Source organism: Cetorhinus maximus, chromosome 2 (assembly GCF_964194155.1).
Source record: "Cetorhinus maximus chromosome 2, sCetMax3.hap1.1, whole genome shotgun sequence".
In the NCBI taxonomy this organism is placed as follows: Eukaryota; Metazoa; Chordata; class Chondrichthyes; order Lamniformes; family Cetorhinidae; genus Cetorhinus; species Cetorhinus maximus.
The window spans coordinates 168,316,365-168,388,453 of record NC_135880.1 but is presented as its reverse complement, the minus strand read 5'-3'; the positions used below and the strand labels follow the sequence as shown (position 1 = coordinate 168,388,453).

General features: G+C 40.9%; 1 protein-coding gene across 4 annotated transcripts; it reads right to left on the bottom strand.

Annotated features, from left to right (window-relative positions):
* Positions 1-22,074: 22,074 nt before the first annotated feature.
* LOC144699634 (SWI/SNF-related matrix-associated actin-dependent regulator of chromatin subfamily E member 1-related-like) lies at positions 22,075-69,756 on the bottom strand. 4 transcript variants are annotated; one of them, XM_078570726.1, is made up of 10 exons: positions 69,206-69,756; positions 66,176-66,257; positions 63,316-63,439; positions 60,082-60,291; positions 46,885-47,005; positions 46,591-46,628; positions 45,782-45,863; positions 41,026-41,241; positions 29,015-29,150; positions 22,075-27,651 (listed from the first exon to the last, which is right to left on the bottom strand). In XM_078570726.1, the coding sequence occupies exons 2-10, from the start codon at positions 66,196-66,198 to the stop codon at positions 27,639-27,641; spliced, it is 963 nt and encodes a 320-aa protein (XP_078426852.1). In that variant the 5' UTR covers positions 66,199-66,257; positions 69,206-69,756; the 3' UTR covers positions 22,075-27,638. The 4 variants fall into 4 exon arrangements, with proteins under 4 accessions (XP_078426852.1, XP_078426879.1, XP_078426870.1 ...); XM_078570753.1 differs by having other exon boundaries at positions 22,075-27,559; XM_078570744.1 differs by having other exon boundaries at positions 45,782-45,860.
* Positions 69,757-72,089: the final 2,333 nt, after the last annotated feature.

Here is a 72,089-nt window from a genome sequence, read left to right as displayed (position 1 = left end):
TGAAAAGGTGGAAAGAAAAAACTGAAAATGCTGGGAATTTGAAATAAAAGTAGAAAATACTGCTCACAACTCAAATGTGGTAAACATTTAAGTGAATTGGTAAAACAGCCAGATGAGGACTTTTTTAAAAATGCAGTGAATTTTTATTGTCTGGAATGCATTGCTTGATAGCATGGTGGAAACCGATTCAATAGTAACTCTCAAAAGGGAATTGGATAAATGTCTGAAGGAAAGAAAATTACAAGGCTGTGAGGAAGAGCAGAGGAGCATGATTATTTGGATAGCCCTTTAAAAGACCTGGCATAATCACAATGGGCTGAATGGCCTCCTTCTATGTTGTAAGATGCTATGATCCTACAATCAGTAGAAAATGTTATTGAAATTAGTTTTTAGCAAATTTGGTATATGAATTTCACCCTTTGCCCTCCCACCCATTTTGCTTTAACCAGTTCTAGCCTGTGCTCCTGTCTGCCTTCTCTAATTTCATATGAAGTGGCTCCACCCAAAGCAATGACCAATCTATGTGTGCACACTGTATTTCCGTGATAACCAAGACTACATTCATTGTTAATCTGATTCAGTTTTAAACCCTACTGGTTAAAAAACAAAACATCTGATCCACAAATCAAGGATTGTGGAACTCTGAGGAACATTGTCAGGCAATTCCCGACTGTTATTTCATATAACGTTTTCCAGGCAGCACTCAATGCGTCTAAGGTAAGCTTCAAATATAGTCAAATTCTCAGTCCTGTGGAATGGAAAGCCTATAGTCATTTAATTGTTCCATGTTCATTCACTCATGGGTTAAAGTTACTCAAACCTAAGTCTAAATTAATGCCTCCTTCACTCTTGAAGCCTTTATAGGACACTTCTCAAGGTTTCTTCACCAAGTCTCATAGAGTGTGTTATTATAACATGCATAGACTATCCCCTTGATTTTTGAAAGTCTAATTGAAAAAGGATTTGAGACTTCTTTTGTTGTTGTCCACCAAGGTGCTTAAGTTCTGGCTGTCCTATTTAACAAAATGACTAGATGCTAATTATACAGTCCATTTCTGGTTGCCTCCTGGGTCACGCATTAGCTGTTGTCGTTCCAGAAAATCCAGGAGATGGAAAAGGTGATTTGGATCTCCTTCCAGTGATGTCTAAAGTTCAAGATGTAGTATTAGGGTGTTTGGGACTCTAAGGGTTAATGTGGGACTGAGGAAACAGTACTACGCACATTATGATAGAGGGTCACATGGGAGTAGTACAGCGTAGTGCTGAATCTGGTAGAAGTTGGCATGAAGATAGCACCTAGTCAGCACTGTATCCTGTATATATACTTATATAGTTATGTGTTATTAATGAACTGTTATTGTTCAACCATACAGGCCATTAGACCTCTTCTTGAGACAACAGACAACCTTACAACATGGTGGCAGCAGGTAAAGGACCCCAAAATCCCTAAGAATGAAGAAGTAAAGAAACTGCAGTCTGACCTGAGTGCATCTAACTTGAAGACCTTGAATGCTTGGCTGGAGATCACCAACAAAGCTCAACTACAGGCATGGAGGCTGAAAGGTAGAAGGAAATATCCACTGTGCAACACTAAAGGATTCCACCAGAGCACGTGGAGGTCCATTGCAAGACCCGATCGAAAGCAGAGTCAAAGGACCTTGCCAGATCACAAAAGGGTGAGCAAGCTCCAAAAAAGGCTGAAATAGGATTTTAAAATTTGGCGCAATAATCAGGCAATGCTGGCAGACCAATTGTTAATGAGCGTGGCTTGAAGATGCTGCAGCCAGGATCCAGAGTTGGCACCAAAACACTTGCAACTGTGCACGATTGAAAACAAAAATTAAAGGGAAGTCAGAGCAAAAACATAATCAGCTTCAATTTGATTCTCGAAGCTCAGGAAAGCAACTAGCTTGCCAAAACAATTCAATTCAAAATATTTTGTGCAGAATTGCTGAAATTTAAAATGGCTCTGTAACCACATAGGAGCCTGCCAAATCCTGACAAGTACAGGAAGAAAATAACCGATTACCGCAGCACCATTAAAAAAATAAAGCCGTACTCCCCTATGCTGAAAAGAGCCATGGATGATAAATCAACACTGCCAGACCAATTGAGGCAGATGGAAGGGCCAGACCAGGCACAATATTGGGCATTATAGAGAAGAAGATTTTTAAGATATATGATAACATCAGGCTTGAATAAGAAAACAGAGGCTGAACAAGTGAATACACTATTATATTCAGTAGACCCAATCGCCGACGACATAATTGCCAGACAAGGAATAAATAAATCTTCCAGTAACTTTGAAGAGGTCATGAAGTCCTCTGATACCTACCTTAACCTAAGAAGCAATAAAATTTTGGAGCGAATAAATTTTAACAAGAGTACAAAAGCCCAGGGAACCCATAGACTCTTTCATAAATGAGTTACACAGATTGGCTGAAGGCTGTGACTACGATGACCTTAATTTGTAGCTAATAAGAGACTGAATAGTAGTGAAAGTAGTTGATGATACTCTTTCAGGTGTACTCCAATCTAAAGAAGATCTGACTTTGGAAAAAGCCATCCAAATCATCAGACAATCAGAAGTCCACCAGCAAAATCAATCTATTCTGTATGGTGAAATTAAACAGTGGTACAAAGCAACCCCAACAGTCCAGCTCATAAAGCAACAAAAGGGCAAGGAGACTCCAGGGCAAGGAAAGCAATACCCAAGCAAAACACAAGATGGTGGCAGACCATGTAAGAGCTGTAGCGCCAAAAGACCTCACAGGCAGGAGCAGTGTCCAGCAATGACTGTGCTGAGCTTTCACTGCAGCCATCTGAGACACTTGGGAAAGATGTGTAAGTCCAAAATCTCGAGGGGTGCAGAGGATCCCAAACAAGTCCATGAGATAGATGAGCCATACCAAGAAGAAGTCCAACAATGCTTCTGAGGAGAAATTAAGGATCCCAGATATTCATTTTGGAATGCTGGCAAATCTGTAAATGGTCAAATTTCAAATTAAATGCAGGTGTCAGTGTGATGATTTGTGTTGGATAAGGAACTGTGCTAGTGAAACAATGTCTGAAGCCACCTACAACACAGTTATATGGACCAGGAGACATCAAGATCCAGGTCAAAGGTACATTGCAAGCAACACTCAAATATAAAAACAACAAATACAGGAGATGATACATATGCTCCACAACCAAGAATTTTCTCCCCGAGCAGGAAAACCTACATTGGCCTCAACCTCACCCTAAAGACCGACGAAGCCAGCAAGGATTTGATTCCAATTTTAAAAAGGGTTTCCCCAAACTTTTCGCAGAGCTGGGGTGACTGAAGACTGCATAAGGCATAAAATTGACAGATGATGCCAAACCCGTGGGCTCGTTTACACCACTGAAAATATGTCACCCACTTATGAATCAAGTCCAATAGCAGCTTGATGGGATGACCAAGATGAGGGTCATCTCCCCATCACTCACTCGACAGAATGGTGTTCCGGGATGGTCTCAATTCTGAAGCCAAGCGGGTCCATTTGCATCTGTGTCGACCTAACACAGCTCAACAAGGCAGTGGCAAGGGAAATCCACTGGATATCCTCAGTGCATGACAGCTTGACCAAACTCTCCAAGAACACAGTGTTCTTGAAACTTGATGCCAACAGCCACTTCTGGCAGGTCCCGTTAGATGATAAATCCAAGTTGCTGACAACTCTTATCACCCCATTTGGCAGATTCTGCTTTAATTGTTTACCCTTTGGCATTACCTTGGCATCAGAGATTTTTCAGTGCATGATGTCAGCCATCTTACAAGGCCTGAAAGGAATCATCTGCCATTTGGATAATGCCCTTGTCCACGGTATGACTGTCGAGGAAGACAACAGTAGGCTCATGGCTGTCTTGAAATGCTTGCAGAAGCAGGATTGACAGCGAATGATAAGTGCAAGTTCTTTAAGAGCTCTATTCAGCTCTTAGTCATATTGTAAGCAGCAAATGCATCATATGGGACCCACGCAAAATGAAGACAATCAGTGAGTTTCCAATCCGATCATCCATTCCAGGCCTCCAAAGCTTCCTGGGCATGGTGAACCAGTTGATGAAATTTCTGCCCAAATTGGTGCAGGTCACAGAGCCACTGCGGCACCTTCTCAAAATGGCCCCAGCATGGTGCTGGGATGCGCACCAAGAGCAAGCATCCCACCAGATCAAAGACATGCTGCTCTCATCAGATATCCTGGTTCACTAAGAGCCATCCTGCCAATTACAGTCACTGTGGATGCCTCGCCAACAGGCTTAGCGGCAGTTTTGTTCCAAGAGCAGCTGGATGGATGCCACTGACCAGTATAATACGCATCTAGGGGGCTGTCAGACGCAGAGATGTGATATGCAGCTATTGAAAAAGAATCGCTTACAGTAACATGAGCTTGTGAGAAGTTCTCTGTATTGTTGGGCTGCAAGTGATCATCAAGAAAGATCAAAAACCATTGGTCTCACTATGGGATAAGAAAGAACTCACCAGGATGTCCCCCAGAATCCAGAGATTCTTCTTGCATCTCATGCGCTTTGCACACAAGACAGAGTATGTTGAGGGGAAGCATAAAACGACTGCAAGCACACTGTCCAGGGCCACAGTCTACCACCCTGTGACACACAATGTCAGTCTGGTCAACGAGCTCAATGATGTTCTCAGTTTGTTTCATCACAGCTGCCAGTGAGCTCCAAAAGGTTTCAACGGATATGTCAGGAGCAAACGTGAGATGAAGAGTACATCCGCATCCGTCAGTAGTGCCCACAAGGTTGGCCACTGCAGTGTCCAGGCAGCAATCTTATGAAAATTTATACTGAAAAGCAAGGACATGTCACTGTAATTGATGATCTGCTAGTGTGTGATGAGCAGTCGGTCATTCCCGTCTCATTCCGGCCAGGGATTCTGCAACAAATCCACCAAGGCCACTTGGGTATCACAAGGTGCAGAGCACAAGTTCAGTCTGCCATTTGGTGGCCAGAAATATCAAGAGCAATCAAAGAGATGATTTTGAACTGCCAGGTGTGTGCACACTGCACAAAGCAGTCCACAGGGAGCCCCTTATCCCCACACAGTTCCTTACCAGACCATGGGAGCATTTGGGAATGGATCTATTCATATACAATAGCAAATACTTCCTCCTCATTATTGACTACTTCTCTTGGTGAATCAAAGTGAAGCATTTAAACACGACTATCACAGAGTCAGTCATTAGGTTATTGAAAGAAATCTTTGCAATCCATGGCATCCCAGACCCAGATGGTGTCCAACAACAGCCTACAATTCGCTAATGAATATTTCAGGCATTTTGCCAGGAATTACAGATTTCAACACCTCACCAGTTCCCCAAGGTATCCTCAATGTAACGGTAAGGTGGAAAGGGGCATCTGCACTATTAAAATCCTCTTGAAGAAAAATTACGACTTTCCAACAGTGCTTTTCTCATATATATCCACTCCACCACAATGTGGATCAGCCCCATCAGAACTGCTGATAGGCAGAAAACTTCACACTCAACTTCCCATGCAACCGAATAAATTAATCCTGAGGCTGGCTGTCAGGGACTATCAGAAGATTCAGAACTGAGAACCGTCCTATGGACAGCAATAAATTTACATTTACAATAGGAGTTATTGTACTAGAAACTGGCCCAGGCTAAACAGAGGTGACAAAGTTTGGATGAGGGACCTTGACAGAGAATCTATAAAGTTAGAGATTTTGGGGAAGAAGAGGTAGCATGTAAATATTATTGTAAATCCATTTAGGTAAAGACTGGGGGGGAGGTGTGGTATTAGGGTGATCAGGACTGTAAGGGTTAATGTGGGACTGGAGAAACAGTGCCATTTACATTATGATGTAGCAAGTCATATGGGAATGGTAGAGTGTAGTAGTGAGTCCAGGAGAAGTCGGCATGAAGCTAGCACCTAATTAGGACTATACCCTGTACATATGTATATAGTTACGTGTTATTAATAAACACATTGTTCAACCATACAAGTCTCTAGACCTCCTCGTGAGGAGATTAAGACCTCACTTTATAAAATATATATAGATATCCTCATGGCTATTTCTAAAATTTTAAAACTGAACAAGACATTTTAAAATGGCCGAAATTATGTCTGTCTGTGGCTGTCAAACAAAAGGAGCTACCTGGCAGTATCAGGGAAACTCACACCTTATTATCTCTTAAGGGACACTAACCCTGTGGGTTGCACAGACCAAATTCAAAGTGTACTATACAAAGGCTATCTGCATTTCAGAACCCAGGCAGGGCAACTGGAGTCTACTCATTTGCTAGGACAAGGGGCCCTGCAACCTTCCTTTCAATTCTTAATGGCTGAGACATTTAACAATCTCAGGGACACAGACGAGGGATACACGCACTTTGTCAAAGGTGGTGTGGAGAGATGGGAGTCATGTGACATGGACATCTAGCTGGTGGAGCCAGTAATATTGCCTTGTTGTACTGTAAAATTTCAGTCTGCTATTTTACCTTTCTACAAGCAGCCTCACAGAAAAGAAGCTCTGTCCAGGTCGAATACCTGCCCCATCTACACTGTTTTTTGCTGGAAATTCTGTACCATCACCTACAAGACTGATTCATCTCTGCATGCCTGTCTCATTCTGTGAAGTCAACACCACCGGAAAAGTGAATTATACAGCATCGTTTTTCTACCTGTCGACCTCCATGAAGGGATACTTCATTGAACTTTAATTCTGGACTCTGGACCCACGTGAAACAATGGGCGGAATTTTACGTGCCTGCTGGTGTTGGGTGTGCTCGGTGGCGTGAGCAGACAATATGGCAAGGAGGCCAAAAATCATTTTCATGACATCGTGAAACCAGTGTGCAATCGTCCGCTCAGCTAGTCGATGGTGGGCTGCATTACCTGCCATTGGACGTCGGGAACCTCATTGTAATACATCGGCATATCATTATAAGGCCAACCCGTTGGAATCATCCTCCCCGCTGGATCGTCCGTGCACGTCGATGTGTTTCACAACTGCACATAAGTGACATGCACCTGACGAGCTACACTTCGCTCAGGACTTCAAGGTTTGTTTGTCTACGTTGCTTTGGGCAGCACTTGCAGTCATCAGCACCAAGTTTCACAGACAACACCACAGCACTTTTAGGGGGGCTGACGAGCAGGTCTCTACCTACCAGACCCGCCATAAGGTGGGGGTGGCTTTGTACGGCTGCAGGGCTAGGGTTTGCTTCGGGAAAGGGGAGAAGTAGCCTCAGGCAAGGGAAGAGGCTGCAGGTTGAGGGCTGTACTGAAGAATGGGGGGTTTTCCAGGGCACAAGTTGATCTGTGCAAGTGGCCTCAAGATGGTGAGGGCTGAGAAGGCAGTCCCCAGAGCGGATGAGGCCAGATGGAGATGTGAGGGTATGTGTGAAAGAATGAGCGGTGATGTCCCTTGACCTGGTAGTGAGTGAGATGTCAATGAATGTGTGATGGGATTGAGTGTGTGATGGGCTTGAGTGTGTGAGTTTAGAGTGATGAGATGGTTGCCTTACATTGGCAGCACAGATGAGATCATTCATCCTCAATCAGCATTGGATGGCCAACCTCTTCTGTGCAGCATTGGCACTGATCATCACTGCCATTGCTAACCAAGCCAGAATGGTAATGCTGCTGCCCCTCCTGCGGCCAGAGCAGGAGTAGAGGACATCATGGCAGGCCTCCAAAACATGCTCGAGGGGCACATCAGTAAACTGGGGGGCGGTTGCAGTCTTCCTGCCTTTCATGGCCATGTCTTATTTGCAACAACCCTGGGCTGGAAGCACTGAGAGGTATGCACATGTCTACACTTTAAATGTGATGCCCGGTGTGATGAAGTGGCGAGCTGATAATGTGGCGGGCGAATCGATACCCACCCACCATCGAAACGGCATGATTTCCAGGAATGCATAATTAATGCGGCCAGTTTGGGATGATATGGCGTGAGAAGCTGCCATAGCAGCTGGTGTGTAAAGCGCCGTTTTTCCCATCCGCTACCGCACTTAATGCAAATCTGGAATGATTCCACCAAATATTTCATTTCTCTGTGACCTCTGCACTGCAAATCTTTCTTTTCTCTATCCCTCTTTTACTGTATTAAAGCAAAGGAGGCAATGTTGCTACCTTCCTCCTGCGGTTTGAGTGTGTGCAAATAAACTAACCTTTTGAGTTCATCCTATCTTGAGTTTGCTGTGGGGTTAATAGTAGAAAATTGGTTCACGCCAAAACTGAGGAGGGGGAAATATGCCACTGCTTATAAAAGGGGGAAGCAAATCAAAACACCTTTCTGTTTACGGGTGGGTGGTGAGAGGAGAAATTAGTGCTTTTTAAATTAACACCACCTCCCCATCCCTTTGTGTCCGTAACATCTTCATGAGGCAACATACAACCTGACAACACAAAAGTTCAGTTTGGGACATCTAAATGGTTTCATTGGCAGACAGCAGCACCTTATTCCCAGTATGGTGTCTGATTCAGCGGTGTACTCTGGATAAAGAGCCTGAAGAGTGAAGGTGCAGCCTAAAGTTTGGAATGGTGTGGAAAAGAAAGCTTTTCTGCCTTGAGCGTTGTGTTGTGCTGTTGAAGATGAATGTTCCAGTTCAAATCATATCTAGGGCTTTTCAGATGTAGTCATGCGCATTTTGGAGTCTTGTCTCTGATAACTGAAATCTCTAATGTCTGATTAGCAAGAAATTCTGTCACACTAATCCACCAGCTTTAATTGGGTGGATTTCCTGATAGTCTCCAGATAATCCGTCCAAACTCAGGAAAGAACGAATGGCATCTATAAAGCACTTTCATGTCCATCAGGCATCTCAAAGCACTTTATAGCTAATGAAGTACTTTTGAAGTGTAGTCATCTTTTTAACATAGGAAACACAGAAGCCAATTTGCACACAAGCTCCCACAAACAGCAATGTCATAATGACCAGATAATCTGTTCTTGTGATGTTGATTGAGAGATAAATATTGACCAGGACACTGGAGGTAACGCTACCAGAGGTAGCTCTTCTTCAAAATAGTGCCATGGAGTATTTTACATCCGCCTGAGAGGGCGGACTACCAAGGAGCCAGCATAGGCACAATGCACCAAATGGCCTGCAGCTGTTCTGTACAATATCATAAAGACCAGTTTGTCTAGTCTCTCCACGCTACTGAAGTCCCACATCCGTGATGCGAGTCTAGTAAATCTTCTCTGTGTCCTCTCCCAGGCTATACTCTAACAACTTCAACTCTACCTCAGGGTTTCTTCAAATAAAGAACAAATCTGGATTTCAATCCTGGTGGGAAAGCAGATAATGAAATAAAACACTGAACAAGTGCTGTAAAGGCACAGTGGGATGATACAGTCAATTAGTGCACATTTTCACCTCTGGGATCCACGTTTGATTTCAGCCCAGATTGCTTGCTTAAATAGTCCAACCTAAAATGAGTCTCATGCAGTTGCAACCCAGCTCATACTGAATGCTGGCCAAACACACAGACTTGTTCACCATCAAGCATGAAGCATTCTGTCTGAGAAAAGACTCAAAGATGCCTCGTATGAAAAAATAGGGAAAAAAAAAAATCACACCAGAGGTTGAGGTTGAGTTTAGCTCCTGGGGCACACAGACCTAAGTTTACTTTAGTTCTGGTGTGTTTTTACCTGATCAGTTTCTGTTGGGTTAGTTGGATTCAGGTTTTGTTTCAGCTGTCTGGCAATTTGAGGTTCTCTGAGCCAGCCGTTTTTCATCTCACAGACTGAGCCAAAAATAAATACTGAAAACCGTAGTACAGCAACCCCAAATTATGATAAAATCGGTCTGAATCTTCCAGTAATCGAGGCGCAATGCTGCTGCCTGTGAAGATTTTCCTGGCCTGACACTACTGTGCATTTCTTCCAGGTACTTCCAATCCCGGCTGAAGAAGGAATTTACAGCGCAGCATAAAGGAGAATTCCATTGGAGCAGGATACAGCCGGGGAAAGAGAGGAAATGCCCCCTTTTATGGCACCAGCTGCCGTATTCAATTAAGTTTAAAGGTCCAGACTTTGCGTCTGGTTCGGTGAATGGATGAGCGAATGAGTGAATGAATGAATGGCTGAGTGGGGAGGTGGGTGAGGCTGGATGAGTGGATAAGCTAGGTAAACGTGTAGTCAGTGTTGCGATGTGCATGTACCTTTAAGGGTATGTATCTGTAACTGTCAATTACTACTACCACTGACACAGGATATGATGTATTACTCCCATGATTTTTAATTAGTCTGCAAGCAGCAGTAGTAGACATTAGAAGCATTATACATTGTCTCCCAGTGAACATGACCTGCCTATAGTCTTACTTTCAAATAAAAAACCCACATTATTGTTTCACCAATCCTTATGTATGATTGGTACGTTTACAATGAAGAGAAAAATGTAACAGTTGGGTAATGAGAGATAGTCTGTTAGTCAGGGTTAGTTGGATGGGGTCAGGTTCGGGGGGGGGGCAGTAGTTGGGTCTGGTTGGGTATGGGGGGGTGGGTGTTGATTGAGGGGGTTGGTGGTGGAATTGTCCAGGTATTAGACCAGGGTTTAAACTATCTAACATTTCCTGGTAACTATAAAGGTAAGTCACATGGGACCGTCCCAAGTCTCCAAATGGATCTCAGAGTCAGAGACATTTGTATAGTGTCCCAGGCAGCAAGGATTTGCCAATCGGAAGTTTAAACTTACCAGGCAATTCCCACATAGCTCCACTTGTCAGGACATCCGGAGGATCCTGGCGCCCGTCTTCCATGTACATCCGGTCTCCGAGGATCCAGAGACGGAAAGATTTGGGTCAATGTTTATTTACTTCTCGTCACCCACCCACCTCCAGCAGCACTCACCTGTGTGAATCCTGATAATAAGGTATCCTGGCACTGCAGCAACAGGTCAACTTCATGATACCTTGCTCCTTCAACAATCAACGCATGCCTTCAGTTGCTGCACCCATTGAGACAGCCAAACAAAAATGAAATGTCAACCCTAGACCCCCAGCACCAAAAGGCAACATGCACTATCTTCCACTCTCAATGTCTCCCAGAGCTCAGTGGAGCCACTAACTTCAAAATCATAGAGCCTGACTGTTTGAATATCTTCTAATGGTAGTGCTCCAGCTTATGGCTAGGAGGCCATGGTTGGCCAAGAAGTTATTTATTTTAGCAGTTTCATATTCAGTATATAAAAAAGAAAAAATGCTGGAAAAACTCAGCAGGTCTGACAGCATCTGTGGAGAGAAAAACAAAGTTAATGTTTCGAGTCTGTATGACTCTTCTTCAGAGCTACAGAGAAGTAGAAATGTGATGAAATTGATACTGTTTAAGGGGGGAGTGGAGCAGGTGAAGCTGGATAGAAGGTCAGCGATAGGTGGTGGGGGGGTGGGGGAGGAGAGATTGACAAAGATGTCATGAACAGAATGACAAGGGGGTGTTAATGGCAGTGGTGAGGGCTAAAATAGGTGCTGATAGTGGCATTAAGGTGAGAAAGCAGAATGTGATAATAGCAGAACAAGGGTAAGTACTCTGTGAAAGAACAACATGAACAAGTAACAGATGGCCCTTGTGGGGATGGGGTGGGGGGAGGGGGCAGTGCTGGGGGTAAAAAGGGGTCCAAAATGGGGTAAAAAAGGGGCATACAAAAAGAGGGACAAAATAATGAATAATTGAATGAAATTAAAATTTAATAAAAATAAAACAAGTGGGTAAAAAATAAAAATGAATTTTGAAAAATGGGATTAAAAAGGGGTGCAGATAGAGGAGAGAGTTCATGGTCTGAAGTTGCTGAACTCAATGTTAAGTCCGGAAGGCTGTAAAGCGCCTAATCGGAAGATGAGGTGCTGTTCCTCCAGTTTGCATCTAACTTCACTGGAACATTGCAGCAGGCCAAAGATGGACATGTGGGCCTGAGAGCAGGATGATGTGTTGAAATGGCAAGTGACTGAAAAATCTGGGTCGTGCCTGGGGACAGACCAAATGTGTTCCGCAAAGCGGTCACCCAGTCTGTGTTTGGTCTCTCCAATGTAGAAGAGACCGCATTGGGAGCAGCGAATGCAGTAGACCAAATTGAAGGAGTTGCAAGTGAAGCACTGCTTCATCTGAAAGGAGTGTTTGGGCCCTTGGACCGTGAGGAGGGAGGAGGTAAAGGGGCAGGTGTTGCACCTTCTGTGGTTGCATGGGAAGGTGCCGTGGGAAGGGGATGAGGTGTTGGGGGTGTTGGAGGACTGGATCAGGGTGTCCCCGAGGGAATGGTCTTTACGGAATGCTGATGGGAGGGAGGGGGTGGGGGGAAGATGTGTTTGGTGGTGGCATTATGCTGGAGTTAGGAGAAATGGCGGAGGATGATCCTTTGAATGCGAAGGCTGGTGGGGTGCAAAGTGAGGACAAGGGTTCTGGGAGGGAGACCAAAGTTTGAGGGTAGGGGCATGGGAGATGTTCATATTCAGTGTATTACTGTCATAGACAAAAGTACAGGGAGGACTATTTGGCTCCCACACCAGCTGAAGTCAATGGGTGCAGTGCATGGAAGGTTGGGCAGGATGTTTAATGCTTTGGTGATCTGCTAACACCTGACTTCCTCCACCGCCAATAACTAAAATTAGCCTTTATTGTGATGATGTTTGGCACTGAAAGCAAATCACCATGGCTCCAAATGGACTGCATGCTAAAAGATACCAGAATCAATGACTCGAATTTTGTTTAGGCAAAAGGTACAGTGCTCGCCATTCAGCATGCTGACAGGTGTCCAGAGTTTATGGTGATCCAACATCGCTTCATATATTGGTAGGGGAGGGGGCTGTAGAGGGGGCACAGGGATTGTTAGCAGGACAAGAAATGGCATAGCTCATCAACCAATAAGATTGAATAACTCATTCGGAACTATTATAAGTAATCCTGGTAAGTAGATTCTAACCTGACCATTTTTAAGACTAATTTCCTGTTATATTCATTGTAATAAGCTAACAAGGTCAAAATGCCATTTTGTGCTAACACTGAGATAAGAAGCCATTTTGTGTTCTGTATTTTATAATCACTCACATATATTAGTTAAATGTTATTACATAATTAGGAATCAGCCAGAAGCAGATGATGACCAAATAGTGTACCTCAATTAAGTTGCAACTGAAGAAATAGTAAATTAATCAAATATTATGTTAAGGCTGGATTTAAAAGCTTTTAAGTTTAAACAGCACTGTAAGATTCTGCTTTGGATAAGTATCAAATCAGGTATTTTGTGCTAAGCCCAGCAGAAACCATCATCAAACAAACAATAAACAATTGTGCAAAGTCAGGTAACAAAAGACACTGCAAAAGAAACATTGTCCTTTCAAGAGACAATGTAAATAGGTAGTCAAACTCCAATTAAAACAAACTAATAATTAAATTAACCAATTATGAAACTACACAGGCATGGTCTGAGCTGAGGTATTGATAATTTAGGGAAATAAAGTAAGAGCTTTGATTTACATCTTTGCTAGCTAGCCATGTACTGGATGTTCCTGAGGCAGAATTTGAAAGAATTACTGTCAATGAAGGAACCAGAGGACAACCTTACTCTTCAGTTACCTGACCACTCGTTTGAAGCTGTACAGTCTAGCTTGTGTTGTTAAGTACGCTTTTTCCTTTTGAAATAAATTTTCTCTTTTAATTTGCTACTCAGGAGTCCATCTTGGCTTATGGTTCCGTCTTGTTCAAAGCAAAACATCTTTTGGGCTTTATTGGTTTGATCTGAAGTCAGATAATTGCATAATTAAGAATTAAGTTAAATTAAAATACTCCATATATAAAGGCCTGGCCAAGGTGGCCATCAACAAGTCCAGGCAACAAGCAGTCGAGGCGGCTGTCTGGCCCAAATGTCTGCCCCTCTTCCGCGGCTATGTTCACAGCCGGTGGCCCTGGAGAGGGAGCACGTGGTGTCCACCTGTACGCTAGAGGACTTCTGCGATCACGGGGGCTGGGGTGCATCATCACCCCTGGAAATGATATTTTGAGTTGCTCTTGTAAGTTTCCTTTCACATTTTTGTTTTAGTTACAGTACCCCACCAGAGGCTGTCACCCCCTCTCATTTACTAATTTTTTGTTTAATTTATTGATTTTTGTTTGACAAGAAGAGTATAAAACCTGCAACATGCAGAATCTAAACTTATAAACTAGACTTAAATTATAATACAGGAAGCAAAATAAAAATTGGGATGAAATATGGGACTAAAAGACACAGATAAAAGTGACAGAAAGAAAAAGTATTTTTAAAAATCTCCAACAATAATTAAACCCTGAAAGAATTAAACTGCCCATTTCTAAAATTAACCTTTCAGGGCCAGAGAGGCTATTTGGCAGTAATAACCACTTATCATGCAGTTGAAAAATAATTTGCTCCTAAATGTAGCAGCTCTACTGCTTTCTGGCATTTTTAGTGGGTAAGTATAGCAACCTCACGCCATTACATTGATTTCAATAAAACAGTTACAGTGCATTGTTTGGAGAATGGGGGTATCTCAGACAGAAACTTCAGTACATGTGTGTTCAAATATGTGTATGCAGATGTTGGAAGGCGCTGTCAAATTGACTCTGCAATGACAGCACTCATTGTGATTATCATAGCAAAATCCAGGCCAATGCTTCTTGCCTTCACACCACAGAGTACACTGTGGGGAGCATTTAAAAATATATATTTCCTTTTTTTTCAGGTTGGCAGATTTCAATAAAAGGCCCTAGTCTCACAGGCTGCATACTGTCAGTTTTCACTGATGGAAAATAAATTCTGAATTCTGTTGCTTTATCAAGATCTCCAGTGGTTGTTCTGGTTGGATGGAATGCAACTGCAGACACTTGCAGCTTATATAAAACTGAACGGTATACAGGCAGTTGTTAGAAAATTGAACTGTATACAACTGTAATGAAATATTTTAAGGTGCGAAGATATGTTGGTCTTTCTTTTCATTACTTTGCTCTCAGATTGTAATCATACTGTATGTCTTCCATTCTTATTCTGTGATTCTCTTGTGTACATACAAGTAGGAATACCCAAGGGAAATATTTGTTTCACACACTCTGCAATATTCTGGTTTTAAAATCACCGTATCATGTTATACTGATCAAGAAAGGACAAACAGGCTGGGTTTCTTTTCTCTTGAAACGAGAAACCTGAGGGTAGACCTAATAGATGTCTTTAAAATCATGAAAGGTTTTGTCAGATATAGAGATTGTTTCCACTTGTGGGAAAGAAGAAAACTAGTGGCCATTGGTATGATCGCCACCGAGAAATCAAACAGGGAATTCAGAAGAAACGTCCTTACCCTGAGATTGGTGAGGATGTTGGACTCGCTACCACTGTGAGGCAAAGAGTTTAGATGCATTTCAGGAACTAAATATGCATATGAGGGAGAAAGGGATTATGCTAATACAGTTAGTTGAGGAAGGATGGGAAGGGGGCTCAAGTGGACCATAAGCACCAGCATGGGCTGATTGGCCTGTTTATGTGCTGTATATTCTATGCAGATAAAAACAGGGACTGCTCAAAATATTTAAAATATGGACCCTTTGACAAAGATACACAAGCAGTGAAAATTATGCCCCTCAAAACAGATTATCATTTAAAAAAAATTCATGGGATGTGAGCAACACTGACATTGTTATGACCAGGTGAGAAGGTTGACTGGCTCCCTTTATTCAACCTCCTCAGTTGGTCACAGCAAAGGTTTAAGTTTCTTTTTCACGAGGATATGCCTTTTCAGAATTCAAACTATTTAACTGTATAAGCTGTGAGAAATAAGGAGTCAAACAAGGTTATTAGCCACTAAAGCAGAGGGAAAATAATAATAAAAATGACATCACACACATAGCTATCAGAAACAAGGGGAGTTAGAAGCCAATAAAATAATATATGGTTATCTTTTTTTAAGTATCCTTTGATTGCCCTTGAAGCATAGACTTTTAAATGTTATGGCCGATTTGGATTAGCTGGTTTCGTGGATGCGGTCAGACACAAATGTTATAATTATTACGAGATCTCAGTTCACTGGTAGATTTCTGGTAAAGTTGGCTTCCGAACTGGATAATACAATTGTTCCGTGAGGGAGGTAGGGGTGATGGGTTTGGAAGGTGGTGTTGTAGACTTGGTGAGTTTCTGTAGTGTGTTTTGTAGATGGTACACACTGCAACTATTGTGTGCCTGCATGGATGGGGTGCCAGTCAAGTGCGCTGCTTTGTCCTGGATGGTCGCTTCTTGAATGTTGTTGGAAGTGGACTGACTCGTGTAGGCAACTGGAAGGTATTCTGGTACAGTCCAAATTTAGGCCTTGAAGATGCTTGAAAGGCTTTGAGGAATTGGGAAGTTACTCACCGCAAAAGTCCGAGACTCTGACTTGCTCCTGTAGCCACTATACTTATTTAGATGGTCAGTGATGACCCCTAGATGCTGATGGTAGGGCAATTTAGCAATGGTAGTGGCATTGAATATCAAGAGGTAGTTAGACTTTCTGTTGGCGATGGTTACCTAGCACTTGTGTGTCACGAATGCTACTTGCCAATTATCAGCCCAAGCTTGAACATTGCCGAAGTATTGCTACACATGGGCATGGACTGCTTCAGTACCTGAGGAGTTGTAAATGGTATTAAACATTGAGCATCAGTGAACAACCCAACTTCTGACCTTTTGATGAAGGGAAGGTCATGAAGCAGCTGAAGGTACTTGGACCTAAGACATGGTGTTGAGGAACTCCAGTGTCCTGAAGCTGAGATGTCTGGCCTCCAAAACCACAACCATCTTTTTTTGTGCTCGGTATAACTCCAACCAATTTGTCCAATTCCCAGTGATTTCATTTTATTGAGACTTCTCAATGTGCCTCACTACTGTGGATAATGCTGTTAATAGATTTGCACCATGCTGTAGTTTAATTTTGAGTTTCAATTTCTAAATAGGAATGACATGCAAAAATCAATGATTTACTTAAATGGCTAAGACCTGAAAATCCATTCTTCAAAACTTAGCGTTGCCATAGCAGTGATTCAGGCTGTACAAGTTTGCTGCTTCACTTTTGTTTCTATCATTTCTATTCTTCAGAATGGGATTAACATCCTTATTTTTACTTCAGTATTTAAGCAACAGGTTTAGCAACAGTACTTAGATACACAAAATGCTGTTGAATTCATTTATCCAGAACACTGAAGTCATTAGCGTGCTATTCCCTGATAGAAAATGGAAAACAATGATACAAATAAATACATGTAACAGGGGTGTTTTCCATTTTATTTTATATCCATAAAGAGTAATTTATGGCTGGATATTCATGCTTCTGGTCTGGTATTTTGCGACTGTATGTGTGCACTTACTTTGCAACTCTTCTGCTCCAGAGCTTTAATAACAAAATCATTGCAGTTTCTGCAGATTCAACAGATATTTTTAATTGTTGGGGTGAAATAGCAATCAGAGTTGGCTCCTCATAAGTCCATGATGAGCTGATCCTTCATGTATATGTAGCTATAATTTGTTTCTTGGCCTGGTACTGGGCAGTGCATGTTGTAATCCCAATTGTCCATTTTATTATGGGGTCAATCTTTTGAGGTAGTGGTACCAGAATTTAACTACGAACCAAACTGGAAGAGGCACATTCATTACCATAATAAACATCTGTGAAACAAAATTACTGACCTCAACTTTGATGAGTGATTGAATCTGAACTCTCACATTTCAGAGTGGCTAATTAACTCTCTATGGGCAGTATTTAATGTAGGTGACAGGGGTTTCATATGCTCACTAGTGGGCTAGTGAGAGCCACCCCTCTCCCCCAACCCCCCCGCCTCCATTGTCCCCTTTGGGAAAGGCCCACCGCATTAAATGGACAGCAAGCCTTCCCAAGGATCAAGGAGCCTGCGGACACAAACCCGCCCTCCCAGTGAGCTGCTGGCCAATTAAAGGTCAACAGCTGTGCGTTGCACGCAGCACCAGCTGCTAAAAAAAAAATCCAATTTCAATATTATAAATGTTTCTTGGACTTATATTCTATTTGACAGATGGGAAAACATCCATCAGGCAGGCAATTGCTAGTTACCTTCAGCTTTTTCGCCAATGGCTGCCTTAAACTTGAAACCATGCTGCTAAAGTGATCCAGGCATCCATTTCAACATTTGAGTTTGATGCCTAAAGAATAGGCCCTTGCACATAACACATCGCTGGATACATTTATATATTACTGCCTCTGGCCATTTTAAGTCAGTGATAAACACCTGATCACAATCTTCCAGTCACAGTATAGATTTGTTACATCTGGAGCAACAATTCATCTCTCACTATTGCAAATTTGATTTTTCATCTGTTTGCCAAATGGTATTCTTTACAAAGGTGAGGACTTTTTCTTTATGGTCCATGTCAATGATGATTTGAAGTTTTGTTTTCAAAGGTGAAGAAGCTCTCTTATTCAGGTATCTTTACACACACTGCCTGGCTGTGCATGCCTCTTGTCGATATCCTTGTTTCAGTTGTCTAAAAGTCAGTACCAACAGTACTGCCTTCGCTCAGTATTGACTGAAAATTTAATCTAAATTATGTGCTCAAGCATCTGGAGTGGGGCCTGAATCCATGACCTTCTGGCTAAGCGGTGAATCCAGGTTGGCATAAGAACATTCAAAAATTGGAGGAAGCGCAGGCCATAAGACCCCCTAAGCCTGCTCTATCTTCAATAAGATTAAGGTGGTCTTCTCCCTCAGCTCCACCTTCCCACCATATCCCCATGTCTGGCTCTCCTATTATGTTCAGAATGTCAGATATATTGGGCAGAATTTTGCCCTTGGTGTGCGGGCTCATTGGGGCAGCGGTTGGAAAGCCAACCGCGATCGGGCCCGGAAGGCAATTTCACGCTGGCGGGTTAATTAAGGCCCGCCCAGCGTGAAACGTGAGCAGCAGCGTTCAGCGCTGCCTGTGTGGGTGGGGGGAGGGGAGCGAGCGGGGCAAGTGCGACCTTTACGCATGCGCGCGAGTGCACACTTCATAATCTCCCTGAGGCAGACAGCTGCCTCAGGGAGGTGAACTGATTTTTAAAAAAATTTCAGATTTTATAAATGTTATGAAACATGTCCCCTCATGCGACTCTGCCCGCCAACGGTAAGGTTGGACGGTCAACAAAAAATTTCTTTCAATTAACTTTTTAATGGTCTTAGTAGGCCTTTTAACTGTCAGCGGGCGTGCTGGCAACTCGGGCGCACGCTCACTGATCGAAATGTCGCGCGAGTGTGCGATGATATTGGGACGCACGCCCAACCTCATCACACGTCATTTTACGCTCAATCAGGCCGGGTGTCTACCCGCCTGCCGAGCTAAAAATTTTACCCATTGAAATCTAAATAAAATGTAACTCATGTTGTTGATGCATCTGCTACAATACCAAATAGAGGAATATTCGTACTTTGTTGCCATTTGGGTATCTTACCCGAATCCTGTCACTACCAACTACCAGAGAGGAATACCACAGGTTGAATATTTGTTGTCCGAAATCCTCAGAGCCGATCGCACATCGGATAATTTCAGTTTTCTGATACCGCATAATAGCTTTAGTCTGAACTGCGGAAGGTCTTATCTGAAAGCTTGTCTGTTGCAAAATACATAAACTGTTTCAGAGAAATCACTTTGTATTGTACGCTGCATGGTTTCTGTTTTATTTTCATTATCAGATGAATACTTCCTGGCAGACTTGGGAGCCTTTGAATTTTTATAGCAAATGTTTAGCGTCCCTACAACCTCTTCCACTTTAACTTTGATTGGTAAAGCTACAATGGCCGGTGTCTATTTTTCCAGTCAACTTTCTCCTGTCCTGCAGTGCTCATCCCCTATGATAAATCATAAATCCAGGGTACCTGTAATAAGTTCCCAGCCTTGGCGCCATCTGGGATTCTGCTTGAAGGAGAGGGTTCTTCCTGCCTCATCAACGTTTTTTATTTCATAAGTTTATCTTTTATTTTACAGATTGACATGATTTCTTGCTCACTTATAAATGTGCATTGTTTGAGTGCATCTATCAACCCGGCACCCATTTTAATATCGTCTATGGGCACTTTCTCTACCGTATTCACTATATCATCCTCGTCATCACTGTTTTTATCAATTTGATCCTGACGTTACACCATTTCTGCAATCTCCCCGTCAGTCAAAGAATGCACGACGGTAGCATTGTTATCAAAGTTGAACACTTCCTCAGCCTTCAGCGTATTTACACATTCCATCGATATACTTTTGCATACTTAATGAGTTGGTTTACCAGGTTTTTTTTTTCCTTGTTCACACAAAAACCTTCAAAATCTTTTGTCAATATTATCATCTTCAATGAACATTGTTGTGGACCAAAGGTTGTGCCAGTCATTGGTCAAGGTGTCTTTATCAACAAGGCGCCAGGTCCCTTTTATCTGTAAACTCCTTTTGGAAGCCTTCCACCCCCAGGCCTCTGTTCGTGGCACCAAACATACTATTCAAGATGGAGTCTTCTATATTTACATTTCATGGACCGAAATATGCCTTGGTCCATCAGCTGAATTGATGACGTCACATTGAGGAGAAAGCAAACAATGAAAACATTGTTGTTCACCAACAGTTCAGTAGGGGGTGTACTGAGCAATTGTCCAGGAGCAACGTAGTTTGACAACTTTCATCAAGTCCAGCTACCTGACAATGCACATATGCTTTTGGTTTCACAACTGCTTTGTACTTATCAGAAAACACGCCTCTGGTTACTCAGGCTTTCTTATTAGCATCGTAGTGAACAGTTAATGTCCGAAAACCTTTAAAGTGCCTGGGACATTTCTTCTTCCTGACTACAGCCAATTTACATGTGCGTTTGTGTATCAGCCTCATTGGCACAACCAAGGACAGTCAACCCATCCTTAACACTCGTTGGTGCACTCTCCTCAGCCTTTGTTAGTATTTTCCTAGGGGTGTACCGCCAGCATTGTAAATTTATTCAGGTGAAAGGTTTTCGTCTGAAATTAGCATAGCAAACTCAGCAATAAATGTTTCAGTGGCATAACGGTCTAGAGATGCTTTATCACCACAAACTTTCAAAAACTTGACACCATGACTCTTCTTGAACTTGTGCAACCAACTTGAAGATGCATGTGAATACACACCAAGTCTCAGTTCTTTGTGACAGATCTTGGCTTGCTGCATGATCAATGGACCAGTGGAAACCTTTCACTTCTGCCCTGACATATCCACTCCATCATAACGCAATCATGTTAACAATTTTTCGACCTATCCAAAGAATTCCTATTATTCATATTGGCAGATAGTGGTATTGTCGCTGGGCTGGTAATCCAGAAACCCAGGGTAATGCTCTGGAGACCGGGGTTCGAATCCCAACACGGCAGATGGTGGAATTTGAATTCAATAAAAATCTGGAATTAAAAGTCTAATGATGACCATGAAACATTGTCGATTGTTGTAAAAACTCACCTGGTTCACTAATGCTTTTTAGGGAAGAAAATCTGCTGTCCTTACCTGGTCTGGCCGACATGTGACTCCAGACCCACAGCAATGTGGTTGACTCAAAAAAAAGGCGATTGGGGATGGGCAATAAATTGCTGGCCTAGCCAGCGACGCCCACATCCCACGAACAAATCAAAAGGAAATAAAATTTCAACAACTTGCCTTTCTGCTTCTTTAAATCATATATGGTGGTGATACCCACCCCATGTTCCTCATTCAGTTGCCTCACAGACATGCCATGTTCAAGTTTCTGCAACAACTCTACTTTCTTGGCAATTGTTAATAAATTATGCTTCCTTTTCTTGTTAGTCATCAGGGTATCTGATGGTCTTTTTGACATGTTCACCACAAAAATCGTAAGGTAAACAGTGCAGACAAACAACTAGACTTTCCATACTAAAGGTCAGGTGCAGCCAACGAGGTTCGTGTCAGCATGAGCCAGTGACTTCCCGCTCTGAAGGCCGATGAGGTTGAGAAAAGTATGATTTTTGGATGTGTTTGGCTTTTGGATTTATGGATAATGGCTCAACCTTAATGGTTATTGTTCTTAGTATTTTAGCACATGAAATTTTAGAAAAATACACAATTGGACTAAAGTGAAAATCATTCCTGCCATCAGTCCTGGCATATTGAGACAAACAGTATTAGATGTTTATTGCATGTTGTATAACCAACTGCTACATTTTTACCATCATACTGAACTACATTAGAAAATTAATCGACAAATATAGCTGATAAAACAGCTTGTTAATAAAAACACCAGTAAACTTGATGAAGTAAAAGAAATTCACTTAACTGGAATTAATCAAACGCACTACATTCCTCGAACAGTATATCAATCACAAGACTGAATGGTGTTCTTACCAAATACAAACACATAAGAAATCTTTGAAATCATACAACTGATCCCAAAGATTATACTGCTGTCACAACCAAACATAACTTGCTATGCAGCCAAGTCTTTCACATGTCAAGTACATACTACAGCATTTACAGCAGTGTTTACACCTGTTAAAAAATAATGTAACATTAACCAGTCACCTTGCAGCACTCTCTATGCTTCCATTATGTAATCTAGCTATATCAAAAAGCTTTCACCACTATGCTTGAACTATCGCTCTTTTAACCCATCAAAGTCCAAAGCTGCAAGCATCTAACTTATCTGGAAATATGCACAGAATGATGTTGAAGTTTGCCAACAATATCAAACTAGGGGCAAGGCAAACTGTCAGGAAGAAAGCCAAGACACTGCAGAAAGAGATAGATGGCAGATTGGGCAGCATCTGTAGTTCCACATAGAAAAATTAGGTTGTATATTTTGGGACCTAAGAGCAAAAAAAGGCATTCACCCTAAGCAGTAGAGTATGTGTTTCTTTTCAGCAATTGGGCATGAAGCATTATCTGGGCATAGCAGAGAGAAGAAACTCAGGTGGGGTGTATTGAAATCCTGCAATAGAGCCCACCTAATTTTCAATTTATAATGGGGAAGAAAATCACACAGGCTCCATTATGGGCCACTACCCTACCCGTCCTTTTTTTAAAAAAAATGTACTTCACCCATCCGATGCTTTACACGCAAGCATTAAAGAAGAAAATTTGCCACGTGACACTACACAGGGCGGTTCAGGAGTACTGATGCACAGATCCTTAGTAGATATAAAAGCATTAAATAGGAAAATGAGATTCTTGGTTCTAAGTGATTCATGGGGAATTTACTGTAAAAGCTTGTAAGCGTTATTGACATTAGGTTACCAGTTGTAATACGGCAATGAGCTGTACGCACCTCATTATAGGAAGGATACGGTGGGGGAAATTCACAGATTACATCAGGAATTTTAGCAATGATTGAGAAACTGCGGCTTCCCTGCCCACACCCTTCCCCCCAAACACGGGCAATGAAGAGAGCCACTACAGATTTTCAAAGCTATGGGAGGTTTTGAGATGACTAGCAGTAAAAGTTTATTTTTGCTGCATGTGGAATCACAAATAAAACTCATGAAAAATGAATGCTTTATAAAAAGGTGACTGCAGAGGCAGACAACATCACTCAAAAGGGAATTGGATCAGGATTTAAAATGGCAGAAAACAAAAGGGTACAGAAAAATGAATTAAGAGTTACATAGCAAGCACTAAGAGGTGCAATGGGCTGAGCGGTCTCTCATGCTGCCGTAATCTCTCCGATTTTGCTTTAAACATCTCATGGCAGTAACAAATAATCCAAGTAACAAAACATTGCAACAGTAAAATAAATAAACCCAAGCTGTAAGCATCCTCCATGATATTAAAACACACAAAACAATAAATTGCTCAACAGCAAGTAAATATTAGCACCTTCGCTCATACATTCCACTAGAATACATGATGAAGAATAATAGAATGCTCTGGATTGATCCTGTATACTTTCTTCATATAAGAGGTCTTGATCAAATCCACTTATGTTATTGGGGAATATTAAACCTAAGTGATGCCTTTTGCTTCTCCTCAGGTGTCCCTCTAAGCCCAAATAATAAAGCCATTGGGCCATTCCAGGCTGCACCTCCAAGAGTAGCTAACATCCTGCTTCATGAATTTGAAGAATTTTCTGAATAACTCAATAAATTGCTCACCTTGCAGCCACTTGTTGGTTGGAAAAAAAGCCATTGAAAGAGGATTTGTGAAACTGCTCCACAAGTGCCTGACTGCAGTGCTTGTTTTTCATAAAGAATAGTAATTTTTATTAAAATTTTTAGTATAGCGTTTAAGAACACCCTTTGAGGTGATGAAATTTACCCTAGAATGCAATTTGTAATTCTTGATGTCCAAAGGCCATTCATGGAGTGAGGCGCTGAAGGTGAGTACTTGCCCCCAGACCTCTGCTCTCTGGACAACGAGGAGAACGACAACATAATCCTATGGTCAACGTACACTGTAATTTTTCTCCCTGTCCTATGGGCTCCTACTGATTTCCATAGCAGCACCAGCAAGCTAATGAATCTGATCCCTTTTCTTAGCCGAGTTCACTGATCTCTGCGGAGAAAGCAGGAGAATTAAAACTGGCTTCAGTGCCCTTGAGCTGGGAGGGGTAGGAGTGGGGGGAATCCAGAGTTCTGTTCTTGAAATCTATCCAGTGACATCTGCTGGAATGTGTACATGCATATATGCCAGGAATAAACAGAATTAAGCTCGGATGGGATGCCCCACATTTAAATAACCTGGCTGTCCTCTGCTTTGGCTACCATGTGGAGAATGAACACTTATGAGAGGTTTAGATGGCTGCTCAAGCATGGAATCACACTTCACCATGACTCAACAAGCGGCTTTAGGCTCCATTCTAGGATTCTGTAACATACACAATGGCATTGGTTGACTGAACACTGATCAGTCACACATTTTGTAAAGTACCCATCCTAGAGATGTGTCAGCTGTGCTCAACAAGTTGCCGTGGGGTTCAACCTTTTAGCTAACATCCCTGAATCCTGTTGTACAAATTATACTAACAATAGCTACCTGACAGTAGTTAACAGAATCTGAATATTCAAAAAGCAACAAAACAGTTTGAACTTATATTGCACCTTTAACATAGTAAACCATTCCAAAGCACTTCACAGGGGCATTCTCAAACAAAATTTGACATCAGTCCACAAGATATTAGGGAAGATGACCAAAATCTGGCCAAAGAGTTTTAAGGAGTGTATTAAAGAACGGAAAAGAGCAAGAGTGGCAGAGACTTTTATAGGGGGAATGGCAGCACTTAGGGCCTTGGCAGCTGAAGGCATGGCTGTCAATGGCACAGTGATTAAAAGTGATGAACAGATCACAATTGGCGGAGCACAGATATCTCAGAAGCTTTCAGACCGCAGGAGGCTACAAAGATAGGATGGGGTGAGGCCATGGTTAGATTTGAAAATAAGGATGAAAATTTTATAATTGAGGTGTGCTTAAATGAAAGCCAACGTAGGTCAGGTGAAAAAGGACTTTGTGCAAGTTAGGACAAGACCAGTGAGTTTTGGATGGCCTCAAGTTTACTGAGCATAGGAAGTGGGAGGCAGGTCAGAGGTGTATTAGAATAGTTAAGTCTAGAGGTAACAAAGGTAAGATGAGCATTTCAACAACAGATGAGCTGAGTCAGGGCAAGAATCAGGCAACGCTACAGAGATGGAAATAAGTGGCCTAAGTGATAGCATGATGTGTGGTCAGAAGGTCATCTCAGGGTCAAATATGACACCAAGGTTGTGTACAGACTGGTTCAGCTTCAGAAATTGCCGAGGAGATTGATGGAGTCGGTGTCTAGGAAAGTGTTTGTGAAAGGTACTGAAAGCAATGGCTTTGGTTTTCCCAATATTTCAAAAAATTTCTGCTCATTTGCACTGGATGCCTTACAAGCAGTCTGACAACTTACAGACATTGGAGGGGTCAAGAGAAGTAGAGATGGGTGCCATCATAGGGAAAGTGACCCTGTGTTTCGAAAGGTAACGGTCTGGGAGTGTGAAGAGAAACTATTGCAGGTGATTCTCCAGTTACAACTAATTGGATAAGACTGAATCCAGGACAGTGTAGTCCCACCCAGCTTGATGATGGTGGAGAAGCTTTAGAGGAAGAGGGTGTGGTCAACTATTTGAAAGGCGGCAGATAGGTCAAGAAGGAATAGTTTACTTTTGTCAGTTACTCGGTGTCATGCATCACTTCCGTAATAACCATTTTGATACCGTGGCCGGGGCAGAAACCTAATTGGAGGGATTCAAACATTGAGGTGGATCTCCTGAACAAGATGGGGTCAGAGAGGAATGAGAAGTGATAAGAGAGAAACTAGGGAAAGGTAAAAGATCAAGGTTACAGAAGGCGCAATCTTAGAGAAAGTTTGGCCTGGTGGGTCAGAGGAAGAGAAGGAACTGGCAGGCATACTAATCAGATTTGCATTTTGGTCTCCCTCTAATTGAAAACCACCTCAGACTGTATCATGGCCTTTAATAAGTTTTAAGAAATATTACTACCCTATAACAATCATCTGAAATAAAAGTCTGCCTAGTGCTACATATGAGTACATAGTAAAAAAGTATTATGTGCAGGACCTTGCTGTCTAGAAACCTATCACTAAACTGTTCTATTGGTTTAATACAATAATATCTTAGTTTAACAGAATAGTTAAAAGATTGCTCTCCAGATAGCAACACATGTCAGAGTTCTGATGAAATGGCAAGACCCTTCAACGTTCACCATCATACTTTACGGTGTCACCAAACTTCAATGTATGTTACTTTACAAAATAATCCAAAATATGAGCTTTTCCTATATAAACCCCACACATGCAAACAACTGTTACTATACACCCAGAAAGTATGTAAAACAATTAACTCTATCTTACTAAAGAAAAATTTATCCTCAACAATAATTTAATCTGTTTAGAGTTATAATTTGAAAGAAAATGAACTGGTATAAATCCTAAATTTAAAAAGAAATTAATTTGCGATGGATTTCACTTTACCAGGATTTTTCCCTCACGCTGGCTCCAAGTAGTAAAAGATCATTAGCTTATAATTTACTGGTTACAAACATGAGTACATCAAGTTGGAAATGGCACTGCCCACATCCCTCCCTTCACAGAACTAATGGCTGCTTTCAAATCTAGCACACTATTTTCCTTATCTAACAGAGTTTCAGGTTTGGCTACAAAATGTTAATACAAACGTAACTTAACCATAACAAAATGGTAACAGTTAACTTTACAATGCAATTTCTAAACCTATAGAATGTACAAGCACAAAGGCATACTAATTATAAAAGTTAATAAAAACTACAAAATCAACTCGGAGGTCACAACCTGCATGATGCCATAGTTGACAAAAAAGTTGTAAATGTAATAATAAATTGCTTTCAGTAGCCTAGTCACTAAATCTTCAACCAATAATCCTACTTGTTTCTTTTAATTTAACTTCAGCTTTCTTCTTAAAAGCATTTAGTGTTTAGTCTGTTGTTCCATTCAAATCCACTTGCTTTGATCTTGAACGATGCGTAGGCTTGTAGATCTGTATAATTAGTCCCTAGTACAAAAGAATAACTGCACCTTCTTCACGGAGTTGCAGCAATCTCTTGATTAAGTTCTAAGAAGATAAAGAAAACTGAGATTTCAGCCAACATGGACACCTGTGAAGCATCTTCTCTGATGAAGTTCATATTGTTTTAAGGACCATCACTAAAACAAGAAAATACAACTTTAGGCAGTTTGTTAATGCATGCCTAGGAATAAATCAAAAATTAAACTAACTTAGATCAAGACATTCTTAATTCCAAGTTACGGAAGAGGACAGAAAACTCCGACAGTCTGATGTTTTAGATACAGCACTGATCCTATCATGTTTGGCATTGTCCTCAAGGGGCCCTTATGCAAAATACAAAGTGGATTAGAAAGCGTTCATCTAGTATAATATTTCAAATCAAACCACAGGAAAAAGGCAGATAGTTCAGAATTTCAAAGCACAAATAGTGACTAAGAGCAGCAATCATCTGCATCAAAAGTGAAGCTATTCAAGAAGCACAGCTAGGTATTATCAACTAACCAAAAATTTCTCAGAAGAAGGATGAGCTGGATGAGCCAAATCACGTTCCTCAACTTCAATTTTTTTTTTTTAGCTTAATTTAAATTTTGTTTTCTTTTAGAACAGCACATCAAAGCCTTAATCAAAACAGAATTGAAAACACCCGTGGAGATTAGGATCCTGCCTAGGTCAACTAAATCATCATCATCATCCAGAGAGTTAGGGATCACATTATGCAGCCACATTAAATAACTTCATGGTGCAGTGAGTTGCTACAAAGGACCACTATCAAATCTGAAAATCTAACACTGTGGATGGTTAAAAATCTAACACTAGCTAACTCTATCCGTTATTCTTTCATCAGGTATAACTGTTTTTTCATAATGCACAAATGGTTATCGTTCTTTCAAGCTCTTCATTACTTCAGGAAATATTTCACTTTAGTAATGGGAACTTGAGCGCTGAATAAATAGTAAATACACAAACACCGCAACTTACTTTAACACAGATGCCATTTTATATACCCTTCACTACATTCCCCACGAGGATTCAGTGTTTATTCCAATTCAAATTCAGACTGATCTCAAATTAATACCCAATACACAATGTCTTGCTTTTTATGAGTGACTCGTAGAATAATTCCACAATCAAAGTTATGAGAATTGATTTTCTCCTCAGGCCGCACAGTTGGAGAGATACAGTTTAAACTCTGAATAAAGAGGGTAATTTGCAGCTTTGGCAATATTCTACATTGCTTCTGATAAAAAAACAGGTACAATAACTTCTATTGTAAATTTCTTTATGTTACAAAATGGTTTAGCAGAAAGGTATGGAATCATATTAACACTACATAAAAATTAAAACAGCATGCTTCCGAACCATACCTAAGAAGAGTTCTGTAGGAAAAAAAATGTAAAGAATTAACAACTCCAACACAATTGACAGTCCTGTGGAAATTGAATAAATCTGGACAGCAACTAATTGATTAAAGTTTTGCTGTCCCTGCCTAGATATATTTACCTGTTGCCCAGACTGCTTACTATCTCTTGCACCTTTCTCACAAGCTTCTCATTCTGTTGAGGGTCCTCGTCTATAATACTGTGGAGTTTAGACATAAAGGAGTCAACTGTGTCTAATGTCACATTTTCTCCACTACCTAAGGATTGAGGAAAGACAAAAAGCAAAAGTCATGTTGGACTGTATTGCAACTGAAAAACACACAAATGCTAATAATGACTCTTGAAAGATGGTATAGATGCCTTTATCTGCTGCATTTACCTTAAAAACAAGAAAAAGTTTATTTCTCTTGACCAGTCTAAGTATTGCCCAGACTTAAAAACAGAAGACGCTGGAAATACTCAGCAGGTCTGGCAGCATTTCTTTGGCCTTGCATCATCATCTACTTTGTCACTTAATCTCTCCTGCATTCTACTGGATCACAGACATTCTCTTTTGTTCATTTTCCCATTCTGTCTCCACACCACCCACCTTCATTTCCTTAAAATCTATTACATCTCTAAATCATCCAAGTTCTGATGAAAGGTCATCAAATTGAAACATTAACTGTTTCGTTCTCTCTCTCCACCGATGCTGCCAGGCCTGCAGTGTATTTCCAGCATTTTCAGTATGATGAACTAGGCACCAAATTAAGAAGCAGAACCTCAAAGGTAATAATTTTTGGATTATCTGAGCCATGTGCAAATTGGCATAGGATAAATAAGATCAGAGAGGTGAATGTGTGGCGCAAAGACTGGTGTGGGAGAAATGGGTTCCGGTTTGTGAGGCACTGGCACCAGTATTGGGGAAAGTGAGATCTGTGCTGTTGGGGCAGTCTACACCTGAACCGTGCTGGGGCTGGTGTCCTTGTGAGCTAGGAAAGTAGAGAAGGTTTTAGACTGAGTAGTGGGGACAAGGGTTCAAATTTGGGAAGATGTGGTAAGTCAAAGAGTAGGGACAAGGCAGGAGAGACAGGTATTAATATGGGAAATGATAAACAGATTGTGACAGGAAGGGACAGAGAGTGCAAATCTAACAGTAAATCAGCAGATAAGGTTAGGTGTTACACAAATAATAAAAGGACAAAACTAAAGGCTCTGTATATAAACACACATAGCATTCAAAACAATTCAGATGAACCGATAGTGCAAATAGAAAAAAATAACTAGGATTTGAAAGCCACTACAGAGACATGGCTACTGGATGACATAGATTGGGACCTGAATATTGAAAGCTATGTGACCTTTAAGAAGGACAGGAATTTAGGAAAAGGTGGAGGGATGGCTCTGTTAATTCATGATGGTATAAGCACATTACAGAGGGATGACCCAAGTTTAGGAAACCAGGATGTAGAAGAGGGTTGGGTTGAGATGAGGAATGAAGAAGGCAAAAAATCACTTGTGGGAGTGGTGTACAGGCCCCTTAATTGTAACTACACAATAGGGCAGAGTATAAAAGCAAGAGATCATGGGCGCTTGCCAGAAAGGTACAGAAATAATCATGGGAGATTTTAATCTACATATAGACTGGAAAAGTCAGACAGGCAAAGATAGCCTATATGAGGGGTTCATAGAAAGTTTTTTTGGATAGTTTCTTAGTTCTGCAGCCAATCAGAGAGCAGTCTATACGAGGGCTGGTATTATGCAATGAGATAGGATTAATTGATGATCTCCTACAGAAGGCACTACTAGGTAGCAGCGATCATATGACTGAATTTTACATTCATTTTGAGGGAAAAACAAGTGCGTCCAAGACTAGTATTTTAAACTTAAATAAGGGCAGTTATGAAGGCATGAAAGCAGAGCTAGCTAAAGTGAACTGGCAAATGAGGTTAAGGGATATGCCAATAGAGGTTCAGTGGCAGGCATTTAAAGGGATATTTCAAATACATAGAATATATTCTTTCCAACGAGAAAGAAAAATTCCAAGGGGAGAGTCCACCATCCACAGTTAACTAAAAATGGTAAAGACAGTACCAAACTTAAAGAAAAAGCACATAATTATACAAGGATGGGTGGCAGGTCAAAAGATTGGAAAGAGTAAAAAGAACCGCCAAGAACAACAAAAAGATTAATAAGAAGGGAAAAATTAAGAGTATGAGAGAAAGCTAGCTAGTGACAAAGAGTTTCTATAGATATTTAAATAGGAGTTAACAAAGTGAGCATTAGTCCTATAGAGAAATTGTTAATGGGAAATAGGGAGATAGCGGACGAATTAAACAGGTATTTTGCTTCGGTCTTCACTATAGAGGACACAAGTAACATCCCGGAAATAGCTGTAAGTTAGGAAGTGGAAGCGGGGGAGGAACTCAGGAAAATTACAATCACCAGGGAAGTGGTATTGAGCAAATTGTTGGGGCTACGGGCTAACAAATCCCCAGGACCGGATGGACTTCACCCTAAGGTCTTGAAAGTGGCTAGTGAGATAGTTGATGCACTGGTTTTAATTTTCCAAAATTCCCTAGATTCAGGAAAGGTTCCATTAGATTGGAAAATAGCAAATATAACTCCTTTATTCAAAAAGGAAGGGAAATAGAAAGCAGGAAACCATAACCTAAGTTATGTTTAAGTTAGCCTAACCTCTGTCATAAGGAAAATGTTAGAAGCTATTATTAAAGATGTTATAGCAGGATACTTAGAAAAATTCAAGGCAATCAGGCAGAGTCAACATGGTTTTGTGAAAGGGAAATCATGTTTAACCAATTTATTGGAGTTCTTTGAAGGAGTCACATGTGCTGTGGACAAAAGGGAACCTGTGGATGTACTGTAATTAGGTTTCCAGAAGGCATTTGATAAAGTGCCACATCAAAGGTTATTGCAGAAAATAAAAGCTCATGGTGTAGGGGGTAACATATTGGCATGGATAGAAGGTTGGTTAGCTAACAGGGGGCAGAGAGTTGGCATAAATGGGTCTTTTTCTGGTTGGCAGGATGTGACGAGTGGTGTGCCACAGGGATCAGTGCTGGGACCTCAACTTTTTACAATTTATATAAATGACTTGAAGGGGCCGAAGGAAGGGTTGCTAAATTTGCTGACGACACAACGATAGATAGGAAAGTAAATTGTGAAGAGGACGTAAGGAAACTACAAAGTGACATAGATAGGTTAAGTGAGTGGGCAAAGATCTTGAACATGGAGTATAATGTGGGCAAATGTGAAATCGTTCATTTTGGCAGGAAGAATAAAAAAGCTTATTATCTAAATAGTGAGAGATTGCAGAGCTCTGAGATTCAGAGGGGTCTGGGTGCCCTAGTGCATGAATCACAAAAAGTTAGTATGCAGGTACAGCAGGTAATTTAGAAAGCTAAATAGAATGTTATCATTTATTATGAGGGGAAACTGATTACAAAAGTAGAGAGGTTATGCTTCAGTTGTACAGGGCATTGGTGAGACCACATCTGGAGTAGTTTCCTTATTTAAAGAAAAATGTAAATGCATTAGCAGTTCAGAGAAGGTTTATTAGACTAATACCAGGAATGGGCGGGTTGTCCTATGAGGAAAGGCTAGACAGGTTAGGCTTGTATCCACTGGAATTTAGAAGAGTAAGAGGTGACTTACTTAAAACCTTCAAGGTCCTGAGGGGTCTTGACAGGGTGGATGTGGAAAGGATGTTTCCTCTTGCAGGAGAATCTAGAACTAGGGGTCACGGTTTAAAAATAAGGGGTCACTCATTTAAGACAGAGGTGGTGAGAAATTTTCTGAGTTGAGAGCTTTTGGAACTCCTTTCCTCAAAAGGTGGTGGAAGCAGAGTCTGAATATTTTTAAGGCAGAACAAGATAGATTCTTGATAACAAGGGGATGAAAGGTTATCGGGGGTTGAGGTTACATTCAGATCAGCCATGATCTTATTGAATGGCAGAGCAGGCTCGAGGGGCCGAGTGGCCCAGCCATGCTCCTAATTCCTATGCTTATATGATTCATTCTGAATCATTCTGAATGCGAATTTGAATCAAACACAATCTGAATATGAATCATTCTGAACTCGAATATGAAACATTTCAGATTTGCAACAGTCATAGCATTTTGCTTTTGTATTTCCCAGATGCTGTTGCCAATTAATCCTCATTATTAACATGCTCGTGTTCATTAATGAGGGGCCTGTTAATATATAAGAACATTCAGTCAAATTGAAAACTGTAGTTTTTGATCAAAATTGGTAGAATTGGCACAATTCTTCAGGATTATGATAGCAGTATCTGGTAACTGTCTCACATATAATGTATTCCTTAAAAATTGTGATGAAAAGTGACCATTTGTTTTTGAGAGATTGTATTTATTGACTGCTATCTGCTGATCAAGGTATACACAGCTAAAATTAGGCTTTGTTGTAGAAAATTGCCCAATCTGGTTGATTCATACATCAAGATGGGGCAGAGACGTAGTATCATTCATGATGGCCTTCTTGTGTAGATGTTTGGCATTGCTGAAGTTTTCAGATGGGAACCCATCCCACAGATCATCCAAATTGTTTTCACATAGATTAATTTATTTCACAGAAAGGGAAACTCTCTTTCGTCCTGGGTCAAGGTTCTTAAGGAGGGGGAAGGGGGAAGCATTTGACAGGCAGCTCTGCAACCAGGAACTGCCTAATGTAGATTTACATCTACCAGCCTTTGACCAGCTCAGGAGTCAGTCTGGAGCATTACCAGGTAAACCAGGACACGAGCCATCACAAAACTTGTTATGCACAACATTTCTGGTCTAGTTTATATTTTTGAATCTCCCTTGCTCTGGATTCAGCCACCACAGGAAATAGTTCCTCTATCTACTCCATCTAATAATTTGAAAAACGTCAATTACATCATCCCTCAACCTTCTAACCTCAAGGGAATACAGTACTGTATAAACCAGGTTTATAAAGCATGTCTCTTAGATTAATCCTTGAAGTCCTGATGTCCTCCTGTTGAATCTGCACTGTATCGCCTCCAAGGGCAATTTCTTTCATGCGGTTTGGGGTCCAAAAAGTAAACGCTCTGAAACACTAAAGCTTCATTTCTTCACTTTCATATTCTAACTCCCTTGTAATAAAGGCCAACATGCCATATGCCTTTTTGATTACACTGACAGTTAGTGATTTGTGTACATGGACACCCAAGTCGCTTTCCTCATGTTTACCATTAAGGATAGTTTAATTTATTTTTCTTGCAGTCAAAGTGGATGATCTTACATTTTCCTCTATTGGGCAAAGCTGACACAGATGGAGTTCAGGTAAGTCTGTCTATATCCTTTGTAACTTCTTGCTCCCATCTACACTACTTGCTATGCCTCTTAACTTAGTGTCATCTGCAAACCTGGATCTACAACTCACCATTCCATTATCCAAGCCAGTAATATATATGGTGAAAGACAAGGTCCAAGAGCAGATCACTGGGGAACACCATTTGTCACATCCTGCCAATCAGCAAACAACCCATTTACCCCTACTCTCAGTCTCCTAGCTTCCAATTACCAAGTGAAGTCAAAATGTCACCTCCAATTTTTTTTATTCTTTCATGGGGTATGAGTGTTTTTGCAAGGCCAGTGTTTGCCACCCATACATAAAAGCCTTTCAGAAAAGGTGGTGATGAACCACCTTCTTGAACCATTGCAGTTCGTCTCAGGTATGCACACCCATAGTGCGGATCGGAAGAGAACTCCAGGATTTTTACCTAGCAACAGTAAAGGAACAGGGATATAGTTCCAAGTAAGAATAGTGTCTGGTTTGGAGGGGAACTTACAGGTGGTGGTGTTCCCAAACAGCTGCTGCCCTTGTCTTTCTAGATGCTAGGGGTCATGGGTTTGGAAGGTGCTGTCGAAGTGGCTTTGGTCAGCTGCTGCAGTGCATCTTGTAGATGGTACACACTGCTGCCACTGTGCGTTGGTAGTGTAGTGAGTGAATGTTTAAGGTGGTGGATGGGGTGCCAATCAAGTGGGCTTCTTTGTCCTGGGCGGTATTAAGCCTCTTGAGTGATGGTGCAGCTGCACTTATCCAGGCAAGTGGAGAGGATTCCAACATACGCCTGACTTGTGCTTTGTAGATGGTGGACAGGCTTTGGGGAGTCAGGAGGCAAGTTACTTACTGGAGAACTCCCAGCCTCTAACCTGCTCTTGTAGCCACAATATTTATATGGCTGGTCCGGTTAATTTTTTGGTCAATGGTAAGCCACAGGATATTGATAGTGGGTGATTCAATGATGGTAATGTCATCGAATGTCATGGGAAATTTTATTAGATTCTCTAATTGACTGACGCTTGTGTGGTGCAAATGTTATCAGCCCAAGTCTGAATGTTGTCTAGGTCTTGCTACATGATGGTATGGACTGCTTCAGTATCTAAGGAGTCGCAAATTGTACTGAACACTGAAATCATCAGCAAACATTGCCACCTCTGACTTTATAATCATTGATAACGCAGCTGAAGATGTTTGGACCCACTGAGAAACTCCTGCAATGATGTCCTGGGGCTGAGATGTTTGACCTCTAACCAGAACCCCCCTTTGTGCTAGGTATAACTTCAATCAGTCATGATTCCAACTGACTTCAATTTTGCTAGGGTTGATTGATGCCTTTGATGTCAAGGGCAGTCACTCTCGCCTCACCTCTTGAGTTCAGCACTTATGCCCATGTTTGGACCAAGGTTCCATTAAGTCAGAAGCCGAGTGGCCCTGACAGAACTCAAACTGAGCTTCAATGATTCAGTTATTGTGACTTAAGTGCCACTTGACGGCACTATCAACAACACCTTCCATCACTTTGTTGATGATTGAGAGTAGACTGATGGGGGTTAATTGGCCAAACTGAATTTTTCCTGCTTTTTGTGGACAGGACATACCTGGGCAATTTTCCACACTGTCAGGTAGATGCCAGTGTTACAGAAATACTGGAACAGCTTAGCTAGGAGCACGGCAAGTCCTAGAGCATGAGAATTCAATACTTCTGCCAGGATGTTGTCAGGGCTCACTCCCTGCAAATCCACCCTAACTCTGATCAGTTCATATGTCCAAATGCTCAGTTACTCTACTGCTGATAACGGATTGCAGTAACTTCCTCGCAACTGATGTTAAACTGACAGATCTGTAATAACCTGGTTTACATGTACCTTGTTAATGAAGGTACATTTTCCATGTTTGAATCTAAAGACACAATTCACAAATCTAGTGATTTGGAAAATTCTAACTAATGCATCTTCATACTTTGAGGTGGAAGTCATCTTAGGTCCTAGAGAATTGTATATCTTAAGTGCCATTATTTTCACTACCATTCCTTTTATACATTCAATCCACAAGGCTCTTCCTTGACATACATTTAGTTCCCTTACACTGCTGGTGTTTTGTCCTCTTTCTCCAATATGAACAGGGATGCAAGTTACTCAGTTAACAAGTCTGCCATTTCCTTAGTGCCCATCACAGTCTCACCTCCTGAGTGATAGCACTCATATCTCTGAGGCAGAAGGTTGTAGGTTCAAGTCCCACTCCAGGGCTTGAGCACAACAATCAAAACTAACACTCCATGCAATATTGAGGGAGAATGCACTATCAGAGGTGCCATCTTTCAGATCAGACGTTAAACTAAGGCTCTTATGTCTTCTCAGGTAGATGTAAAGGTTTCCATAGCACTACTGCGAAGAACAGCTGAGGAGTTATCCCCAGTGTTCTGGCCAATATTCATATCTCAATAAACATCACATAAACAGATTATCTGGTCATTATCACATTACTGTGTAGGAATTTGTACACAAATTGGCTGCTAGGTTACAACAATGACTACGCTTTAAAAAGTACTTCAGTGACTGTAGAACACTTTGAAACATCTGGAAGTCATAAATAACGCTATACAAGTCTTTCTTTCTTCAATGGGCCCATATTCCCCTTCATTAGTCTCTTGTAATATTGCTATAAAAGCTTATGCTGTAAACTTTGATAGTCTTGGATGTCCATTTCCCCCCACCACATCCCATAATTCATTTTTGCACTCCTTGTAACCCATTGTTGCTTTTTGTAGTTCACTGGAGTTCCACTTTCCCTGGTATTTATGCAAGCCTTTTTTTAAGCTTAATACCATGGCCTAGGTTTTCTTGCAACGGAGATAACAAACTCTACCATTTGCTGCACCTATCGCATCAATCACTTATTTTAAAGTTTCCTGCCTCTCTAGTTAGGATAGCCACAGCAAGTGTAGCAGCAAATATGAAGCAAACAATGTGCTAATCCCACAGCTAATGCTACGCTTTATCTTTGAATTCAAGAGGGCTACTGTAAAAACTGTATTTTGCCCAAAACCTAATACAAAATGAAACTGAAGTGAATAAAGTAAGGCAATTTCTTCATCAAGCTGGTTTTAAAAGAATTATAGCAAAATAGAGAGGTTGAAAATGGGAAAGACTGATTTAAAAACTTGTCTACATTATCACTTGTGCTATTATCAGGCCACTAGATCATCCAAATTTGACAAACTGCACTGGATTCCTGAACATGTTATTTACACCCAAAATTTAACTTAATTTCATGACAAAAAAAAATAAGCCATTGTAGGAAAAGACTTTTGGGGCAGTGGAATTCTGCATGTAAAAGGTTAATCTAGAGATCAACTTCAGAGCTGTGAGTGAGAATAGAAAGATATTAAAGGAAAGATAAACAATCTTGTTTACAGCTGCTTGTTGTACAAGTGTTTTTAGAGGAAAAGCTAATTTACTACTGATTAAAAGACAAATAATTGCTGCTAATTTCATTCCTGCCTCACATCTTCGGCTGCAGTAGTTAGAAACATACCACTTAAATTTAGTTCTGCGGATAACATTTAAAGAGAGACAAATAATTATGTTTTTTTGCTAAGATATTTTTGATCTCCATTTAGAAATTATATGTTTATATGTTGCTTTCCTTGTGAAAATTATTGTTTTAAACATCTGATAAATAATTAAAACAAGTATTTATTTGTGCAAGCTTTTAATTTCAGGTAACTCCATCATTGTGTTGGGTCATATATGGCTTATGGTCTCATTAAGGGCAGAATTTCTATGGCATAATAGTGACGGACTGTGATCAGTATTTTTCTTGGATTTAGGAGACATAAATATATCTCACAAAGTCCACAGCTTTGGATTGATTACAAGAAAGATCCAAATTACTTAGATTGTTTGCCATTACATGCTAATTTGGCCAATAGGCAATAATGTGTATGTGGACTGTACTGTGCTCTGCAAAGACTCTTACAGCCTGGGAAATCAAACTTCTCGTTTCCTCAAATATCCTTCCTCAAATACAAGTCTACAAGTCACATCACCGTCAGGTCTCTAGTTTTATTGCTCTCAAGTCCAAGCAGTGGCATGAAAACTGACTTAAATGCAGGAAAATGATCATTGCCATTGATTTCAAAATGAGTGTGCCCTAATAGTTAACATTTTACTGTTTTCATGTACACTGATGACACCCAGCTCTACCTCACCACCACATTCCCGCCTCTATTAGTGTCAGATTGCTTGCCTACATCTAGTCTCAGTTGAACCAAAGTTTCCTCCAATTTAAGGCTGGCAAGAGCACAGCCATTGTCTTCAGGCCCAGTCTCATCTTCTTCCAATGAGAAAGAAAGACTCTTTGAGAAGGATGCATGATCAATGGCTAAATAAGGAAGTTAAGGATAATATCAAATTGAAAGAAACACTGTACAAATCGGCAAAGATTAATAGTAAATCAGAAGATTAGACAGATTTTAAGAGCCAACAAAATAATGACTAAAAATAAAATAAAGAGGGGAAAAAAGTAAGGTATGAGAGAAAGTTAGATAGAAATACAAAAACAGATAGTAAGAGTTTCTAGTGTTTAAATAGTAAAAGAGTAACTAAGTCAAGTGTTGGTCCTCTAGAGAGCAAGTCTGGGAAATTGATAATGGAAAACAAGAAAATGGTGGAAGCGTTGAACTGGTAGTGTGTGTCTGTCTTCACTGTAGAAGACTTAGAAAACTTCCCAAAGATACTTGAAAATCAAGAGGTGAAAGGGAGAGAGGAACTTAAAAAGCTACCATCACCAGGAAAAAGGAACTGTGAAATTTTTTAGATCGAAAGACTGACAAGGCTGGGCCTGGTGGCATGCACAATAGGGTCTTAAAAGAAGTGGCAGCTGAGATAGTAGAGGCATTGGTTATAACCTTCCAAAATTCCTTAGATTCTGAAAGGGTCCCAGCAGATTGGAAAATAGCAGATGTAACATCTTCATCCAAGAAAGGAAGCAGACAGAAAGCAGGAAACTTTGGGCCTTATCGTATGCCTTTTGGAAATCTAAGTCTGCAGGTTCCCCTTTATCCACCTTGCTTGTTACTTCCTCAAAGAACTCTAATAAATTAGTTAAAGAGGATTTTCCTTTCACAAAACCATGTTGACTCTGCCTGATCCCATTATGATTTCCTAAGTATTCTGCTATAACCACCTCAATAATGGATTCTAGCAATTTCTTATAATAGATGTTAAACTAACTGGCCCAAACATGTGCAACTGTGATCTACTAAGGTTATGTATTCTACCAAATACCACCTTGAATACTTCCCTCTGTTTGGCTGTAGGTTTAGGAACATAGGAACCTAGGAAATAGGAGGAATAGGCCATTCAGCCCCTTGAGCCTGCACTGTCATTCAACTAGATCATGGCCGATCTTTTACCTCAAAGCCATTTTCCCACACTATCCCCCTATCGCTTGATATCTTTAATATCTAGAAATCTATCGATCTCTGTCTTAAATATACTCAATGACTAAGACGCCATAGCCCACTTGAGGTAGAGATTTCCAAAGATTCACCACCCTCGGAGTGATTTACTCATTAACAGTTCAACCCAGTTTACTGTGGCCTATTAATTTCTGATCTCTTTGAAGTTTGACTTACTTAAATCTAAAGCCTTGGTTTATGACTCTCCCTCTTCCCTTTCAAACCTAATATTAAATTCAATCACCTTATGGTCACTATTTGCAAGATGTTCCTTTACCAATTTTAAGCAGCAAAAAAATAGCATAAATCTAACAGAAACATTATGGCTGGATTAGGATCATGTATTAGAACCAGATTACTAATTCTGTGTAACAAAAGTGAATGCAAAATACACAGCTACATCCAGGGAAGAAGTATAATGATAGTGTGTAGCACCCCTGCCTCTGAGCCAGAAGCTCCAGTTCAAGTCCCACTCCAGTTCTTGATGGCCAAGGAAGGTGCGTTCACAATGCAACCAAACAGGTTGCGCATCAATTTGAAAATCCTTCCAACATGCACTAATAGCAGGCGGTAAAGGCAGGAAAGATTCCTGTCAGCTATGTGATGGATAGAAACTGGGACCCCTACCATTGCTAATCATAGCTTCAGGCTACAACATGCATTTAAAGTGTGTGCTGCCACAGCAACTTGGACTCCTTAAGGGGTCAGTGTGGATCAGATTGTTGCCAACAGCATGACATTCGATCCCCGTTCCGCTTGAGACGGATTCAGGACCTGCCACCTTGACCTACCCATGGTGGAGATCACGGGGCTATGGGTCAGACCTGACTTCAGGCAGAGAACTCAAGATGATGATATCCAGGGAAAGAAAATTCTACATCAAGACAAGCAGAAAACATCTGCACAAAAAAAAACTATAAGGAGCATTACAGAACACTATCTTCTAGCATTCCACGAAGATACTGCTAGTCTCGCAAAAAGGTTTCTATTGCAAAAATTTTGTATCTTAACATTGTCCTTTGTATTACATTTTCTTAAAATACCTAACTACCTAGATCATCCATGTACAAATTCAGGACTTGTGTATGCTTTAAAAAAATCCTCTCGGGTAAATTTATTTACTTTATCCTCTATTATCCACTTTGAGGTTCTACACAATGATTTTGACCCTTTTTAATAAAAAAACATTGGGTGTCAGTCCTTGAATCCAGCAGCTGTTCACCTAGATGTTGCTGAACAAAAACAGCCTTTGCAACTAATGAGGTCCCTGGAACCCCAGCAATCCAATATTTTCTACACACGGTGTAAATGAGAGATGATTAAATGGGTTGCTTGACCACAATAACATATTTGACACTCTGACCTGGTAGAGAAATATTACTGAAGCTAGTTGTTAACATCTGCCGTAAATTCTCGAGATGCTTGTGTAGAGTTGCATTCTGGCTCTGTTCTTCAGCCAGCTCCTCCTCCAGTTTTTCTTTCGCACTTCTCATGTTATCAATGTGCTTCTGCAAGACTGCGTTCTGCTCTTCATATTCGATATTAGTCTTTCGTAACTTTCTCAACTCTGCTTCTCGAGCTGCAAAACAAAATGGTTCAACAAATTCCATGTATTTAATTTGCTCCTCAAGCGTAGTCTCCTCTACAAATTGGGGACACCAACACAGAATGGGACAAAGAACACTTTCACCAAACACCTCCATTCGACCACAAATGTGTATCCGATTCCCTGTGGCTCATCAATTTATTTCCTCCCCTCCCCCAACATCCACCCCCATCATTCCCAATCTGAGCTCCCAGTCTTTGGCCTAACCAGTTACAACATTTCTCCACTGAGAATACAGCAGTCTGAATATTGACTTTAGCAACGTCAGACTGTAGCTTTCTCCCTCATTTTGTTGCGATGGGGCTATTGGTGATATGGCATTGGTCAGGCAGTGTCTATGCAGGGGTGGGAGGTAGAGACCGTCTACTAGAACATATTTCCTGCAGGGTTGAAGGATTCTGAACCAGAGTGTTAGCTCGTTTTTTTACCTCTTCTAGGGTAGATACAGCAGAATCACAGAATCTTAATGGCACAGAAGGAGGCCATTCAGCCCATTGTGTCTGCACCGGCTCTCCAACTGAGCATTATGCCCTAGTGCCATTGTCCTGCCATTTTCCCATACCCCTGCACCTGGTTTTTATTCAAATAATCATCTAATGCCCTCTTGAATACCTCGATTGAACCTGCCTCCAACACACTTCCAGGCAGTGCATTCCAGACCCGAACCACTCGTTGTGTGAAAAAGTTTTTTTATCACGACACATTTGCTTTTTTTTTGCAAATCACTTTAAATCTGTGCCCTCTCATTCTTGATCCGTTCCAGACTTCCTATAGCTGCACCTTTTCTCCCCATTCTTTATCCAATTTGCTCTGTTCCTTGCTTTTTTTCTTCTGCTTTACCCTTATGATACTTGGAGTCCAACAGCGTGGGTTCAATTCCCGTACTGGCTGAGGTCATGCCCGCCCCTTGCCTGGGGTGTGGTGACCCTCAGGTTAAACTCACCACCAGTCATCTCTCTTTAATGAGAGAGCAGCTTATGATTCTCTGGGACTCCTGTGACTTTCTTGTTTGGTGTAGTGCTATTGCCTCACCCAGAAGTACTTTTATTTCACCTACCAGTTTTATTTTTAATCAGTTTGCAGGCCACTCAATCCACTAACTTTCCATCATTGGAGTATCTGTTTTTTTTCTGCCCATTTTCCAAGAATTTTACTAAAAAGAACTAACTTAAGTTTCAATTTTCATTTTCAACAATGGATTATTGGTAAAATGTATACATTCCTAGTATCATCTATTTTTGCTCCAGGTGCTTTATTACAAGATTTCCTTTTTGCTTAAATATTCTGTGAATTATATAGTGCCAAAATTCAACTAATTTTGTTCAGCTTATTAAGCAGGTTTTTTTCACTGAACATAAGCACTTGCTATGTCATTTAAGATAGGTGTGCAATCATTTCTTTGCAGCTTTTTCCTTTATAAATTACAACTTCCAGCACAATGGTAATCCATAATTACTGACAACTTTCTAAAATCATCTGACCCATTGGTCTTTGAATACCAAGATCTCTGAATTTAATTGCATGGAGTATACTACTGATTATACCATTTCATAAATACATTTAAATTATCAGAAGCATAAACTTATAAAGCACACATTTTACACAGATACATTTTCAACAGCTTACAAAATGATTATAAAATGACTTGCAAATACATTACTTGAACAATGTGAACCCTGGTCAACACTGCATGCGTCACGTTTTGATTTCTGATACATTCACTTTAACATGCCAAGGAACAAGAACCTTCCAACAGATCAAGATCTCCAGGCATATCATGCTTTCAAGGATTCCTTCACAATTGAGATTATCTATTGAACGTGTAGTTCGTTAAACGGTTTTACACAGTCTCCAAGGACATTATTTTTTAAAAATGACCTGTACTTATGTAGCACCTTATGTCTCTCAAACATCTCAAAGCCCCTCATGTACAGCGAGTGTTCAAATGTAGGCAAGTAGGTCAGCCATTGTAAGATCCCACAAACAATGATGAAATGAATGATGGAGTTTATTGAGGGAAGAACATAGATCAGGAGAAAGCCCTGCTCTTCTTCAAACAAGTGCCACAGGATTGTCACCACCTACCTGAACCAGTGGAACACAAAGTCAGGGCCCTCAGTAAAATATCTCATATGATGGAGTTTAGCACTCGCTAGTACTGAGGCAAGAGGTGTACAGACTTAGCCAAGTCAACAGAGAGTGAGCAACCCAACAAAAAACTGGGAAATTCCATTTCCAGCACTATCAGCATTGTGTTTTGAAGGCAGGTAAAATAAATATTTCCTTTAAAAACATGATATTCAGGTAACCTAGGCATAGGTACGATGGATTTCTAGAGGTCCTACTAAAGTCCAAATGCAACTCATTTACTAAATTGCTAGACCACCCATGTATGCTGCATGGACCTCCAATGTCTCAGTGACATCTGATCACTTTTCCAACACAAGAGCATAAGAAATAGGAGCAAGAGTGTGCTATTCGACGCCTCGAGCCTGCTCCGCCAGATAATAAGCTCATCACTGATCTGATATGGCCTTAACTCCCCTTTCCTGCCTGTTCCCCATAATCCTGAACTCCCTTGTCAATAAAAATCCGTCCAACCCAGCCTCCACTGCTCACCGGGGGAGAGAATTCTATTCACCAGCAGCCCTTGAGAAAAATATCTCCTCAACTCAATCTTAAATTGGAGACTCCTTATTTTGAAACTGTACCCCCTAGTTCCAAATTCACCTACGATGGGAAACATTCTCAGTATCCACCCATCAAGCCCCTTCAGAATGTTATGTTTCATTAACATAACCTCTCATTCTTCTTAACTCAAATGAGTATAGGCCCAGCCTGCTCATTCTTTTCTCATTAGAAAGCCCTTCATCCCAAGAATCAATCAAGTGGATTTTCTCAGAACTGCTTCCAATGCAAGTATGCCCTACTTAAGTAAGGTGACCAAAACTGCACACAGTACTCTAGGTGTGGTCTCACCAATGTCCTGTACAGTTGCAGCAAGATTTCCCTACTTTTATACTCCATCCCCTGCGCAATAAAAAGGCAACATTCCATTTGCCTTCTTAATTACTTGCTGTACCTGCATGCTTTGTGATTCATGTACAAGGACACCCTGATTCCTCTGTGCCACAGCATTCTGCAGGCCCTCTCTCATTTGCAACCTCGCACTTTCCCACATGATACTCCATCTGCCAAATTTTTGCCCACTCACTTAACCCATCTATATCCTTTTGCAGGTGCTTTGCATCCTCTTCACAATTGTTCTCCCACCTATCTTCGTATCGTCAGCAAATGTGATCGCAATACAGTTGGTCCCTTCATCCAAGTCATTAAATAGATTAATAGTTGAAGCCCCAGCACTGATCCCTGTAGTACTCTACTAATTACAGTTTGCCATCTGAAAATGACCCACTTAGCCTTACTCTTTTTCCTGTTAATTTGCCACACTCTATTCCAGGCTAATATATCATCCCCAAAAACCATATGCTCTTATCTTGTGTCGTAACCTTCTGTGGGGCACTATATCAAAAAGCCTTTTGGAAGCAAATACACTACATCTACTAGTTTCCCTTTATCCACTCTACTTGTTACTTCCTCAAAGAACTCTAATACATTAAACACAATTTCTCTTTCACAAAACCATGTTGTCTCTGTCTGATCGTTCCGCCTCAGATGAGCCAAAGCTTCCACCAGCTAAACACCGGCAGGGCCAAAGCAACCATCAAACGATGCACTCTCAGCTTTCACTTCATTCTCCTCCTTGGCCACTGTCTCTGCTATTCACAACCCGAGCCCTATTTAACCCCAAGTTGAGCACACACCCACATATCCTCTCTGTCACAAAGACTGCTTACTTACATCTCCACATCATCACTTGCCATTGCCTCTCTTAGCCTATCTGCTCCTGAAATGCTCATTTACTACCTGCTCACTTGATTACTCCAATGTTTTCTTGCTGGATTCCGACCCTCCAACTTCAGCTTCTTGAGACTTTGTTGCCCATATCCTATCCCACAAGTAATACTTGCCCATCATGCCTGCCCTTACATCTCTTTAATGCCTCAAATTTAATATTTGTGTATAAATCCTTCAAGTGCCTTGTGTATAAATCTATTGTGTATAAATCCTTCAAGTGCCTCACTGCTCCGCTGCTCCTCATCTCTCTAACTCCTTTGTCTTTACAATTGCACCTCCCCTATTCTCTGCCTCTCCGAATTTGGCCTCATACATACTGCCCCTTTTGTTCCTGGTTATGCCTTCAGCCATTGAAATCTAATTTTTCAGAATTCTATCTCTAAACACCTCCAACTCCTGCTTCTCAATTAAAACCACCTATAAAAACCTCTTTAACCACTTCCTATTTTGGCTGTGTCCATTTTCTTTAAACATCAAGTCATTTTTTCACATGCATGGCACTACAGAAGTGCAACTTTGTTTCATTTTACTTTAAGCATTTGAACACGTATGTGCAATCCAAAAAATTGGTAACTTAGCAATTAACCTTCCCTACCTTTGTTATGATCAAGAAACTCTTCTGTAAATATTGGAATATTAAACATAGACATTCTTCCTTGCTGCTCGTTGTCGTTCTTCTGGGGGAAGAAAGCAGACAAATTAACTCAAAGAAGAGATTCTTTATTATAAAAAATCAAAAATATATTTAACATAACAGGTCTTGTTTCTCAGTCTGAAAGCTAGCCGAGTAGCCATTTTATTTGGAACTGCTTTGCACATTACTAGAGCTGATTCCTACTGCCATGCAAGACAGATTTTAAAAGAAGCCCGTACCACTTTTTCAGTCTTTCTATACTTCTGGCCTAACTGCATTGATTAAATGCTCTCTTCAGCAGTAGTAAGCATATGCTACTGCTATAGTTTACTTCAAGGACACTGTTCTGCGTGTTCTGTATAAGGATAGGTTACAATTGTGCATATTAGTTGAAACACAGACATTTATTTTGTTTGGACCCTTCGTTTCTGGGCAAAATTGACTTGTGTTATAGAGCCATCTGGAGTCAGTTTTCTATACTGCATACAGTCAATTACTGTACAATTGATAGAGCTAGATGTTGTAGCAGCTTAACTAAGCTGCAACATGGAGACAGTTGTCAATACTGAATGCAGATTTTAATGCACACAACCTGCTTGGCAGGGTGTGGTAATGTCTCAAAATCATTCAAGGCTTTTTTTTTAAAAAAGGTACCATAAGCAGAAACTACGATGATGAAAAAAAGCTTGAAATAAAGCTGAACCTCCATTTTAAAAAAATCTAATTGAGCCATTTGTCGTAATAAAGAAATAAATTCTAAAATTTCTTACCTCAGCGTGCATGCCATTTGACAGTGAATGAGTGGATTCTGAAAAAAAAGGCACAGAATGCTAGTTAATTGAGAAACGCACAATCATGGAAAAACATTGATCCATAAAATTTCCACCAGTGTCTTACTGTACCTTAGGTTTTTTTTTCTTTTGCAATCTGACGTACAATGAAAAGATACACATCAGTAAACATCTATTTTTAGTGCGCTACTCATAATCCAGTTCTTAAACAAATCAAATATTTTGTAATTAGTACATTATATTTAGTGATAAAAATAAACAAAGCAGGGCTACCTTTCCTCAACTTCTTTTCCTGGACAGCTATCGCGCTCATTTTGTAAGCTTCAGTTTGTTGATACTCCTGTAGTTCTTTCATGTATTGTTGCTTTGCCCGTTCAGCTTCATCAAGGTAGCACTTAAAAATGAACAAAAAGACCTTCATAAAAAAAAATACAAGGATTCAAGATTCCACTGATCCCGTAGCTAGGGCCTGCTGCTTTTAACTAACAGGTAAGAGAAAACCAGTTTGACATACTGTCAGCTGCACAGGTTGAGTATAAACCGCAAGGAAAATAAATCTTCTCAAAATAATTTGTAGCATTGACTAAAGTAAATGTAAGCTAAAATACAATTGTAAGACCATGAAATAGCCAGGAGATGTAATAAAATCTCTCTTGTCTGACAGGGAGAGGGAAACTAGGATATGAGAGAGCGAAAGAGAGAGAGAGAGAGAGAGAACACGAATGAACACAAGGTGTGGAAAGCAAGAAATTCACAAAAGGCACAAAAGGCAAGAGTTGGAGGAGAGTGAAGCTGGAGGTGGTTACAGAGGTAAGGGAACAGCAAGGCCATGGAGGAATTTAAACACAAGGATGAGAATGTTAAAATCAAATCATGGCGGACCACAGCCAATGTAGGTCAACCAGCACAAGGGGGAATAGATGAATGGGACTTAGTGCAAGTTAGGATAAGGGCAACAGAGTTTTGGACCTGAGTAAATTCCTGGATGTTGAAAAATGAGAGGTTGACCAGGAGAGCACTGCAATATTCAAAATCTAGAGGCAACAAAGTACTCAGCAGCAGGTAAGCTGGGGTGGGGTGGAGAAAGGCAAGGTGATAGAGGTGGAGTGGGCTGTCTTTGTAAGAGAAACAGTTGTGGGTTTGGAAACTTAGCTCAGTGTTAAATCTGATGTTGAGGTCGCTAGTAGTCTGGATCAGCCTAAGTTAGTGGCAGGAAGAGGGATGGAATCGGTGCTTTCAACTGGAAGAAATTGCTGCTTATGCAGGACTGGATGTCAAACAAGCAGTGTGACAACAAAGAGACAGTGGAGGAGTTCAGCCAGGTGGTTGATAACAAGTTAGAGCTGGGTGCCATCACTGTAAAGAAGGATTCTGACATTTTGCTTTCAGAGAAGTTTATTTTTTATTAATTCATGGGATACAAATGTCACTGGCAAGGCCAACATTTATTGCCTATTCCTAACTGCCCCTCAGGCTTGAACCACTGCAGTCCATATGGTCTATGTACACCCACAGTGCAGTTAGGAGGAGAGTTGATATTTTTGACCCAGCAATACTGAAGGCATGGCGATATAGTTCCAGGTCAGGACGTTGTGTTGCGCTTTGGAGGGGGAGTTTGTATAAGGTGGTGTTCCCATGCATTTGTTGCCCTCGTTCTTTGAGGTTGTAGAGGTTGCAGGTTTGGAAGGTGCTGTCAAAGGAGGCTTAGGTCAATTGCTGCAATACATTGCATAGATAGTACACATATCCAGCACTCTGCGCCTCCTGTGGCAGGAGTGACTATTTAATGTGTACGTGGTGCTGATCATCCGAGCTGCTTTGTTCTAGATGGTGTTGAGCTTCTTGAGTGTTGTCGGAGCTGCACTCATCCAGGCGTTTGAAGAGTATTCCACCACTTTCCCCTGACTTGTGCCTTATAGATGCTGGAAAGCCTTTTTGGGGAGTCAGAAGGTATGTTACTTGCTGAAAAACCCCCAGCCTCTGACCTACTCTTGTAACCACAGTATTAATGTGGCTGGTCCAGTTAAGCTTCTGGTCAACGATAACCCTCAAGATGCTGATGGTGAGGATTCAGAGGTAATAATGCCATTGAATGGCAAAGGCAGATGGTTGAATTCTCTGTTGTTGGAGATGGTCACTGTCTAACACTTCAGTCGCACAAATGTTACTTGCCACTTGTTAGTCCAAGCTCGAAATGCTGTCCAGGTCTTGCTGCACATGGGCACAGACTGCTTCAGTGTCTGAGAACTAGCAAAATGGTACTGAACACCGCAATTGCCAGCGAACATCCACACTTCTGAATTGTTGTTGGATAGAATGTCATTAATGAAGCAGCTGAAGATGCTTGGGCCTAGGACACTACTCCGAGGAACTCCTGCAGTGATTCCTGGGGCTAAGATGATTGGCCTGCAACCACAACCATCTTCCTTTGTGCTAGATAGGACTCTAACCATCGGAGAGAAACTCCTCCCCACCCCCACCACCCACCCAAAGATAAAATCAAAATACTGGGGATGCTGGAAATCTGAAATAAATACAGAAAATGCTGGAAAATCTCAGGTCTGGCAGCATCAGTAGAGAGAAAAACAGAGTTAACGCTTCAAGTCCGTATCTCTTTGTCAGAGCTAAAGAGTGACAACCATCCATTTAGTAGCATGTGCTTCCATTTTCTGAATTTGTCTATGTCACAAAAGTATAACAATTCTCATAATATTATTGTGATTTATTGCAAAAGTAGGTTAATAGTGGGATTTGGATAGTTTGTGTGTGTGTGTGTGTGTGTGTGTATATGTGTGCACCATTTAATTGAGTTGGAGACAGCTAGTCTAGAGGCCTTGACTCATCAAAAGAAGCTAGGTTTGAAATGCTAAATACGTAAACATGGCTGAAGTTTTAGAATGTAGGGTGAGGAGCATTTGCATTTGTAGATAAATCAGGGCAGTTTGAATTTCAAAGAGATGGGAGGGTGTTTATATCTAGCCAGCCAAAGAAGCTAGGCCAAGGAATGTGTTTACTTTTCCCAAAGGTTACTTCAATTTTAGCACCATGAAAAGATTTGTTATGAGAAAGATAAAGTTCCAAAGACATATGGGAACAATAGAATTTGCATTAAAAGGGAGAAGCATGTATAAAGGAAAAGAGGCTGTGTGTCAGAGAGAAAGGCATTGTAAGATCTACCAGCAGTGTGAAAAGCCTCCAGTATTTGTGCATTAAGCTGTTGTCTACAGAAACCAAAGCTGGGAAAAGCCACTTTGAATTCTACTGTCTAGGGTATTGAATTGACTTGCCTGGATCTGTTTAAATCTATTTATTTATTTTTTACTGTTGCCTTAATGGGGGTATAACTGGAAGCCAGATTAATTAGGGGTTTTAGGAATTATTATAGTAATAATTTGTAGACATATGTATGTGCTTAAAATCTTATCTTTTGTTAATAAATGTTTAATTTAGTTTTCTAAAAATCTCTGAAGTCGTGGTAAACTTATTACTTCAGATTTCAGGGAACGCATCTCAAAATAAAATGCAAATTGCAAAACCGTTGTGACTACATGATCAAGATTCCCCTCGTAAATTGATCCGCCTGGCACACGTCATCTGCCGTGTCATTACAAACTGGGGGCTCGTCTGGGATATTTGAAATTCCTTGATTGGTTTGGAGTTGGTGAATCTTTAGGTTACGAGTACGAGAAGCACTTTGAATTCAGGAGTTGGTATGAGGAATTTTTTAAAGTGCAAAAATGGCTGTATCCACGGCTAAAACTTTTTTTGGAAGTAGAAGATATAACTCTGATTGGGTTACAAAAAGTATCGAAAAGTTAACAAGAGTTGTTGGATAAGTTGCAGCTGAGGTTACCTGTTAAGGACAAAAAAAGCATAAATAACTGAAGTGATAGCACAGCATTTGAAATTGTAAGTGATCATAAGACCATAAGATGTAGGAGCAGAAGTAGGCCATCTGGCCCATCGAGTCTACTCTGCCATCCAATGAGATCATGGCCGATCTGATAATCCTCAACTCCACTTTCCTGCCTTTTCCCCATAACCCTTGATTCCCTTACTGATTAAAAATCTGTCTATCCCAGCCTTGAATATACTTAACAACCCAGCCTCTCGACCCCTCTGTGGTAAAGAATTCCACAGATTCACTAGCCTCTGAGAGAAGATATTCCTCCTCATCTCTGTCTTAAATGGCGACCCCTTACTGTGAGATTATGCCCTCTGGTCCTAGACTCTCCCACAAGGGTAAGCAACCTCTCAGCATCTACCCTGTCAAGCCCCTTAAATATCTTATGTTTCAATAAGGTCGCCTCTCATTCTTCTAAACTCCAATGGATTCAGGCCCAACATACTCAACCTCTCCTCATAAGAAAATCGCTCCGCACCCGGAATCAACCTAGTGAACCTTCTCTAGACTGCCTCCAATGCCAGTATATCTTTCCTTAGATAAGACGACCAAACCTGTTCATAGTATTCTAGGTGTGGTCTAACTAGTGCCTTGCATAGTTTTATCAACGCTTCCCCCTATTTGTATACTCTATTACCTTTGAACTAAAAGGCCAACATTCCATTTGCCTTCCCTATTACCTGCTGAACTTATATGCTAGCTTTTTGTGATTCATGCATGAGGACCCCCAAATCCCTCTGTGCTGCAGCTTTCTGCAGTCTTTCTCCTTTTAAATAATATTCAACTCCTCTATTCGGTCATCCTCACCATTTGCCTTCCCACCTATTTCTGTGTCATGCACCAACTTGGTGATAGTACATTCACTTCCCTCATCCAAGTTATTAATATATATTGTAAATAATTGTGCCCCCAGCACTGATCCCTGTGGCACTCCACTAGTTACAGGTTGCCATCCTGAAAATGCCTCCCTTATCCCAACTCTGCCTTCTATTAGTTAGCCAATCCATGCTAATATACTGCCCCCAACACCATGGGCTCTTATCTTATTAAATAGCCTTATGTGCGGTACCTGATCAAGCATCTTTTGGAAATCCAAATATATTGCATCTTCTGGTTCCCCTTTATCTATCCTGCTTGTTACCTCCCTAAAGAATTCCAATAAATTTGTCAGGTATGAGTTCCCCTTCATGAAGCCATGCCGACTCTGCTTGATTATATTATGCATTTCTAAATGCTCTGCTATTACATCCTTTGTAATAGGCTCTAACATTTTCCCAGTGACAGGTGTTAAGTTAACTGGCCTAAAGTTACCTGCTTTTTGTCACCCTCCCTTTTTGAATAAGGGGGTTACACTCGCAGTTTTCCAATCCTCTGGGACTTTTCCAGAATCTAAGGATTCTTTGAAGATTATTACCAGTGCAAACATCATCTTTGTAGCTACTTCTTTTAATATCCTAGGATGCAACCCATCAGGTCCAAGGGGCTTATCAGCCACTCTGTCCCTTCCTGTCACACTCTGGGAATCACTGCCTAAATAGCAGCCCCGCAATGCTGCCATATCCTTCTGCTTTGTAAGCCTACGTATCGCCTCTCCGGAACCCTCACTCCCTCTATTTAGTTTAAAGCCCTCTCTACAGCCCTAGTTATTCGATTCGCCAGGACATTGGTCCCAGCTAAAGTGAAGCCCGTCCCACCAGAACAGCTCCCTTCTACTCCAGTCCTGATGCCAGTGCCCCATGAACTGAAGCCCATTCCTCCCACACCAATCTTTGAGCTACACATTTAACTCGACTTTATTTACCCTATGTCAGTTTGTCTGTGGCTCAGGTAGTAATCCCGAGATTATTACCTTGGAGGTTGTTTTTTAATTTAGCTCCTAATTGTTCAAATTCTTTCAGCAGAACCTCCTTTCTAGTCCTATCAATGTCATTGGTACCAACGTGGACGACGAAAACTGGCTCCCTCCCACTCCAAGTTCTTATCCAGCCCTGAGGAGATGTCCTTAACCCTGGCACCAGGCAAGCAACACAGCCTCTGAGACTCGCGCTCACCTGGCACTAGTGAGACTTCAGTTAGAAATTAAGAAACTTGAATTTGAACAAGCAAAAGAAACTGAGAAATAACTTGAATTGGAGGCAAAAGAAAAGGAAAAAGATTTGGAAATGAAAAAAAACTGGAACTAGGGGCAGCAGAAAAAGAAAGGGAAAAAGAGAGATTATTTCAAAAAGAAATTGAAACGTGAAAACTTGATTGCCAGGGGGAAAATTTAGCAATGGAAGAGAGAGGGAAGGAAAAAGGGCAGAGTACCGACTTAAAAAATTGGACTTTAAAAGAGACATCAGATGCTGAGGAAAGTTCTGATGATGAAAAAACTGTTAACCTAAAACCCAGTGCGGAGATGTTTAATTTGTACAAGCTAATCTGAAGTTTGAAGGAAGAGATATGGAGGCCTTCTTCATTTCATTTGAGAAGATAGCTAAACAGATGAAATGGCCACAAGAAAACTGGACATTGTTACAACAATCTAGAGTAGTGGGTAGAGCACATGAGGTTTATGCTTCACTGCCAAAAGAAAAGTCAGTGGACTATGATATGGTAAAAAAAGGCTATTTTGAGTGCTTATGAGTTTGTTCCGGAGGCATACAGGCAGAAATTTAGGAATATGAGAAAACAGCCTGGGCAAACTTATATCGAGTTTGAGAGAGCAAAACAAAAAGTAATTTTGACCGGTGGACACAGGCATTAAAGATAAATATGACATACACAGCTCTTAGAGAAGTAATACTTTTGGAAGAATTTAAAGATTCAATTAATTCTGTAGTGAGAACTCATGTGGACGAACAGAGGGTCGATTCTGTAAGGCAAGCAGCAGAGATAGCTGATGATCATGAGTTAGTTCATAGAGCTAAATTTTTTATCGTCACCCCTTTAAATCAGAGAAGGGTAGAAAGTGGGAAGGTGAAAGGAAGGTAGGTAGTCAGGGAAGAGAAGGAGTGGGTGGAAATTCCCAGTAAGTTTTCTCTCAGACTAAAAAGGAAGCTGCTGGGAGTAGAAGTGACACTCGAAAATTGAGGCGTTTTCATTGTAATAAAGTTGGGCACACAAAGTCAGTGGTTGGAAATTACAGGGAAAATCTGTTGGAATTATTGGGATGCAGAAAATTTCTGGAAGTAAAAGTACTGTGGGTTCGGAGGTTCAGGCACAGGAACAACCAGTGGTTTGTGTACAGGTAAAAGAAGAAGAATCAGTGAGAAACAAAGAAGTGGGAATGTGTTCACAATTTACCCAAGGGACTTCTGAAGAGCAGGTTGCAGAAATGTTTAAAAGTTTTGCATGTGAAGAGGAAGTCTTTCCATGTGTACAGGGTAGAGTAGGTAAAGATGTTAAAATTTTAAAAGACACAGGGGCTAGTCAATCCTTAATATCATGGGATAATGATATTTGTTGTTCAGAGGGGGTATTGCAGGAACAGGTGATAATGAGTGGGGTTCATGGAGATGCTAAGCCTATTTCATTGTGGAAGGTAAATTTAAAAAGTGTAAAACAGGTGAGGTGATTGTTGCAGAAGTGGAAACATTGTCCATTGCAGAGGTTCAATTTACTTTAGGTAATGATATAGCTGGTTCACAGATGTGGGTGATGCCTATGGTAGTTGGGCAACCTGTAGAGGTGTTTTCAACAGAAGTGTTGCAGAAAGAGCATCCTGGATTGTTTCCAGGTTGCATGGTAACAAGATTATAAGCTCACAGGTTGAAGCAGGAAGAACAGGAAGTTAAATGGCAGGAAGAAGGTGTTGAAATTCAATTAGCTGGCACTGTCTTTGATAGGATTGTTCAGGAAGAAAGAATGGAAGGTAATGCAGCTGAGGGACTTAGCTCAACACAGTTGGTAGAGTTACAGAAAAAGGATCCATAAATAAAACAGTTATATCAGGCAGCTTACTCAGAAACATTGGCAGAATGTATTCCAGAATGTTATTATCTTAAGGGTAACGTGTTAATGAGAAAGTGGTGGCCGTATCAAGTTTCAGCAGATGAAAGCTGGAGGAAAGTACATAGATTGTTATACCATTTGGATATAGAAATTAGATCCTGAGAACAGCTCATGAAATTCCAATGGGGGGACATTTAGGAATTAGAACGACACCGGCGAAAATACAGAAACATTTTTATTCGCCTAGATTGCATAGAGATGTAGTTAAATTCTGTAGAACATATCACACATGTCAGGTGATAGGGAAGCCACAAGCAATGATTAAGCTGGCAACTTTAATCCCAGTTCAAACATTTGAAGAACCTTTTACTAGGGTCATGACTGATTGTGTAGGGCATCTCCCCAAGGCTAAAAGCAAAAATCAGTACTTACTGACAATAATGGGTATGTCTACAAGGTTTCCTGAAGCGATGCTTTAGAAATATTACAACACAGAGAACTGTGGAAGAAAGGTGTGGCTATGGGTACCCGCATGGGCCCCAGCGATGCCTGTCTCTTTATGGGGTATGTGGAACATTCTTTGTTCCAGTCCTACTCCGGCCCCCTCCCACAACTCTTTCTCCGGTACATCGATGATTACTTCGGTGCTGCTTCACGCTCTCGTCGGGACCTGGAAAAATTTATTAATTTTGCTTCCAATCTCCACCCCTCCATCATCTTCACATGGTCCATCTCTGACACTTCTCTTCCCTTCCTTGACCTCTGTCTCAATTTCTGATGATAGACTGTCCACCAATATCCATTACAAGCCTACCGACTCCCACAGCTACCTCGACTACAGCTCCTCACACCCCGCTTCTTGTAAAGACTCCATCCCATTCTCTCAGTTCCTTCGCCTCCGTCGCATCTGTTCTGATGACGCTACCTTCAAAAACAGCTCCTCTGACATGTCCTCCTTCTTCCTTAACCGAGGTTTTCCATCCACGGTCGTTGACAGGGCCCTCAACCGTGTCCGGCCCATATCCCGCGCATCCTCCCTCACGCCTTCTCCTCCTTCCCAGAAACATGACAGGGTCCCCCTTGTCCTCACTTATCACCCCACCAGCCTCCGCATTCAAAGGATCATCCTCCGCCATTTCCGCCAACTCCAGCATGATGCCACCACCAAACACATCTTCCCTTCAACCCCCTGACGGCATTCCGTAGGGATCGTTCCCTCCGGGACACCCTGGTCCACTCCTCCATCACCCCCTACTCCTCAACCCCCACTTATGGCACCTCCCCATGCCCACGCAGAAGATGCAACACCTGCCCCTTCACTTCCTCTCTCCTCACCGTCCAAGGGCCCAAACACTCCTTTCAAGTGAAGCAGCATTTCACTTGCATTTCCCCTAACTTAGTCTACTGCATTCGTTGCTCCCAATGCGGTCTCCTCTACATTGGAGAGACCAAACGCAAACTGGGCGACCGTTTTGCGGAACACCTGCGGTCTGTCCACAAGAAAGACCCAAACCTCCCTGTCGCTTGTCATTTTAACACTCCACCCTGTTCTCTTGCCCACATGTCTGTCCTTGGCTTGCTGCATTGTTCCAGTGAAGCCCAACGCAAACTGGAGGAACAGCACCTCATCTTCCGACTAGGCACTTTACAGCCTTCCGGGCTGAATATTGAATTCAACAACTTTAGATCTTAAACTCCGCCCCCCCCCCCACTTTTTTTTCAATAATTTATATAGATTCTTCTTTCCCCACCTATTTCCATTATTTTTAAATCTAAAACTAAAACCTTGTTAGCCTTTCCACCCCACCCCCACTAGAGCTGTACTTTGAATATCCTGTCCTCCATTCTTAATTAGCACTTTTCTCAGACAAAACACCTCTTTGACCCTTTTGTCTGTGACATCTTTTGATTATCTGCTCATCTCCACAATCACCACACCCTCAATGTCTCTCTCTCCCCCCACCACCCCCCCACCCCAAACCAATTTATATTTCTCCCTTCTTCTAACTATGCTTCAGTTCTGCCGAAGGGCCATGAAGGCTCGAAACGTTAACTGATTTCTTCTCCGCCGATGCTGCCAGACCTGCTGAGTTTTTCCAGGTAATTCTGTTTTTGTAACTGTGGAAGAGTTGACTAAATTTTTTTTTTACAAGATATGGTTTGCCAAAAGAAATATGATCAGATCAGGGTTCAAATTTCACGTCATAGCTGTTTAAGGAAATAGTGAACAGCTTGGGGATAAAACAGTTTAAGTCAACAGCTTACCATCCTGAATCACAAGGAGCTTGGGAAAGATGGCATCAAACTTTAAAAACTATGGTGAGGGTGTATAGTCAGGACAATCCACGGGATTGGGATCAGGTAATTCTATTCTTGTTATTTGCTGTTAGGGATGCTCCTAATGCATCGACTGGATTTAGTCCTTTTGAATTAGTTTATGGTTATGAGGTAAGGGGATCACTGAAATTGATTCATGAAAAATTAGTGGGTCAAAATTCGGAAACTATTCTCCTGGATTATGTATCAAACTTCAGGGAAAGATTGGACAGAGCACTTGAGTTAGCTGGGGAACATTTAAAGATATCACAGCAAGTGAGGAAAGTGAAGGCAGAAAGGAGAGCCACAGCTCATGGTTTTGCTGCTAGGGAAAAAGTAGCAGTTCTGTTACCAGTACTGGGTGACTCGTTAAAGACAAGGTTTGACTGGCCTTAGAGGGTTGAAAAGAAACTGAGTGAAGTAAATTATTTAATAAATACTCCAGATAGAAGCAGAGGGTGTGTCATGTAAATATGCTTAAATAGTACTTTGACAGGGATTAGGACCAAAAGGAGGTATTAGTGGTGGTAGATAAGGAGAAAGAGGTAGAACTGAAGGATTCCAAAATTGATTTTTCTCTAATCAAATTGGTTAATGAGGGGCTACTTAAAAATTTAAATGTAATATTGAGTTACCTTCCAGATAAGTGTCAAAGTGATTTGGAGAAGCTATTGTAGTTGCACAAAGATATTTGTGGGAATAAGCTGGGGAGGACAAATTTAGCTATACATGTGAGTGTAGAAGTTTCATCTTTGATAAGGAAACATCCCAATAAATTAAATCCAGCAAAGTTATCACAGGTACAGAAAGAAATTGAATTCATGCTTCAAAATTACATCATTAAGTCTAGTTGCAGTAACTGGAGTTCGTCTACTGTGATGGAACCAGATGGAACACAAAGACTGTGTGTGGACTATCGAAAGGTGAATGCAGTGACAAATACAGATTCATGTCCTATACCAGTGTTGGAAGATTGCATTGAGAACGTGGGACAATTAAAGTTTATCACAAAGAATAACTTGCAGAGAGGATGTAGGCAAGTACCATTATTGGAGAGATCAAAGAAGATATCGGCTTTTGTAACGCCAGATGGACTATATCAGTTTAAAGTCATGCCATTTGGTATGAAAAATGCACCTGCAACATTTCAAAGACTGACAAAGTAATTGCAGGGCTGAACAATTGTGCTGTTTATATTGACGACTTGATAGTTTCCAGTCAATTGTGGGAGGAGCATTTACAACATTTAGAAGAATTATTTAGTTGACTACAGGGAGTTAATTTGGTGATGAACTTGGCTAAAAATGAATTTGCGAAAGTGCAAGTTACATATCTAGGCCATACCAATGGATATAGTAAGATGGCTCCGAGGGATGTGAAAGTTAAAGCTATCATGGATTTCCCCGTGCCTACAGCAAAATTAGAAGTTTTGAGATTTCTGGGCATTAGTGGGTTTTACTGGAAATTTGTAACAAATTTTAGCAGTGTGGTTGCTCCATTGACTGAACTATTAAAAAAGAACAAGAAGTTTCAATGGACACAGGAGTGTCAGAAGGCATTTGACGGTTTAAAAACTGCATTGACTACGACACCAGTTTTGTCGGTACCCAATTATGCCAAGCAATTTAAGTTAGCCATTGATGCAAGCGATACAGGCATTGGGGCTGTGCTGTTGCAAGATGATGAAACTGGAATTGAGAAACCGATAGGGTTATTTTTCACGGAAGTTGAATGTACAACAGAGAAGATATTCAATGATCAAAAAGACGACACTGGGTCTGGTGTTAGCACTGTAGTATTTCGAGATTTACGTTGCAAAGAATTTGTCAGAAACAACTGTTTATGCAAACTGCAATCCTTTAAAGTTTCCGGACAAATTTCGAGACTGAAGTGCAAGGCTATTCAGATGGAGTTTATTGCTGCTACCAGTTAATCTACAGATTATACGTGTGGCTAGCGAGAAAATCTAATTGCAGATGCACAGTCAAGAGTTTAAAGCTCAAAGAAAAATTGGACATCTAGAACCTGGACACTGGACTGAAATGGCTTCTGTTGATACCAAGGATTTGTATGTATATATAATGTTAATGCGGCATCTAGTAATGTAATAGTGCGAGTATGTAGGTAAGTACAGGAGGTGGTGTAAGATGGGTTAGGAAAATGATACCGTCTTTTTAAATGATGACGGTTCACTTTCTCGTAAGGAGGGGGTTGTCACGAAAGTATAATAATTCTCAATATTATTGTGATTTATTGCAAAAGTAGGTTACTAGTGGGGTTTGAATAGATTGTCTGTGTGCGTGTGTGTGTGTGTGTGTGTGTGGGGGGGGATTTAATTGAGTTGGAGGCTGCTGGTCTGGAGGCTTTGACTCATCAAAAGAAGCTAGGTTTGAAATGCTAAATGCGTAAACATGGCTGAAGTTTTAGAATGTGAGGTGAGGAGAATTCGCATTTGTTGATAAATCAGGGTAGTTTGAATTTCAAAGAGATGGGAGGATGTTACACCTAGCCAGAGAAGCTAGGCCAAGGAGTGTATTTATTTTTCCCAAAGGTTACTTCTAGTATTAGCACCATGAAAAGATTTATATTATGAGAAAAGTAAAGTTCCAAAGACATATGGGGACGATGAAATTTACATTAAAAGGGAGAAACATGTATAAAGGAGAAGAAACTGTGTGTCAGAGAGAAAGGCATTGCAAGATCTGCCAGAAGTGTGAAAAGCCTCCAGTATTTGTGCATTAAGCTGCTGTCTACAGAAACTGGGAAAAGCCACTTTGAATTTTACTGTCCAGGGTATTGTATTGACTCGCTGGATCTGTTTAAGTCTACTCTTTTACCGTTGCCTTAATGGGGGGTATAACTGGAAGCCAGATTAATTAAGGGTTTTAGGAGTTATTATAGTAGTAATTTGTAGACCTATGTACGTGCTTGAAATTTTTTCTCTGGTTAATCAATGTTTAATTTAGTTTTCTAAAAATCTCTGAAGCTGTGATAGACATTACTTCTGAATTCAGGGCATGTGTCTCGAAAGAAAATGCAAATTGCACATGGTTGTGACCGCTATTTCCCTCATGGATTTGATCTGCCTGGCACACATCATCTGCCGCGTCATAATGGTCTGTTATGAAGTGTTTTATCAAAAACCCTCCAAGAGACCAATAGTACAGCATCTACTGCACTACCCTCATCGGCCCTCTCTGTTATTTCTTCAAAGAACTCACTCAGGTTAGTCAGGCATGATTTGCCTTTAACAAATCCATGCCAGTAAGCCCTCATTAACTGTGCCATAATTGGATTATACATTAAATGCCACAAACCTGTTTATCTTCAGGTGGAAGTTTGCTCCATTCACTGCCTAAAGTCTTGGTGATTTCTGGAAAAGGTAAATCTGGTTGCTGTGCCCGTAACTGTTCACGCCGTTCATTCAAGAATCGCATATAGCCTGTCAGTGGAGCTTTGGGGCCATTGGGTATATTCTTTTTGCGTTTTTTGCCCTTCGGCCAACCTCTCTTCTTAGTCACACGCTGCTGACAAGAATGAAAAAAAGTGTTTAAATTCCAGTGGAAAGTGGGGTATGAAATGTTTGCTTGTTTAGCGCTTTGTATTTAAAACGGTAAGTCCTACAAATAACAGAATGAATTTTCACTAAAAGATGCCAGATGTAGACATTAATCAATTGGTCAAACAAGTACTTACAAGTCCGAGTTTAGATAAAAGTATAGTATCTGAACTAATGGCATTCATTACAAATATCAGTACAACGGATTTGATTAGGTGCTTATGTTTATATCTGTACCAAGGGAAGAAGTGCACATTTAACAGCCAAATGTTCAAAGAAGCATAAAAATCATAACTACTTTTAAAAACTATGGCAATAAATATCTGCTTATACATTTTTTTTTCCATTCATGATGGCATCAAGCCTTCAAAAAAATCAGGTACTCTGTCCCAGTAATCATTTTAACTCAATTTTCTGAACAGCCCAAGGAACGAAAACCACATTTTCCATCCTGATGGCCCTTCTGAGTGAACCTGACAACCTCGTGTTAAACTTTGAACAGGCTTATATTGTGGATCCATAGCATTGAGACTATCTAAACTCAATTTATTTAGGCCCTAACCATAGTCAGAGAGATGAGATGCTCATTCCATCAGTGATCTGAAGTAAATTAAGTTGACAGTTTTGCATGCCAATTCAGTGCTCCGTTGAGTCTCAAGACCACAGGGTAATAAATTTGTTTTAAATTGTCCTTCTCACTTCAATAAAAACTCCAGCTAATAGTGTGATGAATAGTGCTTTTAGGCTGTTAGTATTGTCATATGAAATGAGCGCTTAAATTTTTATTTTACAGAGGACACAACAAAAGGAAAACCCAGCTTGATGATTGATACAGATCAATGTGTTGACAACACACACAAACTGGCACTGTTATGACTCAACTGTCTTATAAAGTTCCAGGACCTGAGCCATTGTGCTAGTTCATTTGGGTCTAAAATTAACCAATCACTTCACGCAAACTTTTAATCCTGAAGGCATGGATGAGTAGAAGGATAGATGTGTAAAAGGTGTATACACCAATCAAAGGATGAATATGTTCCTACAAAGCAGGTTAGGGAGAATTTATAGAATTTGCAGATGGTTGTTGAAGCGTGGAATGCTTTGTCATGGGGAATAGTTGAGATGGGGATGGTAAATCTTTTAAGGGAAGTGTAGGTAAACATTTGAAGCAAAGAAATACAGACATGGAGAAAACAGCAGGGCAGTGAGATTATTTTTCGATAGTCACCACAGACACATTGGGTCAAATAGATCTCCTTTGTGCTGTAAGCTACTAAGGTTTACAGCTATTTTTCTTATTAATCCTGTATTCCCAGAGAAACACACTGAAGTGCTGAAGTTCTGCAATTTCAGCAAGGTGCAGGGTCCGACACATTAACTATAAGATCAATCTGCCAAAGGTCATCAACTACTGCTATTAAATCTAGACAGCAATGGTTAGCAAAATGATTTTACCATGCTGCAACATTGCTTATATCATCAATAGGCCTCCAGTTGACAGATACCCATGAAGCAACTTTAGATTGGGGAATTATTCCTAGTCTGCCCAAGTGTCATCTTCTCTGGCAGCAGTGAACTATTCATTCAGCTATTATTTGATGTTTAGTCACCAATTTACCTTAAATCCCTTCAGCATTAGAATGGTCAAGATTAGCTTGTTGGTCTGAACAAAGAACATAACTTGAGATACTTACAGAATCGACTTAATAAAAATGACACAATCTAACTCTGATCCGTGTGGCAGACAGTAAAATGGAAAATCTGTTTTGACCTAAATGAAACTGTAAAATAACCATCCGTTAAAGAAACTGAAACAGTGTGCATTTGTGATCTCAGGTCAGAACAACCCTAACTATGGAAAATACCAACTCTGTTTTATCTGATGTTGGGAGTTGTCTGACCCTTTGTGAAACAAATCCTGCACATTGTCCTGGTGGGATGCCATCCTCACCTGATGAGGTTAAATCTATCAGTTGATTGTTTGAGGTGAGAGTGGAAACACTACCACTGTGCGTGACCCTATGTTCAGAGTTAAAGAAAACACCTAGGCTCACTGTTCAGGGATTACTGCTGGAAATACAAATGTGCAAAAACAGAATGAGGAGATAAAAAACAACAGCCTTAATTTATATGGCACCTAACATAATGAAATGCCCCAAGGCAATTCACAGGAGCATTATAAGACAAAAGGGTGACACCCAACCACACAGGGACATATTAGGTCAGAGTGCAAAAGCTTGACAAAGGTGTGTTTTAAGGAGAGTCTTAAAGGAGGAAAGTAAGATAGAGGCAGAGAAATGTGGGGAAAGAATTCCAGAGCTTAGGGACTAGGCAGCTGAAGGCACAGCCACCAGTGGTGGAACAATTATAATTGGAAATGCACAAGAGGCCAGAATTAGAGAAGCAATGATATCTTGGAGGATTATGGGATTGGAGAAGATTACAGAGATGGGAAGGGGAAAAGCCATGAAGGAATTTGAAAACAAGGAGGAGAATTTTAAAATTAAGATGTTGCTTGACCGAGAATCAATGTAGGTCAGTGAGCACAGGGGCGATAGGGGAACGGGACTTGCTGTGAGTTAAGATATGGGCAACAGACCTTTGGATGAACTCAAGTTTATGGAGAGTAGAATGTTGGAGACCAGCCAGGAGTGCATTGGAATAGTCAAATCTAGAGGTAATGAAGTCATGGATGAGGATTTCAGCAGCAGATGAGCTGAAACAGAGGTGAAGTTGAACAATGTTACCGAGGTGGAAATAGGTGACCTTAGTGATGACACGAATATAAAGTCAGAAACTCATCTCAGGATCAAATATGTCACAAAGGTTGTGAGCGGATTGACTTCATCTTAACTGTTCCCAGGGAGAGGGGTGAAGTCTCCTCATGAGGGAAGGGAATTTGGAGGGGTGAGGGGCCGAAAACAAGGAAAGTAAAATAGGTTGTACCAAAATAGCTGTTAGATACACATGCCCTTCATATAACATTACTTACCTCCTCATTTTTCTTTTCACCTCGCTTTTCATTTTTCTGTGATCCATTGTAGGTATTGTGGCCTTTGGATGGTTCACTTCCATCCTGTTTCACTCCATGTGGTGATCCTGGAGTAGTTGAGCATCTAGAAAACCAATGCAGGAGAACAATTATGCTTTCAAATTCACAGTAGATATTTGCAAAAGGCATAATGTCACATTAAAACAATGCTGTACTGTCAAACTGAAATAGGCTCCACTTCATAACGGTGCATTTTTGCTTATGCGGGCCACAAATTGAAGTATAATCAGTCTATTAATGTCATTACATAGGAGGTCACTAGGCTTTATCAAACTTAATGAAAACAAATAAGTCACATTTACACATCATTTAGCAGAGAAAAAGTTAGCGATTAGAAAAGTGAACATTCCCCTCAAAAATGGCTCGAGAGTAACGGTAAATAAGATGGTATAAAAAAAACAAGTCCTAAGGTTCCATGCCTCAGTACAGAGCTGCTGGTAGTGAAATATATACCAATGCAATCCTCTTACCAATTTCTCAAATAAAGTTCCTGAAAGATTTTTCAGGAAAAGCGAAGAAGTCATTCAAACTGCTAGAGTTACCACCTGCAGTGCTGCTGGGCTGAGGGTTATACACCCACACATTTACAGACAGATCCCATTTCTAAGAAATAACTACACTGAGCACTGGACTATCTGGCCAAAAAAATCTGACTCCTGTTGAAAATTCACTCAGCGAAGATGGTAGCATTATAGAATGAAAGTATGCCACTCCCTTAATGATTATACGTAGAATTATGGCAAAATCTGATTCAGCACTCCAGGATAACTGTTTCATATTTTAAAATGAGAAAATGCACAAGACACTGCAGCATATCCATTTTGTAAGCCAAGGCAGCTTAATGGAAATTTATCAAGCCTTATAGAAAATCTCCTGCTTGTATGCAACATCAACCTAGAAAACAAATACAATCAGTTCCTATGATATTCCTCTGGCTCCTAGATTTGCAAGCCAATTAAGATACACAGGTTAACACATGACCAAAATGGCAGACAGAGAAACTTCAAACAAGTGGAAGCGTGCATACAGAGTGGGCGCACTTTTCAACTAACGTACCCACCAAATGCCAGTCTGTGGCGGCTGTGTCAACAAACAAAGACAAAGCAACAATTCAAACTTGCAATCAGTTTATCACTACTTGCCACATTCACTCCCAAAATCTGGGCAATTCTAAAAATGATTCAAAATTTGATACATAGACGCAGACTAGCTTTTCTTTGGAAATGTGATAAAGTTGAATTAATACAAAGACACCAACTGGAGATTCACTGATTCCACATTGAAAAAAAACAAGTCTTGTGTTTGGGAAGCAGAGGCAAAGCTTGGTGAAGACTATAATGAAGCATTCAGACAGGACAATTAGTCACTTTCCAAGGTATTCCTTTTCATAGGGAGGGCGGAAATATTAAAAAAAAGCTGCCACTTCTGAATTGATCAAGCTTGAGGAAATTTATAGAACAGTTTTTTTTAGGTCAAACTCATGGTAACGAATTGATTAATGGACAGACTGTCCCAAGAAATAGCCTGCTGGTTTACTTGAAAAAAAAAAATTAGCTTTAATCAGGCTATTTACAAAATCACAGACAATATTAAAAATACTCAGCAGTTCAGGCAGCATGCATCAACATCAATTTGCATTTATATAGCACATTTAATACAGGAAGCATTTCGTCACACTTCCCATAAGCATAATCAGACAATAAAACTGTCAAACACATAAAAGAATATTAGGATATAGGCCAAAGAGGCAGATTTTAAGGTGAGTCTTCAAAGAGGAGATATTTATTCAGCAAATATTTCTAATGTAGTGTCACTGAAAAAGGTAGTTGCATGATCATACTGCAAAAGCTGTGAAATGGAAAATCAAAACAATTAATCATTACTGATAACAACAGAAACTTGCATTTATGTAGCATTTTTAATGTAATTAAACCTCCGAAGGTTCTACACAGGGTCATTATAGAACAAAATTTGACACCAAGCCACATAAGGAGATATTAGGCCTGATGACCAAAAGCTTAGTCAAAAAGGCTCTTTAAGGAAGAAAGAGAAAAAGAGGTATAGAGAGGGAATTGCAGAGCTTAGGGTTGAGGTAGCTGAAGGCATAGTCACCAATGGTGTTAAGATTACAAATCAGGGATGCTCTAGAGGCCAGAACTGGCAGAGCACAGAGGGGTGTGTGTGTGTGTGTGTGTGTGGTTGGGGGGGGGGGGGGGGGCACGCTGTAAGGCTGGAGAAAATTACAAAGATAGGAAGGGGCAAGGCCAGGGAGAGATTTGAAAACAAAATGAGAATTTTAAAATCGAGGTGTTGATTAACTGATAGTCAATGTAACACAGGGAGATTGGTGAATGGGATATAGTGCAAGTTAGGGCTCAGGCAGCAGAGTTTTGAATGACCTCAAGTTCGCGGAGGGTAGAACAGGGGATGCTAGGTAAGAGGGCATTGAAATAGTCAAGTCTGGAGATAAATGGATGAGGGTTTCTGTAAGCCAAGTAAGGATAGAGTTGGGTGATGTTACAGAAGTGGTCTTAGTGATGGCGCGGATGTGTGTTCGGAAGATCAACTCGAGGCCAAATATAATACTGAGTTTGTGAACAGCCTGGTTCAGCGTCAGATGATTGCCGGGAACAGGGATGGAGTCGGTGGCAAGGGAATGGACTTTGTTATAGCAACCAAAAACAAGTGCTTCTGTCTTCCCAATATTTAGTGACAGGAAACTGTGAACAAAACTTTAAGATTTCATACATAATTACACTTGCAATTGTCCTGATATTTCCATACTAAATATTGAACATACCCAGAGTCTGGTGCGCAGTCCATCACTGGTACACACACCCGATTGAACAGGATCCAGAAAAGCTGGGTTTACAGTAAAATGTCTGCAAGGAGAATTTAAAAACACGTTGCATTATTACTTGAAGGTTAAAATGTCTTCACTTTTCCAGGTTAAAGCTCAATAAAGTCAAGTGTACAAGTCCGAACCATTAAATTTGTGTTACTCTTTTCAAGCAGATGGATAAGTTCTACAAGTGGATTCTTACAGTTCTTAAAAGGTACTCATTTAATTTATGACTGCATGTTTTATCATGTAACTTTTGATTGGTGAATGATTGTACACTGCAGTAGTTAAGAAAAATGGGTAATTTTAGTTTGACAGTAACCATAAAAAAATATTTGATGTGCACACCAATTTTATGAGAAATTTGGGGTGGGCAATAAATGTCAGCAATACCAGTGATGCCCCTATCGAATAAACAAATTAAAACACTGGTTCACCCCTCTCTAACTAAAGAATTCAAGCTCCACTAACATTGCACTGCTCCATTACCATGCTGCAAAAAGTAGGGGAGATGCAGGAACAACTTTACTAAAAGTCTTTCTAATATATAACAGGTAACTTAAGGGATGAACACAAGAAATAGGAACAGGAGTAGACCATATGGCCTGTTGAGCCCGCTCCACCAATCAATACAATTCATGGCTGATCTTGGGCTTTAACTCCGTTTTCCCACCCGCTCCCCATATCCCTCAAATCCCTGAGAGCAAAAATCTGTCACTCCCAGCCTTAAATGTATTCAACGGTGGGGCAACCACAGCCCTCTGGGATAGAGAATTCCAAAGATTCACAACCCTTTGAGGGAAGTAATTTCGCATCATCAGTCCTGAATGATTGGTCCCTCATCGTGAGACTGCGTCCCCACATTTTAGATCCCCCAACCAACAGAAACAATCTCTCAGCATTTACCCACTAGCAAGCCCCTTCAGAATTTTGCAGGTTTCAATGAGGACACCTCTCATTCTTCTCAACTCTAAAGAATATGAGCCCAATTTACTCAGCCTCTAGTCATAGGACAACCCCTTCATCCCATGGACCAATTTAGTGAACCTTCGCTGTACGGCCTCCACTGCAAGTATGTGAATTTCATGTTTTGTCCCTACCAAATGATGTAGTTTTAATTTATTTTTATTTTGTACATGCTGGCACTGGGGTTTGTAATGAAATATAACCACTCAAATATGGCAGATCTAAAAAATTAAGCAATATGTTTGGTAGTTGGTTTTTAATTACAAGCTTTTCCCATCTTTAAAAAAAATATTCATTTTCTCAAACCTTTCACAATCCCAGGATATCCCAGTGCACTTTACAGACAATGAACTGCTTTTGAGTGTAGTCACTGTCATAATGCAGGAAATGCAGCAGAAAATTTGTGCAAAGCAAGCCCTCACAAACAGCAATGTGATAATTACCAGATAATCTGTTTCAGAAGTAGAATTGTTTCTGACTGCTTTGCACATAGGCTCAAAGTGCTGATTAGCAGTATGTTTAAATTAACAGTGGTGTTGTGAGCTTCGTAGATATAATTGAGGTGTAACACTTTAAAATGTGTTGCCTTGAGAGATGACACTACGAATGCACTCTAGATAGACGTATTGACAACAAATGATATAAAGCTAGATATACTTTAATTGTACCAAGCAATTCTAATTTGAAGCAATGATTAATGGGAATCTTATGACTATTCATAGGTGGCAGTGTTTTCTTTGGAAGGATCATCCTGCTGATAGCTTATACATTTGGCTATATTGCTGATGTATGAACTATAACTCTAATCTTTCTAAATGTTGCAATGTTATATTAATATATGTTGTTTCTATGTACAGTACACCCATATCCTTTATGATGTTCTGTTTTATACATTATGGCCCAGATCTTCCAGTCTCCAGATGCCAGACGTTCCACCCCCCCCCGCCACCAACAAGATGCACATTGGGGCCCCACGGATGTTCCAACGCACTGACTCTGTGGGAATTGCCTAGAAAGTCTGAACTTCCGATGGACAATTTCCCTGCTCCCCAGGACCCTCCAAAAGAGTCTCCAACTCTCAGTTAGAGTCGAAGACTTCAGAAGTTACAACCTGCTTACCTGGAAATTTACCCAGGGAATGTTAGACAGAAAAATCCTAGTCAAACTCCTGGGTATCTATATACAGCTGACCTCCCCAGTCACTCACGGTGACTCGCCCTCATTCCACCCCCATGACCCCCCAAACCTCAACTCCCACTCAACCCTACCTGACCCAAACTCACCACCTGACTCCCCACCCGCAGCTTCCCAACACCCCTGAGCCGACCTCATCGTCCAACCACCCCACCCGCCAACCAAATCCGCGTTCACTATCCAACTTCCCCAACCCCCCCAAACCCAACCTGGGTTCACCACCTGACCACCTGCCCACCTGCCTTAACGTATGTCACTATGTTATGTACCCCAGGCAATGTTTTAGGTACTAATAAAAGTTTAATATATGTTGCTATGATATAACAGCAATTGTTCAATTCATCTGTGTACATTGCTGTTATATACACTATACCCATATCCTTTTTATGTTACTGTGTTTTACATACTATAGCTTCTAATATATACACATCACCATGTTATATACACTATAACTAAATCATGCTCCGAATGTTGCTGTTGTATACATTATGGCTTAGAGATTTACATATGATGCTACATACATTAACACAATAGTTATATATTGTTATAATTTATTCAGGATTTGTTCACCCACTTGTATGTTGCTATAATAAAAAGGGTGTCGATGTAATGTATATGAGCTGCTGGTGTATTTGTTGTCATACCCACTATTTGCATACATTGGAATGTTACTAACACTATAACTAAATCATGTTTTAAATGTCTGTCTGTATTATAGCTTATATATTTGCCCACGTTCGTTATATTCGCTATAATATAATATATTAATGCATGTTCCTTTCTGAGACACTGTGGTTCTGTCCATGTGCCCATGTTACAGTTACTCACGGTTACTCCCCGACTCTCCAGAGCGGCCTGTGCGGCGCTGTTGATTTTTACCGGTCTTTTCTGTTTAAATCCATCCGTAAACAACACAACGACGTCGCAGCCCCAGCCGACTTGTGTTTTACTTCCGGCTTACCGGAAGGCGGGCAGGCAAAAGGTCACGCACGCAGTCATGGGCAGAGCGGCTCTCTGGCGCCGCCGCTGGCGGGATGACCCCTTTCCTCTACAGCAGGTCCCCAGTGCCCTCCATGGCTGCTCTGCAGTGCTTTGAGAGGGCATGACTGGCTCTGACTCTTGGGTTGCAATCCCTCTCTCTGAGCAGCAACATGTTTGCAACATATTATACAAGCACGCACAAATGTTGCAGTTACATCCCTTGACTCTTAGTTAGAGACAAAACAAAGGTGCAGTATAAGAAAGCACCCTTTCACCAATTGTATGGGCCTTGCTATTAAAAATGACAATCTCGATTTTAAAATGTTGTTCTGTCTCTCTCTCTCTCTCAATGCTAGAAGTAAATACGGCTGCATCTGGCTGGAAATTCCTTCTGCATTAAATATGAACATAGTAGGTGTTGTTTTTCATTTTTGCTGGTTACAATTTGGAAATTGGAAAGGAAAGACTTGCATTGATATAGCACCTTTCACGACCACTGGACGTCTCAAAGCGCTTTGCTGCCAATTAAGTACTTTTGAAGTGTTGTCACTGTGGTGATGTAGGAAATAAGGCAGTTAATTTGCACACAGCAAACTACCACAAACAGCAAGGTGTTAATTGTGAGATAATCTGTTTTTCTGATGTTGATTCAGGAATAAATATTGGCCAGCACATCTATCAATAATTCTCCTGCTCTTCTTCAAAATGGATCTTTCATAACCACCTGAGAGGGCAGGCAGGCAGGGCTCATCTTAACATCACTCAGTACTACACTAGGAATGCTAGTACTTCACATTTGTGCTTACATCCTGCAGTAGGACTTGAACCCAGAAGCTTCTGACTTAGAGGTAAGCTATTGATTTACAGCTGACATGCAGTGACTTTTGTGACTCAGGGCATCCCAATGAAGTAATATTGGAATGGAGAATGTGATACTTAACTGTTTTCTACTCGAGCTTCAAGTGCTCTGCTATGTATTACCACCCTATTTCAATTTTGCACTAGACATTCTTTTAGGTTCAGCCTTCCGTAAATGGACTTCACATCTCCTAGGATCCAAAGTGTGAATTGAGTTGATGAGATGGGGACTTTGTTCCACTGGGCTGTCAGTCACATTGCGAGCCTGCAGTGAATGCCTATCCTTTGATATGCGGGACTATTCAAGGGTCTGTTTTATCTAAACCACAAGATGTACAAATGGGATGGAATGATACCTGACTCTCAGGTGTCACTGGGGTGATCTCGCAAAAGTCAGCTATGTTTAAGATTGTATGTAGTGGTCATCCCGTTGAAAACCTAATTAACACTTTAAGTCACTATTATTGAGAGTAATCCCCCTCTCCTGTCTCATTATTGAGAAAAATGCTGCATTTAGCATTAAGGAAATATTATAAACTAAACAAATTCAGCTTAGGGGGCATAAACAATATCTAATGTGTCATAGCAATACACAATGAAGCAACCATTTCTATTGTGTTTACAATAACATGGGCCAAATGTGTATTGCACCAAGTTGCCATTTTTAAATATTCATTCACAGGATGTGGGCTTCACAGGCAAGGCCAGCATTTATTCCCCATTCCTAATTGCCCTTGAGAAACTTGAGGTGGGCATTGCTGAAATGTTGCAAAATGTGTGGTGAAGATATTCCCACTGTGTTGTTAGGTGAGGAGTTCTAGGATTTTGAAGAAACTGTGATATATGTCCAATATAGTGTATGAATTAGAAGGGAACACGGAGTTGATGTTGTTTTCATGCGTTTACTGCTTATATCCTTTTAGATCCTGGAGATTGTGGATTTAGGGCGTACTGCCAAAGAAGCTTTGGTGAATTGCTGCAATGTCAATCATACACATGACAGCCACAAAATGCCAATGTACAGGAAGTAAATGTTTAAGCTGGTGGGTCGGGTGCCAGTCAAGTGGACCACTTTGCCCTTGATATGTTGAGCTCCTTGAGTGTTGTTGCAGCTTCATCCCTCAAGGCAAGTGCTGAGCATTCCATCACACTCCTGTCTTGCGCCCGGTAGGTAATGAAAGAGTTTGGGAATCAGAGGTGAGCTAATTTCCACAGAACACCCAGCTTATGACCTGCTCATGAAGCATTTATGTGGCTTGTCCAGTTGTGTTTCTGGTCAATGGTGACCCCCCAGAATGTTAATGATAGGGAAGTTTGATGGTGGTTTGATCTTTAAATGCCAAGGAGAGGTGGTTAGTCGGTTAGTCAATGTCTTGTTGCAGATGGTAATTGCCTGGCACTTGTGAGAATCAGCCCTGATGATGTCCCGACCTTACTGCATGTAGACAAGAACTACTCCATTGTCTGATGAATTGCAAATGGATCTGAATACCATGCAATCATCACTTCTGACCTTAAGATGGAGGGACGGGTATTGAGAACTGTTGAAGATGAGGAACTCCTGCAGCAATATTCTGGGGCTGAGATGATTGACAACAACCACTGTGCAAGACATGACTCCAGCCATTGTAGCGTTTTCCCCTGTTTGCCATTTACTTCAGCTCAACCAGGGCTCCTTGGTGTTATCCTCAGTCAAATTTATTCAAGATGCTAAGGGTAATTACTCTTACCTCATCTCTGGAATTCAGCTCCAGTGTCCATGAAATAGACTGACACATTGGGCTGGATTTTCATCTCAGAGACGAATAACTGAAATTTCCCGGCTTGGCGCTTCTGCCCCGTGAAAAAGCGCCTAAGAGGCTCGATTTTTACT

What these genes read in the sequence shown, in the direction of transcription:
- LOC144699634 (XM_078570726.1), bottom strand. Translation starts at nt 66,198, where the DNA reads ATGGACTGCGCACCAGACTCTGG. An exon ending in GTGAAAAGAAAAATGAGGAG is followed by an intron (nt 60,292 to 63,315) that starts GTAAGTAATGTT and finishes CATTCTTGTCAG; the next exon opens with CAGCGTGTGACTAAGAAGAG. An exon ending in GGAAAAGAAGTTGAGGAAAG is followed by an intron (nt 46,629 to 46,884) that starts GTAGCCCTGCTT and finishes CTTTTTTTTCAG; the next exon opens with AATCCACTCATTCACTGTCA.